Source organism: Pteropus vampyrus, unplaced genomic scaffold, assembly GCF_000151845.1.
Source record: "Pteropus vampyrus isolate Shadow unplaced genomic scaffold, Pvam_2.0 Scaffold518, whole genome shotgun sequence".
Taxonomy (NCBI): Eukaryota; Metazoa; Chordata; class Mammalia; order Chiroptera; family Pteropodidae; genus Pteropus; species Pteropus vampyrus.
Genome location: NW_011889299.1, coordinates 74,352 through 125,430, shown reverse-complemented (window position 1 = coordinate 125,430; position 51,079 = coordinate 74,352). Strand labels below are relative to the sequence as shown.

Genomic DNA, 51,079 nt, shown 5'->3' with positions numbered 1-51,079 from the left:
ACTAGAAAAATGAATTCACTTTTACATTTTGGGTTTTTTTGAAACAAAAGCCCACTAGAAATCATTACATTCAATCTTCTCAGGTGAGAAAATGGAGGCCAAGAGAGAGGAAGTATTTTCCTAAGGTCCTGCAGCAAATAAGTCACCAAGTCAGGAGTAGAACACTGGGGACCTGATTTCTAACAGTCCAGGGCTTTTGTTGGATTAACTGATCAATCTAGCTTGATTTAAGAATGTGGTCTTCTAGATTAGCTTAGAACCTTGAGTTTCAGAACTAGACTTTGAAAGATCTCTCTTAATCCTTGTAAGTCTCTTAATATGTATCATTCTGCTAATGCTAATAATCTTAATGCTTTATGTGTATGTTTTCCATAGCCCACAAAGCAACAAGTCATTCCTTATCTTGGTTGTTCCTTACAAACATCCTCACTAGCCTCACAGAGAAACTGAGGCCTAGGAAGGGAAAGTGGCTTGTTCAAGGTAATTGAGCCAGTCACATGAACTCTCTTCTATGTTTATAATTTTGTCCTCATGATCCTGCCAAGAGGCAGAAAGATAATTTTAGCAGCAGGAAATCTGAGATAGGAGGCTAGCAGGCTTTTGACAAGGTCTGAAAGGGTAAACCTAGGGTCCAGGCTTAAAAACCCAACTTTAAACTGCCTGGAATTAGCTATTTTTTTTTTTTTACTACTGTTGTCAATTCTGGTCCCAGAAGCGGAACTAAACAAGACTTATGGAAAGGCCTCAGCCTGGCTCTTGTCAATCAAACCCCAAACTGCCTCTCCAGTTATGTCTCTCTTTTGACCCCAATGTTTTAACTGCACTGGCTGACTAAAAACAAACTGTGTACTTTTTAATTTTTTTGTATCTGGGCCTTTGCTCAGCTTAAGAATGCCCTCTCCTCACTTCCAGTCTCAACAAAATATGACTCACTCTTCAACACCTGGTTCAAAGTTCACCTCATCTGGGAAGCCTTCCCTATATCCTCAGGACAGGCTTTGATTTTGGTTCTCATATTGTCTATATGCTTACAACTATCTGAGCAAGTATTTATCTGTGTTTTATTGGTCTACTTCCCTAATAGACTGTGAGCTCCTTGAGAATGGGGACTGGATCTGTTTTTTGTGATCTGTGTTTCCAGTGTCCAGCTAAGGCCCTGGCACAGAGGAGACAGCTGAGTGTTTGTACAATCTACATCTCTTTGCCCTAGATGAAATTAACATGTGGACAAATAATCCCCATTCAACAAGGTAAGTGTTATACGGAGAGTTATGCAGGGTCCTGGATGGAGGAACTAAGTTGGTCTGAAGGTAGAAGCTGGCATCCAGAAAGTTTCACAACCTTGAATGGGGCAGAACAGAATAAACAAAAGAATAAAGTCCTCCCTGAAAGGGTCCAATTAACTGTTTAAAGTAAAAGGGTTAACTCAGTATTAGAGACTCACTCAAGACCAAGAGCTGAGAGCCACAAATTCTACAATGGGTTTTACTCTAGGGAGGAAAAGCATACAGTATGCCATCCTGAGGCCCACAGATCCTGACCATCCTCCCAAAGTATGAGGTGTGTGGAGGAATTCCACTAAAAGTGGTATCGATAGGACTGATGGGTAACAAAATCACTAATGGGATCTCCCTATCAGTAATTCTTGGGAGTGTGTGGGTGTGAATGCATACGTGGGGGATTAGGGTGCGGAGGGGAGATTGGCCACATCCTTATACGTCAGGTGCCTTTATATAAGTATCAGGTCTTTTGTGGCAGCAGCCTAGGATCTACTTCCTTTTTAGCTACTGCTTTAGCCGACCATACCCCTACTATTTTCAGCCCCATGTCTAGGACCCAAGGCTCACTGCATCCTAGTCCTAGGAGTGGCTCTTCACAGACTTTAGTCCCTCGAGGAGAAGGGCTGGAGGTTTGTGGGTGGTACTGCCTGTGAAGGCTACAGAAAAAGCAAGATCACTAATCTCAGACAGAGCACAGAAGTCCTAAAATATCTCAAAAGAGCTCTGGTTCCTGTCCTCCCACTCCTCTTCACCTTGAGACAATCCTCTGAAGGAAGCAGGCTAAAAACATCAATTTCCATTTTTAGTGAGTAGCGTATTAAAGCCCGGAGAAGCTAAAAACCTTGTTCAAGATGCCATAGCAAATCAGCCCTATCTTATACATCAGGAGGAGGTAAGAGATATAATCTCTATAATCCAGTAAATTAAAACCTCAAATTAGAGAGCCTTCTAAAGGTACTAGGGAACTGCCTTTTGGGCCAGTGTCTCACAAAGACAGGTCAGAATGGATGATAGATAGGTAGATAGGTAATTAGATATAGATATCTTTTTCCCAACTTCCCCACACCCTTTAATGCACACTTCAAGTGACCACCTATATCAAACAAAAACAAAAACCCCCAAACAAAAATACTTTCCAGACAGCCTACAGAACAAATTTGGATTTGTGCAACTCCTATATATTTTTCCTTCTGTTTCACCTACCTGTTCTCCTATAAGATTTTTCTTCCATTGCTAATTATCCAACACACAGCTTTCTTGCATTTAGACCCCCAAAGCAAGTCCAGTGGGTGGCATCAAAGAGGAAGCCTGGAGTCCTTCGTTGGTTCCCTGGGACGGCTGGGGAAGTACCCTTGGTAAGAGAGGGGTGTGTGTGCTCTGTTGAAATATCAGATGTTGTAGTTGCCAAAGAAGTTCCTCAGCCACCCGGAGCTTTTTCTCTTCAGGCCAATCATGTGTTCACCTTGCCCCAAAGGTCAGAACTAATATTAACAAGCCACTGAAGAATGGAGAAATTAAAATCAGCAACCGAGACAAGCAAGATCGGTATTTCCTTGGGGCTGAGTTTCAGACTGGTCTTCAGTGTAAATGGGCACAATCCCTTACTGGAAAGCAATTTGGCAATATGAAGCAAGAGCAATAAAAATGTTCATTTCCTTTGTCCTAGTTATCCCACTCCTGGGACTCAATCTTGAACCAATAACCACCGAACCATGAAAAAGCTCAAAGCACCATTAAAAAAAAAAAATTAATCGCAGAGGTATTTTCTGAGGTAACAACTGGAAAGAAACCTTTAAGTTCTCCAGGAGGCAAAGCAGCTCATCGAGTCTTTTCTGCAGATTTGAGGATGATGAATTCTGGGGGGGGGGGATAACTATGCTGCAATTCTGGGTGAGGAACCTAAGGATGCAAAGTTATGACTTTTCCTGGACATTGGATATGTCTATTATTTCTATTTTTGTGTTCTCCAAAACAAGCCACTAACCTGTTGATGCTCTTGGGGATGGGGCTAACAAGATGAATCAGACATGGTCATTGCTATCTCAAGTTGCTGGCAGTCTAGTGACAGAAATAGAAATCAATGGTAGCTGTGCAATGTGATAAATGCTGTGACAGATGGACCATAGCGTGCAGTGGGGGCCCAGAGGAAAAGATCTAATCAGGGAGGTGTGGTTAGGAAAAACTTACTCCAGAAAATATTCCTTGAGCTGATTAGGAAAGGGTTTGAATCCTGGCTCTACCACTTCTGTAAGACTGGGGAGAATTCACTCAAACTCTCTTACTTAGCCTTAATACTCCTTAAAGGGTTGTCCTGAGAATGAGATAATGCATATGGAAGAGCTATGGGCAACACTGGGAGACAGTGCGGTTTTGGGGCTTGGGTAGCTCACTTAAATTCTCGGAGCCTCGATTTTACTCAACGGAGAAATGGACTCAAGAGAAGGTATGTGTCAGGCCATGTCCTTAGGGATGCCATAAGGCCCAAGATAAATAATGACTACAGGACGGGCTTGAGACAGCCTCTACCCACCGCTAGCCCCCTGCCCAATAAAGCCAGTGGACCTCTCCTAAGTCTTATTCTGTCAGAGCACTTCTTACTGCTCCCTCCTCTGGCGGCGATGTTCCCTGCGCGCGTCACCCTCCCACGGAAGCAGTTACGTCAGCTACTCCTAGGGCCGCAGCCCGCAGCCATCTGCGCGCTTGCGGGGCGGTCTTTCACACTGGAGGCGGGGCTTCGGTCGCTGCGCGGTTTTGAACAAGGTTCCTCTGTTTAAAAAGTGGCCAAATTCCACTTGTAAGTAATTGGAAGTACCAAAGGGACTTTTGAGCAGGGCAGAAACGCAAACTAAGGTTCGTAGGCGAAAGGATCAAGACCCAAACTGGAGGCCTTTCTCCCGCCATTCATTCCTTCTAGGCATCTGCACCGCCCCCTTCAGCTTCCGCCCCTCTCGCCAATGGGAACTGAGGGGCTCGAAGCCCCGCCCCACGTGCGTCCGACTCTTTCGTCGCACGCACGAGAAAGCCTGCGCAAAAGCGCGCGGAAGGCCGGGCCTGTACGTCTTCCGAGGGTCCGGCGGTTCTCTTGCCCTTAGTTCGGCGCAGTTTGGGAGGTGTTGCGTTTTGTTGTCAAGATGTTGCGCGTGGTGAGCTGGAACATTAATGGGATCCGAAGTCCCCTCCAGGGGGTGGTTTACGAGGAGCCCAACAACTGTACCGCCATGGCCATGGGGCGCATTTTGGACAAGCTGGATGCTGACATCGTCTGTCTCCAGGAGACCAAAGTGACCAGTGAGCGCTCAAGAATCCAAGATTCTTACCATATTTTCCCCTTCATGCTAAATTTCCCAGCCCCTGCTCCATCTCATTTCACTTACCCATTTCTCTGCCTTCAGAGGCCTCCCCTTAGACCCAATTCAGAATCCTGATCCCCTCCTCTTTAAGCCCCTATTTCTCACTTCGGCTAGATCTCTGAATTTCCACTACATCTCCTGTCCTCAGCAGAACCTTAATTCCCTCCCCCTTGCAACTTCCATCCTCACTCAGATCCTCTTAACTCCCATTCATTCTCCTGCCCCTGCTCAGTCCCCCTAATTTTTTCCTTCCATACACTGTCCCATTTCTCACTCCCAAGTCAGAGTCCCCAATTCCTCCTTCCTACCCTCAGCTCAGATCCTTTAATTCCTACCCCATTTTTGTTCCCAGGTCAGACTCCTTAATTTCGTCTTTTTACAGCTTCAAGTCAGATCCCTGGTGTCCTCTATCTCTACCCCCATCTCTTCTCCCCAGGTCAGCACATCTCATCATTCTTACCTCAGGCCCCACCCCAAGCTTAGACCTCCTAATTAACTCTCCTTCCTACCCATCTTCCACCCCCCCACTCCCCTGATTCCTTCCCTACCCCACGCAACTCCCTTCTGAGACCCCCTAACTACTTTTCCTTCCATCTCTCCAGTTCAGATCCTCTACTTCACTCTTTTCCTACCTTCTACCCTCAGCTCAGATCCCCATTTCCCACTCCTAGCTCCCTCCTGTCACCTACTCACCTCATCTCCTCTCACCTGATTTCTCCACCTTTCATTGTAAAGATTCCTCCCTCCTTCTAATTCTGATATTCCCTCTCTAGCCCACACCTTTCTAGCTCCTCCTCCAATCGTAGATACTTCATTTTCTTTCTCAACTCTGACTCTGATGTATATAAATAATTAACCTACAACTGTAATTCTAGGCCTTTGTGTGTCCTGGGTCTTAGTTTTATCTCTGACATAATCTTATATCTTTTTTTTTTTCCCAGGGGATGTGCTGACAGAGCCCCTGGCTATCATTGAGGGCTATAACTCCTATTTCAGCTTCAGCCGCAATCGTAGTGGCTATTCTGGTAAATGGGATTTTCTGGGGACTTTAAATTAATAATGGAGGCAGATAGGGGGAAAGGGTTTCCAATATATGATTAGAGGGTAATAAGAAATTTAGGCTTTTAGTCCACAGAGCTAAAGCCATATAGAATTATGTGAAGGATAAAATTATCCTATTGAATCTCAGAAGCACAATAGTGTGGTGCTTGAGCTCTGGAGCCAGACTGCCTGGGTTTGAATCCTAGCTCACTTCCTAGCTGTGTACCCTCTGACAAATTAATCTCTTTATGCCTCAGGTTCCTGAGCTGGAAAATGGGGATAATGCCTACCTCCTAGGGCTATTACAAGGATTAACCTAATTAGTTCACATTGGAATGATAATAGCTAACATCTTTTGAACACTTCTTATATCTGTGTACAAACACTTAGAATATTAGTTGTTATAATTCTGTGGCTTTTGTAGATGAAGGAATCAAGACACCAGGGTTTGAGTAGAATTGCCCCAGGCTCTATGGAACCATCAATGGCCTTTGAGTTAGGAGAATTGTCAATACAGCCACACTTGATGAAGATGACTCAGGTGAACTGTGTGGGGGCAGCAGGCTGTGCAACAGGCTATTGGTTGCCAGGCCTGTTCAGAGTACTCTGTCTGTCCCCAGGTGTAGCCACTTTCTGTAAGGACAGTGCTACCCCAGTGGCTGCTGAAGAAGGCCTGAGTGGCCTGCTTGCCACTCAGCACGGGAATGTGGGTTGCTATGGAAACATGGATGCGTTCACCCAAGAGGAGCTTCGGGCTCTGGATAGTGAGGGTCGGGCCCTCCTCACACAGCACAAGATCCGGTAATAGCCCCCCTTACCCTGTCACTGAGCACTGCTGGTTCTACTCTGTAAGCGTGGTGATTCTGAGGCTAGACATGCATTCACGGTGGAAAACTTCCCAAACTTGCATTTCCTGGACTTTAGTTCTAGCTAGACTACTCACTATGTGACCCTGGGCAAATCCTGTTCCCCTTTGAGCCTTGAGCCCCCCGTCTGTGCAGTGGGTGGATGACCAGTAGGTCCAGCTCTCTTATTACCAGAGGCACTCCAAAAGCAACTTAGCCAGTGCTGAATTCATTGCCCCAAGCTACTCTCTTTCTGGGTGTCCTATCTTTGAGAATGGCAGCACCATCACCTGGTTTACCTGTGTGTCATCTCAAATGCCCCTCTCCTTGCCTCATCCATAGTCCCCAAGTCCTGTGCATGCCAGCTCATTCATGTCTGTCTGTGTTCATCCCACAGACAACCATTAAGTGTAAGCCATGTGGTGTGGGGAGCAGAGGCTTGAAAATGACTCCTTTTTTTGGGGGGGGGTTCTCTAATCCACAGCACATGGGAAGGGAAGGAGAAGACCTTGACCCTAATCAACGTGTACTGTCCCCATGTGGACCCTGGGAAGCCTGAGCGGCTAGCCTTTAAGATGCGCTTCTATCGTTTGCTGCAGATCCGAGCAGAAGCCCTCCTGGCAGCTGGCAGGTACTGTAAGCCTGGGCAGCAAGGCTTCCTTGAGTTTGTCTTGGGATCTTTGTCTTTTGAGTTTCTTCACAGCTTAGTCGCAGACACCGGCATGCCTAGCTGAATAGGCCCTGCTCTCTAAGAACTGTGAGGAAGACATAAATATGAGTTTTGTGTTCAGATACCTATCCTACCACCTCTTTTTACTTACTGAGAGCCCCAAAGGTAGTCCTGCCTCTATTTTCTCTTTTGCCGAATGAATGTATGAATCCCTACCTCATAGAATAGTTTTAAGGATGAAATGAGATGAGGAAGATAAAGTGCCTGGGAGCAAATAAAAAGTGTTATCTCAGGGAAGGACAGGAAAGTGAGGGTGGTTAGAGTAACCATGGGACTCTTCCTAGAGGAGGTAGTATCTGAGCTCAACTTTGAAGGACCAGAAAGATGCCATTAGGCAGAGGTCAGTGAGACAGTCATGTCAAACAGGGAACGATATCATCTTTGGAGGTCAGAATTGGGTTGGTCAGGTGTAAAAGGCATCAAGGTTATGGTATGATTGATGAAGTAGGATGCTATGAGTTGCTGTTGGCTCTTACATTGGCCTCAATATGTGAGGTGGCATATCTGAGCTCTTGGGTCCAGGAGGAAATAGATGGGCCAGTACTACTGCTTCTCTCTCTTCAATGACCAGTTGATAATCCATGTTAATGTTTTTCAGCCATGTGATCATTCTCGGTGACCTGAACACAGCCCACCGCCCCATTGACCACTGGGATGCAGTCAACCTGGTAAGGCTCCCTCTAGGCCTTTGGCCTCACTCCTGACTGTGGTTGTGTTCAGCCAGCCAACCAATGCTGGTCTTTTGGCCCAGGGCAGCTTCCTTCTTGGAAAAGTAAAAATAGTATTCTTGAAGCACCGAAGATTGTTCATTCATTCAGTAGACATTACTGACCCTACCCTTGCCCTGGCCCTGAGCCATATGCTGTGGACTCAGTTCCCACTTAGTTCTGAGTCTTGGCCCTTCTGAGCTCTCTGTGTGGTGATAGGCTATGGACACATAACCAGCCAATTATGGAATGGTGTCTTCAGGGTTGAGGCAGAGATGGAAGCCCAGGAGGCTAGGGAGGCCAGAAATGGGATTCCTGGGCCAGGCTGGACATAAGGAGAGGCATTTGAAATGTCTGAATCTTAAAAGATTAGTAGAATAGAGCTTTGAGGTGATGGCAGCAACGCATTGTAGCATGAAAAAAGGCTGTGAGGTGAGAATTTGCCTGGTGTGCATGGGGAACTGTTAGAGGGTAACATGGGAAAGGAGGTGAGAGGCAGGAGATGGAGCTCCTTTGGGGGCAAGATTTCAAGGGCCTTAAACTTGACATTACCTTGGTCATTTTCCTGCTTATGAACCTTCAACACCTCCTTGTTACCTCTGATGTAGAGAAAACATCTAGGTTTTGCATTCAAGGCTCTTTCTGGTCTATGCTCTGTCTCCATTTTCGTCTTTTTTTCCTTTTTTAAAATTATTATTATTTTTATTTTAATTAGTTTCAAGTGTATAGTACATTGGTTAGACATCTATATAGTTCATAAAATGATCCCCCCAATTGCTCCCTCCCTTCCCTGACCCTCCACCTAGCCAACGTATTAATGCTAACTGCATTCCCTATGCCGTGTTCCCCATCCCCGTGACCATCTATCGGCTACTGATTTGTACTTCTTTAACCTTTCACTCCATTCTCACAGCCCCCAAATCCCCTGCCCTGTCACCAAATTGTCCACTATATTTGAGTCTGTTTTTGATTAGTTTGTTCTTATTATTCCTTAGATTCCACATATAAGTGAAATCATATAGAGTTTATCTTTCTCTGTCTGACTTAAATACCTTCTAAGTCCATCAAAGCAATATCTTTTTCCATTCCTTTTCTTTTCATATGTAGGGGCCTTGTTTTCTTATCTTTTTAGCTACTCCTCTATCTTTTGGTTGGAGCACTTAATTCTTTTCCATTTAAGGTACTTACTGATAGGAATGTAGTTATTCCTGTTTTTGATACATGCTTTTTCTTCTTAAAGAAGTACCTCCAACATTTTCTGTAAAGCTGGCTTGGTGGTGATAAATTCCTTTAGCTTATTTTTGTCTGGGAAGCTCTATCTGTCCTTCAACTCTAAATGATAGCTTTGCTGGATCAATTATTCTTGGTTGTAGATAGTAGGTCTTCATCCCCTTGAATATTTTTTGCCAAGCCCTTCTGTCCTGCATAGTTTCTTTTGAGAAATCAGCTGCCAGTCTTATGGCTATTCCCTTATAAATAATTATCTGTTTTCCTCTTGCTTCTTTTAATATTCTTTCTTTGTATTTAACCTTTGTTATTTTAATTATGATGTGTCTTGGTGTGGGCCTCTTTGGATACCTGAGTTTTAGAATTCTCTGAGATTCCTGAGGTTTTATGTCCATTTCCTTCACCAGGTTAGGGAAGTTTTCCATCATTATTTCTTTGAACAACTGTTCAACATCTTGATTTTCTTCAGTTACGCCGATCAGACAGATATTTGGACCCTTAATAGTGTCCCATATCCTCCTTAAATTATTTTTATAGTCTTGGCATCTTATCTTTTGCCATTCTGATTGTGTGTTCTTGGCTTTCCCATCCTCTAGATAGGGCATTTGATCCTTTTCTTTATTCACTTTGTTTATTCCTTTGTTTATTCCATTTAATATACTTCTCATCTCAGATAATGTGTTCTTCATTTCAGACCAGTTACCTTTTATAATTTCCATTTCCATTTTTATGTTTTTTTAATCTCTTTGCTGAATTTATCTATACTTCCCAAAAGTTCATTGAACATTTTTATAACGAGTGTTTTGAACTCTGCATCTGTTAAATTACTTGACTCCATTATATCTGGATCTCTGTTCTCTTCTCTCATATGGTTTCTGCTTCTTTGTCTTCCCATTTAGGCTGCCTTTCTGTGTCTGTTTCTATGTACTAAGCAAAGTTCTTAAGTCTCCCAGTCTTATTAGTGTGGATTTGTGAAGTAGGTGTCCAGTAGCACAGTCCTGAGAAGGGTTCAGCTGTAGGCCAAATTTAGCCCAAATCTCTACCCCTCCGGGGCCACCTGTTAAGATTCAGCAAGCAATCCACAGATGCTGTGCTAATAGTTGCCTCAAAAGGCCACACCAGGAACTGAGGCCAGCTGCCTCCAGTGTGAGTCTAGGCACCACTCAGCAAGGAGTACCTGACTCGCCGAGGATATACCTGGATGTGGGTTTGGTGGGGCTGTGAGTTGGGGGAGGTGGAGTTTCAGGGAATCCTTTGGAGCGACTTCTGTTATCCAGTTTGATGACTTCAAGGCTATGGCAGCGCTGTGTCCGTGCCCTAGGAGGGGGGAGGGTTCAACAGGAGACAATGGATACTGCCAGCACTTCTGTACAGAGGAGTCTTGCCTTGGCCCTCACTCCAACAATGCCTCCCTGTAAGTCCCTGGTGCCCCCTGCGCACAGTCAAATTGGCACTGGTGTTCAGAGTGAGGAGGTCCGTCAACGTGAAAATTCGCTCGTGGACGCGACCCCTTTAAAAGGCTTCTTCTACAACCTCCATCTCACGCAGCCTCTGGAGACTAGGCAGCCCCGCGTCCTCACCCCTTCTTACTTTCTGCTGTTGCAGGGTGATTTCTTAGAGTTTTCCTTATTTGTTTGGCTTGTTCATCAAGATCCCAGGCAATTTTTCCTTGCTGTTTCTTGTTTCCATCACAATTTTAATTTGGTCTCTGGAGGGATGAACAGAGCTTCTGTCATCTATGCCACTTTTTTCCCCCCTCCATTTTCATCTTTAGTACCTCTACCCACTCTGTCCACCTCATCCAGGTTGTCTTCTGTCTTTCCATTGAAAATTTATTCTGATTTTGGCTTTTCTCGCTATCCTCTGAATTGATGGGCATCCCCTTCCTTTTGTCTTTTTTCCTGAGTGCTTCTAGGCCAATGGTTTTCAACTCCTGAAAGCATATTATAACGAAGAGCTTTTACAAAAATATCAGTACCTTGACCAATTAAATCAAACTGTTGGGTGTTGGGGTAAGGTAGCAGTGTTTTAAAAGCTCCCAGGCTGATTTTATTGTACAGTCAGATTTGAGAACCGCTGTCCTATAATCTAGAAGCCAGTTCTCATCTTGCCTTGCCTCATGAGTTGGGGGCGGGGAGGTTCGGTAACTTAGGCTGGCATAGTTCAACTCAGCACTTGGTTTGGCCCAAAAGGGCTGTAGGAAGATTCGTTGATTAGTTTGCAGAAGAGCCACATAAACATAGATGTGGCTCTCAGCTGGTAAAATGGGCAGAAATGAGATAATGGTGGTGGTGATGTGATGGGGAAGGGGGTGTACACTACAGAGTATAGCCTTCAGTCCCTCCCTACCTTTTTCCTCATCAGGCATTTACTCAGCTTGTTCTTTTTGCTTCCCTTGATAGTGTCAGATGCCTTCTCTCCTTAGTTCAGAACTATCCTAGATCTAAGTGTACCTCTTACCCTCTTCCTTTCAAGAAAAGGGAACCAATACTACTGGGTCACATGGCAAACAGTCTTTCCAAAATAGCAGAATATGTCCACTTCCTGCAAGACGATTCTTCTAGTCTTCTTATCTCCCTAAATGGCACCATCATCCCTTTGGTTGCTCTAACCAGAAGCCTGGGAATTGTGTTAGTATTGTCCTTCTCTACCCTCTTTCCCGCATTTAGTTGGTCAGCGTGTATTGTAGAGTCTAGCTCCAAATCATCTTTTAATTTCACTTTTCTGTTTCGTCTAGCACCACCCTAATCTAAATGACCGTCATCTCTTGCTTGCGTGAACTAAAATGGTTATCTCCAGCTAGTATTCTGGCCCCAAGTCTGTTCTCCCCTCAATAATTTTGGGTATGCTGTCTCTTCCTTCCACAGGCCTGTCTTCTCTCAATTTGTAACACTCTCTGCTGGATTACTTTTGTGCAGCCTTTATTTCTCAACTCCAGATTACTTCTTGAAAGGAAACCTTGTTCATCCCCAGAAGGAGATCAGTTTTCCACTCTGTTCCTAGAATCATACCTGGCACATAATCAGTGTTCTTTGAACATTTGTTGCATTGAATGAGTGAGTGGGTGGATTGGATAGATGGATAAACTGGGGAGCAGAGCCAAAGGAACTATTAAGACATGGATCTTTGAAGCCCCTCAACTCATGGAGGGATGGTCAGTGAGGGCTTTGACACAAGATAAGCCAAATAGTGCCAGAGGGTTTAAATGAAAAGGCAACAGTCTTCTTAACTCTTGGCCCCAGCCCTACTTTGTAGAGGCAACCACTTTTAACTTCTATTTTCTATTCTTTTGGTGAGCAATTCTGAGAATTGCCTTGATTAAGCAAATAACAAATCAGTAAGGATGGAAATTGAATCCCAGTTTTGCCAATTTTGGACTGTGTGACCTTGAGCAGTAGTCTTTGGGACAACCATGTTTTCTTATCTATCAAATGAAGCAGTTAGTCTAAGTCCCTTCCAGTTCTAGTCATCTAGTTTTATTTCTTTCTTCATCTCCTTTCCCCTTTTCCAGGAATGCTTTGAAGAGGACCCAGGACGCAAGTGGATGGATGGCTTGCTCAGTAATCTGGGTTGCCAGGCTGGGTCCCATGTAGGACCCTTCATTGATAGCTACCGCTGCTTCCAGCCAAAGCAGAAGGGGGCCTTCACCTGCTGGTCAGTAGTCACTGGTGCCCGCCATCTGAACTATGGCTCCCGGCTTGACTATGTGCTGGGGGACAGGACCCTGGTCATAGACACCTTCCAGGCCTCCTTCCTACTGCCTGAGGTGATGGGCTCTGACCACTGCCCTGTGGGTGCAGTCTTGAGTGTGTCCTCTGTGCCTGCCAAACAGTGCCCACCTCTTTGCACCCGCTTCCTCCCCGAGTTTGCAGGCACCCAGCTCAAGATCCTTCACTTCCTAGTTCACCACAAACAAGATCCTGTGTTCAAGCAGTCAGCGCTGCAGCTCAGCAATCAAACCCAGGTACAGATGCGCCAAAACAAAGCCCACATGCGTTCAACCAGGCCTCGGCCAAGTCAGGCTGGCTCCAGCAAAGGCCAAAAAAAACTGATGAGCTACTTTCAGCCATCCTCCAGCCATTCTCGAGTTTCTCCTAACTTGGAGCTTCCTAACCTGGATGCCCTTGTGACTCCAAAGACCCCAGAAGATGAGGTAATGGCCAAAGTGGTGGAGGTACAGACCAAGGCTTCAAAGGCAGAAGATGAAAAGGACCTACGGACCTCATTTTGGAAGTCAGTGTTGGGGGGGCCCTTGCCTATGCCCCTCTGCAAGGGCCATGGGGAGCCATGTGTGATGCGAACTGTGAAGAAGCCAGGACCCAACCTGGGCCGCCACTTCTACATGTGCGCCAGGCCCCGGGGTCCTCCCACTGATCCTTCTTCTCGCTGCAACTTCTTCCTCTGGAGCAGGCCCAGCTGAACCAACCCAGGCCTAGGGATGTCTGGCATGGTCAACCCTGTACATGATCTGAGGCCAACACTCCTAAGCTGCCACCTCCTCCCTCAAGGCTTCTTTCCCTGCCTTCTCCTCTTCCAACCTCCTCAAGGACCCTTTTTCTTTTTTCCCTTCCTCCTCTAAGGTCTCTTCCTCTCTCCTTCCTGCCAAGCTCCTCTTCATTGGTGAGCTTATAGTTCTTTAATGCTGTGACCCAGTCCCCCAGCCCACTTCCCACCTTTCCTGTAGGAAGTACATAGGAACCAGTTGCTTCAAGAAGATTTTAAACCCTTTCCTTCCTTGGGAAATGTATCTGTGCCTAAATAAAGTCTCTGTTTTAGTGCACCATGTCATGTGGACATTTTGGATATGCTCCATGAATTTGAGTCAGAGATGTTATCTTAATACTGGGTTTGTCAACTGCCTATAGCTCTCAAGGATAGGGGAGGAAGGAGGAGTGGTGCTCACCATAAAGGGCTCTGCTGAGTTGTAGGGGTTTTCTGCACTACTGAGATTGGATCAGCAAGGGAGGTGGGTATGGTGTGGCAGAAAGCTTAGGTGGGCTGTGTAGCCATAAACCAGTGTTTCCCAACTGGTTTGTCCAACAGCTGCCACAAATGAATTGCAGGGTACAAAGAGATAGGTCCTTCAGTTCTAGAGTTTCCAGGCACAAGTGTCAGGAAAGAATGCCTCCTAGGCAAGTATTATTAGTTGACCCAAGTGTGCCATGCCGATGTTTTCTGTATGCTGTGACCTGGAAAGTTTGGGAGCACTGCCTTGAACAAGTTGCTTACTATAGTCAACCTCTTTCTCACCTTGGAAAATGAAATGGGGCTGATAAGTCCTGTTCTATAAAGTATTGTGAGAAGGAAAGAGGATAATGAATTGAGGAAGACATCCATTCCCTCTGATGGAAAATACCTCCAATGTTTTGGGGAACTGCTACTCTTACAGGCAGTTTGGTTAGGGCCAACTCTATCCCCTGAATTGAGAGGCTATCTAAGGCCCAAATTTCCAGGCCTACCAGTGAAGAGTCAGTCCCCAGATTTCTGTTTAAATCATTGGAAAAGAGCCATTTCAAATAAACCTGCCAAGTGTCTCAACACTTTGTGCAACTTTACTGTGTAGTTTGCCCATCTTTTTCTGGATTTCATTTTTCCTGTCAGTAAAATGGAGTGGTTAGACCAACAAATGATCTGTGGTTTCCTGATGGCTCTGCCACTTGTCTTAGGGAGTCAGATGTAGTGCAGTTGTCTGTTCTCTGTCCAACAGAGGGCTACAAATGCTGCAGTTTGCTCTTTATTTGTTTTCAGACTCAGGTCAGCTGGAGGCACACAACAAAGCAGAGGACAGGAGGTGCAGTTCCAAGTGAAGTGCAGGTGGGGTGGGAATCTGAGGTAGTTGGCTTTTCAGGCATAGGTGGTGACATACTGGGGCCCCATGTTCCCAAAGTAGGAGCGTTCCCACTCACTCATAAGCTCGAAGTGCACAGGACGGCGACAGAAATTGCAGGCAGCAATAGATACATCCTGGAGGGGCAGCCCCACCTCAGTCCAAGCTACCAGCAGCTTCTCTGAAAGTAGTCGGAGGGAAGGGAAGGACAGAATTGGTTAGACTAAGTCTTAATCCCTGTGTCACAGTACAGATGTGCCAAGATATCGATCCCCTCAACCCTTCAAGATGGAAGTAGACTCCTGTTTGCTCCATTGTGTGCTATCAATGTTACCATTTGTATATGAGTGCTGCGGTGTATAAATGTTTGGGAAACACTTATTTGACATAATTTATATCTGTACTGTCCTGGCCTGGATCACCCCCTAAGTACAGGACATGCTGTAGCCCAGGAAGTGAATTCATCTGTTTGGAAACTCAGCCTGGTGAGGAAGATGACACTGACAGTAACTACACAGTATCATCAGTGTTGTGACCTGAGCCTGCCTCCACTGTTGGAAATGCCTCAGGTATGTGCCAGGGCTCTGTGGCTTTTTTTTTAATGCTCGCTCCCTGGGTGACCTCATCCAGTCTCATGGCTTTAAACAATTTATGCTGGTGATTCTGAAATTTTCATCTCCAGCCCAAACCTTTTTCCTGAATTTTAGATTTGTATATCCAATTGCCTTTCTATATCGCTACCTGGATGTCTAATAGGCCTTTATAATTTAACATGAGCACAACTGAGTAACTGATCCCTCTACTCTCCACCAAGCCTACTCTACTTTCAGCTTAACCCATCTCAGTTAATGACAATTCCAATTGCTCAGTCCATAAGTTTTAGAGACATCTTTATTTTTCTCTCTCCTACCACACATCCAATTTATCAGCAAAGACCATTGGTTCCACCTTCAAAATCTGACCACTTCTCATCACCCCCAATGCTATCATCAGGTCTGAGTCACCATCCTCTTACCTGGAATACTGTAGTAGCCTCCTAATGGGTTTCCCTGCTTTCATTCTTTCTCCCTTTCAGTCTATTCTCAACATAGAAATTGCAGCAATTCTGTTAAAACCTGAGTCAGTATATCACTCCTCTGCTCAAATCTTCCAAAAGGCTCTCCATTTCAGAGTTAAAGCCCAAATCCTTACAATGGCCTACAATACCCTACAGAGTCTGGGCCCACATTACCCTCTGTCCTCAATTTTCTATCTCCCTCCTGCTTATGCCACTCCATATATACTCATCTCCTTATTCCTCAAATACAAAAGGAATAAGCCTGTGTTAGGGTCTTTCCTGCCTTAGGCCATTCTGTATGCCTTAGATGCCCTTCCCTTAGATATCTGTCCAGCTAACTTCTTCATTTCCTTTATATATTTGCTCAAGTGTCATCTTTATCTCTACCCTTTATAGTCCTCCAATTTCTCCTCCAATCGAGCCCCTGTCCCCCTAGCACTTCTTATCCCCCTTGTCCTGCTCTATTTTTTTTTCATAGTGCTTAGAACTACCAGGCTATATACAGTTGACCCTTGAACAATGTGGGAGTTAGCAGCACCTATCCCTGCACGGTCAAACATTCTCATATAACTTTTGACTTCCCCAAAGCTTAATTACAGTCCCTCATTATCCACAGGGGCTTGGTTCCAGGATACCCCGTGGATACCAAAATTTGCTGATGCTCATGTCCCTTACATAAAATGGCATAGAACAGTGCATACGGTCAGCCTTCCACATCTGCAGATTCCCAACCACTAATCAAAAATATTGTTTTTGATCCAAAGTTTATTGAATCCACAGATACAGAGGGCTGACTGCATGTGTGTGTGTGTGTGTACACATATATATTTTAAAATCCATGTAGAAGTGGACCTACACAATTCTAGCCTGTGTTAAGGGTCAACTATGATTCGCTTATTTTTAAAGCATTTTTTTTTTACTATTTTCTTCTAATAGAACGTAAGCACCAGAAGGATAGGGATTTTGTGTCTTGTTTACTACTGAATTCCCCAGTACCTAGAACAATGTCTAGTACACAGTAGATATTCAATAAATATTTGTTGAATGAATGAATGAAAGAATGTGTAATTAAGTAAAGAAGATAAAAGAAAAGGAAGTAAGTCAGAGGAAGAGTTGAGGGAGGGCATTCCAATCAGAAGGGAGAGTTATTAGCAAAGTCTTAGAGTTATGTAAGAGAATAGAGCAAAATGAGGGAACTACAAGTCATTCAGTGTAGCTAAAGAAATAAAGCGAATGTGGGTGAAAAAATGAGGGCATAAGGATCACCACATTGAAGGCACTAAATGTCATGCCAAGATGCTTCGACTATTCTCTATACCAGTGATCTCCAAGTTTTGGACTATACATTCTATCAGTACAAACATTTTAGCATGTACTACCAATCTCTATATATTTGTTTATATACTCTATACATGTATCATTGCCATTCTATATATTAAAGATCAATATTATTAATGCTCAATTTCCTATTTTTAAGATTAAAAAGTTAACATAAGATTCTAATAAATTCCCTCACTTTATGGATCATCATCTTGCATACCTCACCTTGGAGACGACTGCTGTAGTCTAGACAATAAAGAAACATGAAGAGGCTTAAGCAAGGGAGCTATATGGTCAGATTTTTAGAAAAATTCCCCAGGTGGTCAGTATGGAAAAGGGATTAGAAGCAAAAGAGAAGAAAAATTAGGAAAAAAATCACATTTATATTGATTTAAAAAGTATCAATGGAGAAAAGAATAGGTTTGAGAGATTGTAGAAAACATGTGCAATATTTCAGGATGGGTTGGCTTTAGGTTTGAAGGACTGGTGGAGTCATGGTGGATAACACTTATATTTCTTTCCTGCAAGTGCCCAGTATAAGTGGACACTCAGTGAACTGAAGGTGCCGAGAGCTCTATAATTGAAGCCCAGAACAACTGAGAAGACTAAGCTGAAGGTTCAGAAATCTGGATCATCAGCTCAGAGAAGTAGTAGACTAAGTGGTTATGACCATGGAGGTAGAAACAGACTCCCCAGTTCAAATCTAGTAGCCATGTGACCTTGGACCAGTTACTATATATTTTTATGCTTCAATTTCCACATATGTAAAATGGAAGTGCTAATAATAGCATCACTGCCACATGAAGATTAGATGAGTTAATACATGTAAAGTGTTTAGAATGGTGCTTGGTACATGATAAGTACTTAATGAATCTTGGCTAGCATTATTTAATGTTTTTGAATGAATGAATGAATGAATGAATGGTACCTCCTATCTTGTCTTCCTTGAACTTATATACTGTCTGTGCTCCAGACAAACAGAGTGACTGTTGCCAATGCATGCCTTCTGTTTTCCTATCTCTAGGTCCTTGCTGATGATATTCCCTTATTCTGGAATGCCTTACACCACTTCAAGGTACCACATGAGGACTTTCATGTCTATGTCTGTCTCCTCCTCTAGACCATTGACTGCCTACGTGTCTATCACCTAACAGACCTAGAATAAGCACCTGCTCTATGCTAGGCCCTGTGCTAAAAACTGTACCCAACAGGAACCAAGTAAACTTTAGGTAAATTGACTAAACTTCCATCTTTTAGGATAAAACACAAGCTAGTCAGTCAGCTCTACAAGTCGCTCGATCCAGTCCCTGTTTTGTGTTGTCTTTGTAGACTCATAGATTGACACTCCCCTCACCTACTTCATTGCTGCTATCCTACATTCCAGTAACACCTACTTATTCTTGATATATCCCAGGCTGCTTCTCACCTTCCTCCTTGCCTTTCTTCATGTTCTTCCCTCTGCTAGGAATACTTCTATACCCTCTTTCTTCCCTTGGCCCTGTACCACTCACTTTGAAAGACTCAGCTCAGGTGTTAATCTCCACTTGGAAAACTGTCTTGAATCCCATAGGTTGGGTCTGGCCCCTTCTCTCTGTCCCCACAACTCCCCCATGCACTGTCTTTGTTGAACTTTGATCACTCTTTGAAGTCATTGTTTGTGTGTGCTATGATCTCCTTAACCAAAATGGAGCCCTAGAATTCTATGGACTGTTTCTCATTCACTTATGACCCCAGTATAGGGTCTGACACACAATAGATGTTCCAGAAATATATTTTTAAAGTGAATGGCATCTATTATCTCAACTTTTTCAGGTCCTGGGGCCAAAAGGAGGGAGAGTGCTGTAGGCAACCATGTTGAAGACTTACCCACAAAGTCTTCCATCATCTGAGGGCTATGGTGTGGGGAGGGTGCCAGACGCAGAAGCTCCTCACCCCGAGGGACAGTTGGGTAGTTGATGGCCTGCACATAGATGCTATGCTTGGAGAGCAGGAGATCACAGATCTTGCTGTTCAGTGCTGCATCACCCACCTAGGCTCAGGAGAAAAGCCTGTCAGTATCTGCTTCCCTGAACCCTCCTATTACTAGCTCCATTAAGCAGGTGGATTGAACCAGGTCAAGTAACATTACTGAATTTTGGGACATATTTTTATAAGAGGCTTAGTCAGTGGCATCTCCAGAATATCTATCAAGGAGTTTCTCAGAGGCAGCAATCAAATTTTAAGGGGATGGGGTGGAGGTGGTACTAAAGACTTTGTCTTGAAGCTGTTTGCAGAACAAGCATGCTGGTTTTACTTAGCTAAAATGTAAATTTTGGGTGGTTCTGGATAAGAAGATAAATCCCTCACGCCATCTCTGGGGTGCTCTCACAGGATTAATTTAAAAAAAACCCAGATATTTACAAAATCAGCCTTTCAAGTGAATATTGGGTTAGCCCAAGGAGCAATGGCTATTTCTCGTCTATAAAATAGTAACAGAGAAGTATCCTCCCCACATCCTGACTTACCAGCACACACAAATAGATGTTATTTAAGAAAGAAGTAGCAGTTCATTTTTAAAGGCAGTAAACACTTTGTTAGAAATCCAAAATAGCAGCTAGCTAGTCCCATGGCTTTTGATTTTATATTTTCTTACTTCAATTATCAGTAAGAAATAGGTTTCACACCATGACCTTACTATACACATATACACATACACATATATACATACATGTGCATATAATCATATACGAAACTAAAATAGATTTCTCATAAAATGATACCATTACTATGTATAATGTGCTCCAACATTTTCTATTTGTTAATTTTAGTCATAACCTACTAAAGTGATGTTATGACCCACTAGTCTTGATGCACAGTTTGAAAAACACTGAATTGTAAGTCATGGGTACACAATATTGTGAGGGTCTGGACAGTCTAATAATCATGACATAATAGCTAATGCAAAAAAAAACTGGCTAATCCAGAACAGCTGATAATTTTTCAAAAAGTGTTAGTAGGAAAGCAAAGAGTTGATGACAGGAGCCGTAGTTTGTAAGGTGTGGGAAGGCTTCCAGAAGAGATAGGAGGGGAAGGCAATGGGAAGGGTGGGGTTCTCACCCGGATGGGGATGATGTGGCTGGGGCAGGGGATAACAGGAAGGCCCCTGTCCATTAGTAGCTGGCGCATGTGCTTGACATTGCGTTGGTGGGCCCGCCGCAGGGCTTGGCCCTCCTCTCCCTTGAGCAGCCGCACAGATTCCAGAGCCCCAGAGAGTACCATGGGAGGCAGTGAAGTGGTGAAGATGAAGCCAGCAGCATAGGAACGCACCATGTCCACCAAGTTACGGGTGCTGGCAATGTAGCCACCCACACAGCCAAAGGCCTTGCCTGGAGATGGGAAGAGGATATGCACAGACCCCATTATCAGTGCCCAGAGGAACAAGGTCATGCCCCAGGTAACACAAGGATGTACACCAGAAGCTGGAGTTCTGTACTCCCTTCCATGACAAGGCAGACAGAGCTGATAATTCTGCTGCTTTGCGATAAGACTTTCAAGGCCTTGCCATATGCAGTGACAAGATAAGCAGGAAGTGGGTGGGGATCTTCATCTGGTTAGGCCCAAAAGTGGAGCTAAGATGAAGCTTGGGGCTGGGTGGGAAAGGAATTTAGAACTACAACTCTCCACTTACTGAGTAGAACCTGGCTATCTGGCCCAACTCAGGGTCTTTTAAAAAAACCCAGATATTTTTTTCAACAGCTCTGCAGTGAAGACAGAGTAAAAGGAAGGAATCCAGGAGTTCCACAGCTTGGGCTGTGAATTCTACTCAAATAGCTCCTGCAGCTTTGGAGAGGAGAAAAAAGGGTCTTGCAGGGGACTCTGTTCTGGATTGTATGTATGAGCAGTTCAAGTCACTCACCAAGAGTTCCAGAAATGATGTCAATCTTGTGCATAATTCCATCACGCTCCCCAATCCCAGCGCCCCGGGAACCATATAGTCCTACAGCATGAACCTCATCCACGAAGGTCAGAGCCCCATACTGATGGGCTATATCACACAACTCCTCAAGGGGACAGATGGCACCTGAGCAAAGCCAAGGAATAGAGGTAAGAAGTCATAACCCTTCCCCAGCTCCATTTAAAGCATGGAGTTTACAACCCACAACTACTTTAGGACTATTCCAAATCTCTTTGTATGTGTTGACTGCCTTCAACTCACTCCTGCTCAAGTGTGCTAGCTCTCCCATTTTCTCTCTCCCTCCCTCTCTTCTTTCTCTCTCTCCCTCTCCACCTCCCAACTTGCTTCTCTCTCTCTCTCTCTCTCTCTCTCTCTCTCTCTCTCTCCAGTTTACGATCAAGGCTTGCCTCTCTGCCTTTCTATTTTTACTTCATTCTGACAACATACCTTTTCTTGTTTATGCCGTTTTCCAGCCTCTCTTTGCTTCCTTTTATTTTTTCCCTACAAGTCTGTGTATTTCCATTTAGGGTTGGCACTAGCCTATGTGATACCTTTGTTTAAATAAATTGAAAAAAAGTCACCTTTTGCTATAGGTTAATGCAGTCCTGATTTCAGATAAATCTGTATGAAAAATGGTACTATTGGCAGCTCTGTCAATATATTTATTCTTCACTGGTCTTCCCTGTTTCTATTTTTCTGTCTTTCTGTCACTATCTCTTTTTTGTGGCCATTTCTGTCTTTGTTTCTATATCTCTATTTTGCTGTTTCTGCCTTGGTTTTCCTTTTCTCTGCTCCCCTTCCTTCTTCTCTTTCTGTCTCTCTCTCTCCCTCCTCCCTCCATTCTTTCTCACTGTTTGTGTCCCTTTCTGTCTACCACTGTCTCTCTCTGCTTCATACTTTCTCTGTACCTCTGTGTCTATTTCTGAGTTTCTTTGTGCCTTTATCTCTGTCTTTTCTATGTCTCTGTTGGAGTGTATTTCTTATTTCTGTCAGTGTTGTTATATGAGGGCATCCCACCCCTCACAGGCTTAGTCTCAATCTATTGAATGAAAGTGAATTAGAAATAATCTGTATATTCCTCTCCATTTTTCATACAGATTTATCATTTTCCATATTATTCTAGACATCTTCTATGCTAATAGTTATTTATAAGGTCTTCAAATGGCTGTGAATCTCATATGTAGACTTTTTGGCCACTCTGCAGATATAAGAGCCCACACCTTCTCCATCCCTAGAAACTACTGAGGTACAGAGAGTTGGAATACAGAAGAAACTTCTTTAGGTAGAAGCAGACTCCAGGTGAGGATTAAAGAATGTGAACAACTGGTAGGGCAACATGAGGGGAGACAACCACAGGAGGTGGAACCTAAGACAAAGGGGACAGTGTGATGGCTCCATGGAAGAAATTTCACCCTAGGATTGACAGTTTAGGTAGTTTCCATCAAAAATAAGAAATCATTCTTTTGTAAATATAAGGAAGTGGAATGGTCCTAACATGGTTTCCACTAGAGAAATAATGAATTAGAGTAGTCTTGCCTGTAGAAATATAATCATGGGATGGTTTTCATTAATTGCTAGTTGTAGAAACATGGGAGTGGGCACAATAATAAGTTCTTCACATATATTAATTTATTTAATTCTCACAGCTACTCTGTTATTATCACCTCCATTTTTCAAATAAGGCAACAGAGACACAGAGCAATTAAGAAAGTTGCCCAAGCTATTAAGTTGTCATGCTGAGATTTGAACACTGATAGTCTGGTTCTACAGCCTGTGTATCACCATTACATGATGCCGATGGCATTTATGCTGGCTAAATTGGGGAATACTATGGACTCTTCTTTTTCTTAGTTGAAAAGTGACAAATTGGAATGAAGTGAAGACTTCTTCCCTTTAATAAATCCAGAAGATGATGCCTAAAACTCATGATTTCTGCTCAAGAGGGGCAGCAATAGAATGATTTGGGCATTGTTTCAGTTAGGGGGAAAAAGGTGGGAGGGTAAAGGTCATTTATTTCTACTTAAATCATAATAAATGAAATGACTTCTTTCATCTCTAATTCTTACAACCAGATATTTACCTTGGGAAAAACAGGTTCAAATAGTTAGAGTTACCCAAGGTCATAGAGCCAGTAAGTGCCAGAGGTGGGATTTTGAACCTAGGTCTGTCTGACTTAAAAACTGTTTCGATTCCATTGCTTCATACTGAATCTTGAAAAAACTCCTAAGTAATGGTTTGTAAAAATTTCCATTGCAGAAACTAGACACTAAGATCATTGATTTGCTCATCATTTCTCATGGAGGGAGTGTTGTGTGAAGGAAATGGAATCATATGTCCTATGGTGCAAATACTCACTTTGGCACCAATTTACTGAGTCACCCAAGATAAACTGGGTGCTGTTTCTGAACTTTAATTTATTAACCTGCAAGATCGGCATAATAAATGCCTCTGTCCTTTGGCATTTACTGGCTGTGTGATCTTGGGCAAATTACTTCACTTGTTTGTGTCTCAGTTTCCTTATGTAAATGAATACAAATAATAATAGTACTTACCTCATAGAATTGTGAGGATTCAGTAAATTAATTAACATAAAATACTAATAAATTTTCTTTGTACGTAATAAGTACTCCGTAAATGTTGGCTGTTATCTTTGTTTTTGTGAGACCAATGTTGGTGAACATACACACACATATACATACCATCCATGGAGTGAACAGTCTCAAAGGCCACAATTTTGGGTGTCTTAGGATTGGACTTCTTTAGAAGTTTCTTCAGGTGGTCAGGGTCATTGTGCCTGAAGACAAACTTGGCTGCTCCACTGTTGCGGATACCTTGGATCATTGAAGCATGGTTGCCTGCATCTGAGTAAATCTCACACCCTGAGGAACCAAATGCATAATTCTTAAACTTCTGTCCCAGTATTCCTATTTCAACCTTGGGACTGATGTGACAGGGGCAGAGGGCCAACCCTTTCCTCCCTTCAAAGACCCTGCTCTGCTTCCTCCTCCTCTAGAAGCCATTTTGACACCTCTTCCTCCCGTGGAAGAACTCCCCTGTCCTGAAATTCTGACTCCTATACCTCCAGTCATTTCTAATCCTGGTCTGGCCTCTGACTCTTTGGGGGTGGAGGAAATTTTAATTTCCTTAGAAGCTCTAAAGTTTCCTAGAGGACCTAGGACCTAGGTTCCTTCTCCTAGATATGTAAGAACAAGCCTTGGAAAGGAGTTTATCCTAGAGAATGCTTGTTGACTTGGACTGGTGCTAGATACTTCTTGGTCCAGATGAAATCCCACCTTTCTAAGTAGTATCCCTCTGCTTATAGTTATAACGTGGATACTTATCAAATGTTCACAGTTTGAATCATAAGCTCACAGCAAGTCAGAGCTGGAAGGGCCACTAATGACCATGAGATCCAGCCCCTTTAATGTATAAGTGAGGAAGCTAAGATCCAGAGAGGGGAAGACCTTTCTCTAGAACCTGATGAATGTAAGGCTTTTTACTGGGCAATGCTAGGAGGACAGCTAGAGGTGGGAAATTAGTGGAGGGGGTTGATTCCTAGTCCCCTAAGTTGCATTGACATCAAGTAACTCTGGGCTTTCATTAGAGTAAGGGATCACTTATACCTGAGGAAATCAGGCATGACTTCATGGTGGACCTGCTATGAAGAAAAAGTAGACTAGGAGTTTCTTGAGAGCAAGAATCACATCTTTTTATCTTTCTGTCTCTGATTCATAGTATAAGGCTAAGCACACAATAGATGCTAAGTAAACATTTCTTGAATGAATGGATGAATAAACATAACTGATTTATAAGTGAGTGAATGAATATATGAATGAATATATGAATGAATGAAAGAATAAGAGGAATATCAAAAGATGAGGCTGAATAGGTAGGTAGAAGCCAGATTATTTATGGCTTTAGAAGCCATGATAAAGAATTTGGATTTAGTCCTAAGGGAAATGGGGATCTATTAAAAGATTTTGGGCAGGTGGGTAACAAAGATAGGTTTTCTTTTTAAAAATATCATTCTGCCTGATGTGAAGAATAGATTGCAGGAGGGCACAGGTGAAATAAAAAAATATTATATGTGTCTAGATTAGGGTAGTGGCAGTGAAAATGAAAAGAAGTTGAATTGTAATGGTTGAGAAAGGAGTTCACTGAAAACAATTCTGTTGGGGTTATGTGTTACCTTGGGAAAAGTTTCTGAGAAGCAGTAAGGATGTTTATAGTGTGCTAAAGAATCAGCAGGAAGTGAGGAAGTAGATAGCAAGTGTGGAGACTTCTCTCATGTAGTTTTCCAGTTTTAAGGAGAGAACTAGGGCAGTAGCTAGAGAGTGATGAGGGAAATTTTTTTTAGATGCAAGAAACTTCAACATGTTTAAAGAAAGGGAAAGGCTGAAGATGCAGGAGGGAGAGAGGGAGCTGATAGATCAAAGTTCTTGAAGAGGTAGAGGGGAATGGAACACAGAACACCAGTGGCAGGATTAGTCAATGAGAAAAAGGGCACTTCTTCCATTGTGACAGGAGAGAAAGAACAAGGCAAGGACATGTGGGGATGTTCATGTGAGTGAGGGTGAGGTGAAGATATAGGAGGGCTGAGGGGAATGAGGATTGGCAAAGTTTCCCTGGAGACTTGGAGAGTTGACCATGGAAACAGGATTGTGAGTATAGAGGACCTGGTAGAGATTGGGCACCATAAATTTTTTAGTGGCTCTCATCTGAACAATTATATAAGCCCAAGATTGACAGAGGAGATGGAGAGTTATATTCATCTGGAGTCGGGGCTGTGATGGAAGGACAGCAGACATGTGAGTTAAGGACATTGAGAGTGGGGGAGGGAGAAGGTGGGATCCAGTGTATAAGGAAAGGGATTGACTTTAGGCAGAAGGAGAGATGTACCTTCAAATTGTAAAAGGGAGGAACGAGAGAAGCTTAGATGAACAATCATATAAGTTTGTATGTTTGGTGGCTATAAGTTAAAGGAGTCCCTGTCTGGTGATGTAAAATGTGAGATAATTTGCTAAGAGTGAAGGTTTCAGAAGGGGAAGGAAGTTTTAAAAAGCAGATGTAGGGTCATAAAATTACTGTTTATGAGTTTTAAGAGCCCAGTTGAGTTGGGAGGTGACAAATTTATATTATTACTTTTCTGTGAGGTTGGGCAATGTTCCCCAGTAGTGATTTCAGCCTTTGTTTGGAAGGGGAGAAAAGAGAAGGATATGGTCATCCAGTGTTGAGGATGTGTAAGATCGATAAGAAGGAAGGCAAATGGGAGCAAATGAACTCAGAATTGAAGGAAGGAGTGATGGAGACAGGGAGACTGGATGCTGTAGTGCAGGATACTAGCCCTGAAAAAAAAGCTCAGATCCCAGGCTTACCTGGCAGAATTTTGGCCAAGGTGAAGAGAGTAGAGTCATTGGCCACAAAGCAGGAAGAAAAGAGCAGGGCTGAGTCTTTCTGGTGCAGTTCAGCCAACTCCTGCTCCAGCTCCACATGAAACTTACTGGTACCTGAGATGTTGCGGGTGCCACCAGCTCCAGCTCCATGACGCTGCAGTGTCTCCCTAGCCAGGCAAAAACAACAACAACAACAACAACAACAACAACAACAACAACAACAATAACAACAACAAAACAAACAAAACAGTAGACAAGGAAAAGATGAAACCTTTTGTCAGACATTGAAGAACTGGGTAGGTTTCTCTTCCTTGATGGGAGTCAATATTGACTTAGTGATCCTGTGCAAGCTGTGTCCTATGTGGCCAAGTAGAGGGCAGGATGGGGATGACAGAGAGACATGGGCCTTCCTTCTCAGGCTGAAGGCACCCAGGGATGTAGGGAGAAGCTAGGGTGAACTTGAGCAAGTTGGAAGAACTTCTCTAGGAGGTCACATACCATCTCTGACAATACTCATTCTATAGCCAGAGTAAGAGCTCATAGAGAATGGGCTTACTTGGTCTCCCATCTTCTCCTCCGTAGCATTGGACACCCAAGAGTTTAGAAAACATGGTTTGTTGACCGATTTAGTTCATATCTGAGGATTAAATATGCTGGAGCACTTGTACAAAAGAGGTGATGGTGTAACCCTGGCTTTCACTGCCAACTCTGCTTTTTCCTTCCATGTGTGCCTTTGGCTGTTTTCTGGATGTGTCCACACAGCTCATGGCCCCGACCAACTACTCACTGTGTGGCTTGCAAGACTCGAGGGTGCCGGCTCATGCCCAGGTAGTCATTACTGCACCAGACAGACACATCCTTTGAGGCCACAGATGCCTCAGAGAAGTGTTGGGCAAAGGGGTATGCATCAGCCCAGCGGTTCACGGTCTTGAACACACGGTAGGTGTGATCCTGTTTCTTTTCCATGATCTTGTGCCTGAAAAACTGGTCATAACCAAAGACATGGTTTCCTGTAGGAGTAGAGATGGGGATGAAAATAATTCATTTCAAATCACTTCCTGGCTAGTCTATATTTTATTCACACTGTTGATTTTGCATTCTCCAATTCGCTTTCCATTTATTCATTTACTTGATCAGTCATTAACTTGCTGAGCCACTTTAATTCCACACTACTTCAAGGATTCAATCATCCCTTTTCTTATTCAACTCACTCATTGACTCAGTGATTTAATTTTACATTCACTCATGCTTTCTATCCTTGGCATGGCCTCATCTCTTTTCTTGAGATTACTGTGGAAGCCTTCTTACTGGAATCACTACTTCCAGTTTCAGTGGAAAGAATATCAACAGATCTAGTTACTAGTAATCACTCTGCCACTTCCTAGTTGTGTGACCTTGAGCAAGTCATGAATCCTCTCTCTTAGTTTTAATTTTCTCATCTATAGAATGAGGCTAATTATACCTTCCTTGATGAATTGTGAGCATCTGATGACAATCAGAATGTAATACACCCAAACTAACATCTGGCACATAGCAGTATTATGACTATAGTAATAATTAGTAGTGGTAATAATGCTAATAACTAACATTTAATTATATTATTGTAGCCAACATTTAATGAGTGCCTATTACATGTAATTCCCTCTCTTAGGAATTTTATAGGTATTATTGTATTTATTTCTCATGACTTTCCTATGTGGAAAGTTCTATTGGTATCTTCATTCTACAAATAAGGAAACTGAGGCATAGAGAGGTTAGGTAACTTGACCAAGTTCATGCAGCAAGTAAGTGGCCTATAAGTAAGTGACCTAGAGTCTCCACTTCCACTACAAGTAAGTGACCTAGAGTCTCCACTACCACAACAAAATGGAGCAACCCTATTTTTAAGATAAATCGAAATAACATGTGTGAAAGGTCTTGTTAAACTCTAGAACTCTATACATGAGACAGAAATCATGATTGTTGCAAATGGCAACTTATGAGGTAGGAGTGTAAATTGGTAACATCTTTGCTGCAGGGATGTTTGGAAATATGTATCAAGAATTTTTAAAATGCACTTGCTGACATACCTAGAGAAATTTTACAGTATATTTAACAGAAACATTATTGATGTCCAGAATTTATTTTTTAAATAATGAAAAATTACTATGAAAAATTTTCAACCCAGTAGAAAAGTGGGCAAAGAATATAAACAGAAAATTCAATAAATATAGAAAAAGATGCTTAATTGGGAAAATCAAACTGCAAAAACAAATTTTCACCCATCGAACTGATAAAGATTTAAAAGCTTGATAATATCAAGTGCTGGAGAGGGTATGAGACTATGGATACTCTCTTCAATAACTGGTACATCACTTTAGAGGGCTAATTAGCAATATTTATTAATATTGAAAATATACACACACTTACATCCTGAAAATTTCCTCCTCTTAGTATCTATCCTAAGGAAACACCTATGTGCATGAAGAGAAGGTACATTCAATGATGTTTGCTACACTACTGTTTGTAATAGGAAAGATTAGAAGCTATCCAGTAGAGGAATAGATAAATAACCCCTAGTATATTTATACTAAGTCTAAGACAATACTGTATATTATATTGGAACATATTTATATGTATGTAAAACCAACATACAATATAAACTGGAAGAATACACACAAAAAAATTGGAAACAATGTCTTGAAACATAGGTGCTTGATTAACTGTTATAGAACACACTTCAACCATTAATAATTATTATGCAACTCTATGTTTAGAGACAGTGAATGATGCTCATAACATACTGTTAAGTGAAGAAAGCAAAATAACAAACTCTGGGTACAATAAGATCACATTCCTAATAAAAATGTGTGTGGAGGGGAGTCTAGAATATGTGTGTGTGTGTTTGTATGTGTGTGTATGTGTGTTTTAGTCATAGGAAAATATCTGGAAAAAAATACAACAAAAAGTTAATGGTGGATGGTAGAACTCTGATTTAAATTTCTTTATACTTTCCTGTATCTGTTGGAAATTTTACAATGAATCATATTCCTTTGTACTAGGAAAAGAAAACAAATTCCATTATGAAAATGAATATAAACACATACAAAAGAGGAGAAAGGCTCTATGAAGGATAAGAGTGTCTGAGGGAAGCATAGAGAAAAACTAATAGGAAAAAATAAAATATTTAATGAGGCCTCACAACAACCTAGAAACACATCTATAAAAGTAATTTTATTTCTTTCTTATGATAACCTGTTGAGACAAGTATTAAAATCCTACTAAAGGACAGTGATTTAAGTTGCCAAAGCACACAGATCTAGCAAGTGCCAGCATTAAACTCAGACTCCCATTGGTTTCAAAGTCTTTCCTTGCCATTTCCTATACCATGTCAGAAGCCCTTTCAGCATTCCTTTCATATTCTCAAGCCCCTTTATTTCCACCTCAACACTCACCAGTTATGTGGTTCTGAATCAGGTATGTGGCCTCTGAAATTTCCTTTGGCTCCTGTGGACTGGAGAATGGCTTCCTCAGGCTGGTTGAGACCAGGGAGCTGGGTAGGTCTGAGAGAGAGTATGAGATACATTGGCCATGAAGAGAGGGGACATAAAGAAAGCATGCGTTTTCCTCTTTAAACTCAGTACAACACACGATAATTCAATTTTATGAACTAGGGAAGCCTTCTGCAGAGAGAAAAAAACGTTCTGCAAAGTGAGCCCCTATTCATTTCCCCAAGTGGAGACTCCTATGTCAGTAAACTTTCTATGAGGTGAATTACACTTCTCTCCACCAGGACTTTCCCTTGGGCAAAGTAACTAGGGCAGCCACCCTGAGTCTTACACTTGGGAGGTAGATGTAGGGCAGTGTATCTTATTCTTCTTTTCTCAATGTCATTAAAATTCAATTTTGAAAATTTTACCCTTAATGATATCCCAAAAGAGTCTATAAAAAATGTCAACAATATGGCCATCTCTCAAGTATGCTTATCTTGAGTGGTCTGTACCATTTAAATTGATCCGAGGCTCCATACCCTTGCATAAGATGTACCTGCTTCCAACACTTATTCTTTAATGCAAATTTAGGTTGTCATAGAGTGGTATTGCTTAAATGTGGAAGCCCAGCCTGTGGGGATCCATTTAGCCACTTGAGAGAGAAGAGGCAGAATGCTAAAGGGCTTCATTTAGACTAATGGCTAAAAGTTACGGGAACCTGTGCATGTATGTATGTTAGGGAGGATGCATTTCAGTGCACAGTCTAAGCTATTGCCTACCATGGTTTCCCTGGAAAGACTGGACTTCCAATCATGAGATGTGTAGTAGCTGCCCTTGGATTAGCCTAGCTCAGGACTATAGTGAAATGAATTCTAGTGTACGGAATAGAGGTTGAATGTGATGTAATTTGACTCCAACCTGTCTTGAAAGTCTTTACATCCTCCTGGACTTCTGGGGCCGCCTTCTGCACAATTTTACTCTTCCCATCCTGGAGTTCAGACAGCATGAAGGGACAGTGGCTCTTGGCCCAAGATGGAGAGTCTATGAAAAGGAAAGAGAGTAAGTGGCAATGCATTTCTAATCATAAGTTCAGTTTAACAATTATTACTGAGACCTATTGTATTCCAAATCTCCATCTTAAGTTATGGTAGAGAAATAGAGATGGATGTCTGGTCCCTGTGCTAGGGAAGCTCCTAAACTGGCAGGGAAGAAACACACTGAAGACACATTATGAACAGTGCTGGGATGGGAGAGAGGGCATAAGCTATGGAAGTCTAGAAGAGAGAGGGCACAAGACTCAGAAGTGGAATTAGATGAGCTTGAGGTCTAGGCAGGCTTCATGGAGGAGATGATGCCCAAGTTAAGTGTCTCATGAGAAATATGAGATACTCTGGTAAAGGCTATGGGAGAAGGTCATTTGACAGAAGCAAAGGCACAGAGCTTGAGACAATAGAATTGATCTAGTGAATTTTAAGTAGTTTCATAATGGCTAGAGTATATAGAGTGTGAGGGGCATGAGAGTGAGTGAGACTCTTTAGCGATACTGGCAGAATCTCAGGTATATTTTTAGGCCAGCTCATTCTGCCTTGACACTCTTCTCATGCCCAGTATGACTTGGAAACTTTCTCCAGGACCCAGACATTCTCCCCATTTGCCAGCAGCCTCTTCTTACCTCCTCCAGCCTTGGTTGCTTTAAGGTGAATTTGAGAACAGGTTGGTCCTTTGGTGGCCAGGATGGGACAGCGTCCAATACCAAACAGGAACTGGTGAATCTTAATCACCTTGTTCAGGAGGCCTGTGGGCCCCTGGGCAAGCACTGGGCAGCACTGTAGCAACATAGCTGCTGCCACCATCTTGAGCCTAAAGTCCTGCAAAAGATGTGGAAGAGATGAGATTCCATCATGAAGTCTTGGCCAAAAGCCAAAGGTCATTTTTGTGTTTGATCCTTTGCCTTTAGCTTTCCACCTAATGCTTGCTGCCCTCCCCCAAAATGCCCTTATTGTCCTTCCAGGGTAAAAATTTCCCAATGTTAAAATGTCTCAATAGATCAGCAGAGAGTAAGAAATAGGAAACTGACTGTTAGACAAAGGGGTGAAAAAAAGAGTTCCAACTGGTGGTCAGAAAGCCTGAATTCTGATTCAGACTGCCACTGAACCCCTCTGTGTCAGTGAAAGTTGTTGAAGTGTGATTGTGTGTGGCAGGATGAGAGTTGATAACCTACCAACCCTTTGATCAACACCTTAAGACCAAGAATTTTTCTAAGAATATTGACTTCAGCCAAGTGACAATTCAGCCCGAGAATTCAGGCAGATCACATTGACCAGGGTTCCTGAGGCTCAGCCCAGGGATTTTTCCTGAGCAGGCACAGGCAGAGAGGGAGAAGGAATTTAAGGCCTCAGGTATCAGCTTAAGTAGATTTAGGAAATAGGATGAAAGGGCAAGCCCTAGGCCCTTCAGGCCATGTGCCACCAGGCTGGTAGTTTGCTGTTTTTGGATTTGCTCTTGGCTTATGGAAAAGCACTGATAGAGAAGGAGGGGAAAGCAAGACCCAAGGGATGTAGAAAACAATTTATGGGTGAATGAAAGAGGTGGAGGCTAAGACAGAGAAGAGAAAGGGGACAGAGAGAAGATCATAAAAAGAAACCAAACACACATAGTAGGTGTTTAATAAATATCTGTTGGATTTGGGAGTAAATTAATGAGTGAACAGGGACTCAAATGGAGAAAACAGAAGGAGAGTAGGGGAAGAGTCAGAAGAAAAGAAAAATTGAAAAGGAAAAAAGAAGGAAAGTGAAAGAGAACAAAGGTGCAGTGGTAGTAGTGGAGTTAGAAGTACAAAAATTATGAGAGAGAAAGAGGTCAAAGTAGAGGGAAATGGGACAGGGCAGAGTTAAGAACAAAGGGAACAGAACTGATCCAGAAAAACAGAGGACAAAAGGATGGTGGGAAATACAGAAGGGTAGGGAAAGAGACTAAGATGAGAGAAAGAATGATGTGAGAAAGAATGAAAGAGATAACCGAGAGTGTGAGGGAGGGTAGAAGGAGGGGATAAAAGGACCGGGGGGGGAGAGAGAGAGAGAGAGAGAGAGAGAGAGATTGAGTAACAGAGAAAGCAGAGATAGAAGCAGAGATAGATATATAGGACATGAAGGGGACATGAGGAGAGCATATATAAACATTCAGAAAACTGAGAGCAGGAGAGGAGAGAATCTAGCAGGAGCAGTGTCAGTCAGGAACAAAAATAGAGAAATGCTTCCAGAAATTGTGGGGGTAGGGGAGAACAACAAAAAAGAGTTAGGTGCAGAGGAGCTTGGCCCTGCTGAGGGAGATTAAAGAAAGACTGAGCGACACAGAGAAAGTAGAGACAACATCAAAAGATAAAGAGGTGGCTAAGATGGGTTGGGGTTGGGATGAGGGAGGGCTGAGAGATACACAAAGACAGCTAGAAAGAGCAAGAGGGAGAAACAGATTAACAGAAAAAGAGAAAAGTGGATATCCAGTGTCAGAGGATAAAGAGAGAAGATATGGGATAGGACAATGGGAAAGATATGGAGGAATGTGGAAAGACTAAGGCCCTGGCACCACCAGGAGAGCTACCAAGTAGAATCTAATAGCACCTCTAGTCCTGTTAGATATAGGGTCTTAGGTTGTGGGATGCAAGTGAACAGGAGGAACTCATGGCCCTTTCTTCATACAGCAACCTCCTTCACTTCCTACAGAGCAACACCCCTCCCTTCCAGATCTCATAAAGCAAGCACCCTCCCTCTAATTCACAAAGCAACCTCTTCCCCTTGTTCCATCCCAGAGCATCCTCCCTCTAACTCTCATAGGCTGTCATAGGAACATAGGTTAGTATGTGGGGCAGGGTGTGTGAGCCCTGAAATTGAGAAAGGCCAAGGGATATTTAAAAGACTAAATGAAACTCATCATGTTATGCCTTCAGTTCAGTGCCTGGCATAAAGTAAGTTTTCAATAAATGCTAACTTTTTTAAAAAAAAAATTCAATTCCAGATTCCCAACTTCCTGTTGGACATTCTTGAAAAGTCACTTCCCCTCTCTGGATCTCAGCTCTCATCAGCTGTCAAATGTAAGGTATTTATGCCTATCTCGTATGGTAGGTAATGAATTGGAGCCAATGCCTACCTTGTATCTGGAGATGAGTTTCCCTTCTTCTGCCTGCTTGCTAAAGCTAAAGCACTTGGGGGCTGAGCCTGCAAACCACAGATAAAGTCCCCAGAGTTTATCTCCATTGGGGTTTGACCACTCCCAAGATGATACCAGGGTGTGGAAGAGAAGAGGAGCTCCTTTCTAAAATCATGTCTGAGCATCTGGCTCTGGCCGACCCTGGCTATTGGTGGTGGGGAGGAGTGGATAGCCCAGGGAGAGCCAGGCAAGGCAGATGGCCAGATTCCAGGCTCCTGTAAACTCCTTTCTGCAACAATCATGTCGTCAGTAATGACAATATTGAAGTATGTAATGGTAAGGAAAGCCTTCAAGATTGGAAGCAAAGTCCAGTCTTGCTTTAGGATGATGGTGGATTAAGGCCTGTTCCTACTCCCTCATAAAAATGGAATAAGTACAATACACTCATCATTGCTAAGGAGTTTTTGGCCATGATATTCTCAGGGATCTCAAAAAATATAGACTACTTCTTGGAATTTGTGGAACTATTAAGTTCTTTCAAGCTTCAGTTTCAGTTTCTCTGCTCTGATCATCCTTTCTGGGAATTTCCCTTGCCTCAGTCTGCCTGTCCATCTTTATGACCCATGACCTTATAGTCTAGTTACCTTGGGCTCTGTTTACATTTCATCCCACTACCAATCATGAAATTGGAGTGCGTAGAATTGAATAAAAGAAGTATTTTAAGCAATTTAAGGTATTAAGAGCACAGCCTCTGGAGCCAAACTACTTGGGGTTGAATCCTGGCTCTACTACTCACTAGCTCTGGGAACTTAGAAAAATCATGTCTCTGTTCTATGGCTTATATCTATAAAGTGTGGATAATAACTTTGCAGGGATGTTGTAAAGATTCAGTAAGATAATCTATATAAAGTATATAGAAGAATGCCTATCCCATAGAGAATACTGAAAAAGTATTAGCTTTTTTTTTTCTTTCTACATTTTCTATGTAGGGAAATTGAAAGTACAGCCAAGGGAGGTTATGTCACAAATATACCAGACCAGGTCTGAAAAGTAGATTCTTGTCTCAACACTGATTCTTGTCCTCATCCTATTACAATTTACTATGTGAATTAGGGCTCTGTACTTTCCCTCACTGGGCCTCAGTTTTTTTCACAGACGCTAGACTAGGTTACTTATAGATTCCATCAGATTCTAATAGTCAAATACTCATAGGGTACTCACTGTGCCAAATCCTGTTGGAAATGCTTCACATGCATTAACTGATTTAACCCTCATGACAACCCTGTGAGGTAGACACTAATATCAACTTTATTTCAAAGATGAGGAAACTGGGGCCCCAAAAGATTAACCTGTACAGGTCACAGAGCTAATAAGTAGGAGAATCAGTATTTGAACCTAGGGGATCTGGTTCCAGAGCCTACTAACTTAACCAATGTGGATCTATGATTCGAATATTACTACATATTTTCTTGACTGAGAGCCTGGCTCCAGAGGTTAATCCCCTCTACTGCACTAACAGGCCCCTTTCTGGGACATTCGATTTTGAACTGTGACCAAAGAAACAGATTTCTAACTGAAGTAGAATTTCAGGCACTGGTGAACATTCATTCATTCATTCATTCATTTCACTCCACCACTTAATTTACAGACCCATTTTTGGCAATCCCTGCCATGGGTCTTCCTAAAACAATGATTTTACTCAAAAAGATAATGGTGAAGTCTTGAGCCAAATGATTAGAAGGTTTTCCTTGCACCTTAAAGTCCTCTCTTATGTTGGCAGCCAATCTATAGTCACAGAGATCAGAAGAGCCAACCACAACTCTGTCCCAGCAGAGAAACAGAAACCACTCATTGCAGCATTCCTTCCCCTTCTCTGCCCTTCTAGACCTCTTTGTAACAATCAGTTAAGTCTGGAGGGAATGTCGTCACTTCATTTCAAGAGTTGGTAGCATCAGGCTTTATTTTCCTTCCTAGCACCTTCTTGTCATCATGAAAGAATCAAATAGTTTTAGATGCCTGGAGGCAGAGAATCAGAAATTCTTAGAAATGAAAACTTAGAAGACCACAAAATCAAAATTAGGAAAGACTGTGGAAATCATAGGCCAAGTCACTTTTTAGAGGGTGAATGACTTGCCTAGGGTCTCACAATGAACTAGAGCAAGAATGCAACCCTATTGACTTTCAACATAGGGCCATTTCAGTGACACAACATTCCTCTTTCTCCTTTCCCCTTACTTCTGCTAATTATCTCTCAGTTCCTTCAAATCTCCTCTACCCAATTCATCATTCCCATCATTTCCACATTCTCTCAGTTTTCTCTCCCTACCTCTGACCCAATGAGCCCTGCTGTCAGTTGAGCAGAGAAAAAGAGTTAAAGTGAGCAAGGAATGGAGAATTGCTGGAAGAAATATCAAGACATCTTCCTGAGAGACAGAAGAGAGGAAGAGAGAGACAGAAAGACAGTGAGATTGAGAGATACAGAGTAGAAGAGACAGAAAGGAAGAAAGAGAGATTTAGAGAAAAATATACAGACAGAACTCAGATGAAAGAAAAATAAGAGAAAGCTAGAGTGTCAGAGAGAGATGAAGTGAAGTGAGTAATGTTGAAAACTAACAAAGAGGAGGAAACGAGGGAGGAAAAAAAAACAAAGGAAAGCTAAAATTGGGAAAGGTAGGAAAAAACATAGGAGAGAAAGAAAGAAAATGACAGAGACATTTTAAAAAACCAAGTCAGATGTAGCCAAGCCAGACAGTCAACATGTGCAGCCTTGAGGTATATAGGCAGACCAGAAAGAGGATACCAGGTTGAAAGTGACTCTTACCTGTTGCCCTGCACTGAGGACGAACGAAGGACGAGTGGGCACTGTGGGTCAGGACTTGGCATTTATCCCTTCCTTCTTGGCTCAGCTCCACCCACCCTGCCTTCTGCTGGCCTGGCCTTGCATTGGCCCCAAAGGTATCTTAGCCTAGAGATAAAACCCAATGTAGTCCCTTCTTGCCTCCTCCCCCTCACCTAGCACTGGCTCTGCCCTCTCTATTTTCTTTCCCTTCTCTCTCTGGGGTAGTAAAATGAACTTGCTGGGCTTTGGAATCAGACCATCCATGTATAGCTAGGACACCTTGAGCAAAACAACCTCTCTGGCCCTCAGTTTCCTCAACTATAAAAGGAGGGCAATAAAACTCAGAAACAACTGTAGCACAAGTGGGAAGGACTCTCTAACAGTCAGCTTCCAAGGACGACCTCTAGGACATTGTAACGATTCAACAGCATCATGTACAGAAAACACTAAGCACAGTTCCTGATCCAAAGAAATAACAACTAATGTTGATTGAGTGCTTACTATGCATCAGGCCCTTTGTTAAGTGCTTTACATGGATTAATTTAGCCTATCCTCATAAGGACCTTAAAAGATAGGTATTATCCCCATGTTACAGATGAGGAAACTGAGGCTCAGAGAAGTGAGGTAATTAACTGATAATTACCCAGCTAGTAAGTACATAGACTAACTATGAACCCAGGCAGTCTGGTTCCACTCTTCAAGTACTACTCTTTCTTTCAGAATATACAGTTTAAAAATTTGAAGTTCTCTTTTCTATTATATTTTTCTCATTCCTTTTTAATTTTTCTTCCCCTCTTCTCACTGTCTTCTTCCCTTCTCAATCGTAAGGCAACAGGACTATGTCATAACCAGGCAATTTCATCTGTGGAGATTATCATCATTAACATAGTTACACAATGGGATCATACTCTATATATTGATCTGAAATTTCCTTTTATCCATGAAATTTAGGTTACTTCCAGGGATTCCTCCCTCAATTATGAATAATGTTGCAATAAACACCTTTAGGCATATATGATAATATATTTTATAAGGTAGAATCCCCCCAAAAATCTTGGGTCAAAGAGTATATAGATATTTAAAATCTTGATATTGTCAGTTTGCCCTATACATATGCTATATATCTCTGCCAATGGTACATAAGAATGTGCGTATCTGATCTCTTACCAACTTGCCACCACCACTCATTTTTATTAACTTTTAAAATGTTTGTTAATACGATAGCCACTAGATGTGCTATCTCAGTGTTGCTTTGTTTGCTTTTCTTTTATTATTAACAAGATTGCTCAATCTTTTCATGTTTTTTAGTCATTTATTTCCTTTTGTGAATTGCCCAATCTAGTTCTTTGCCCACTTTGGGGATGGGTTGCCAATAAAGAGTAGTAGGCTAAAAATATGAGCTCTGAAGTCAGATTCACCCAGGTTATTTCACTCAGTAGCTGTGTGGTTCACTAAACTTCAGCTTCCTCTCTGTAAAATGGGGGAGTCATAGAATCTATCCCATAGGATTGTTGTGAGGATGAGATGTAACTATTATTATTGCTGTTGTTTGTAGTTTCCTTTTAGAGTTGGAGACCTTTGAATAATATAGATATTAATCTTTTTTCTGTGATATTTGTTGCTCCACCTGGATTCATCAAGTCACTCAACAAATATCTATCGAGTGTCTACAGTGCACCAGGCACTGTGTTAGGTGCTTGGGATAGAACTGGAGAGTGTGAGTATAGCATGATGTACTTAACCATTTTTTTTAAAGTAAAGATTGTCTCCAGTTCTGGAAGATATTCAAATAAACTTCCAATAACCTTGACCTCCAACTCTAGCTAGTTAACCATTTGTGACATTGGAAACTGAGCTTAGATATCATCAAACTTGAGAAGCCTTTCTTAATCCCCACGCTGGGTCTGGTCCCCCTTTTTGGCCTCCCAAACCTCCCTGCCAGTACTTGTTACACTGTAATATCAATATTTTGTTTTGTTTCTTTCTCCCCCATAAGACCTTAAACAACCTGAAGATAGGGATCTAGAACCATTGGCAAGAAGAGCTGTCAGAAATACTTGCTGCATTCAACTGTATTTGCTCTGATCCTCCCACTTGTTCTGCTTGTACCCAGGAAAAGAAGTGGGGGATAAAAATCTATTGAGGGTGGTGGCAGACCTCACAGGTGTCCTAGAAAAGCACATGAAGTGCCCTAGAAGTTTATGAGACTTCCCAGGTCATTGGGATAAATGCTTAGGAAGCTTCTCTGTACTATTCTTGGTCCAGGTGAGTACGTGAGAGAGGGTCACTGTGGTTGTGACTGACACCACCTCTCCATTGCAGGGACGATGTTGCCTCTTTTACTCTCCTTTTTAAAATAACTTTTTTTATTTTTCAGTTACAGTTGGTACACAATATTATATTAGTTTCAGGCGTACAACATAGTGATTAGATATTTATATAACTTATGAAATGATCACCCCTATAAATCTAGTACACATTTAACACCACGCATAGCGTTATTACAATATGTTTTACTATATTCCTTATGCTATTCTCTACATCCCCATGACTATTTTGTAGCTACCAATTTGTACTTTCTAATCCCTTCCTCTTTTTCACTCACCCCTCTAACCCTCTCTCATCTGGCAACCAGCAAAATATTTTCTGTATTTATGAGTTTGTTTTTGTTTTGTTTGTTTCTTTATTTTGTTCTTTAGATTCCACATGTAAGTGAAGTCATACACCATTTGTCATTCTCTGTCTGACTTACTCCGCTCAGCACAATACCCTCCAGGTCCATCCATGTTGTTGCAGATGGCAAGATTTCATTGTTTTTTTGCTAAGTAATATTCCATTGTGCATGTATACCATATCTTCTTACATATATCTGTGTGTGTGTGTGTGTGTGTGTGTGTGTGTGTGTGTGTGTGTGTATAATCTTCTTTATCTATTTATCTATTGATGGACACCCAGGTTGCCTCCATATCTTGGCTATTGTAAATAATGCTTCAATGAACATATGGATTCATATATCCCTTCAAAGTAGTATTTTAGGTTACTTTGGATAAATACCCAGAAGTGAAATTACTGGATCCTTCTTTGTCTCTGGTTATAGTCTTTGTTTTAAAGTCTATTTTGTCTGAAATAAGTATTGCTACCACAGATTTTTTTTTTTATTTCCATTTTCACGAAATATCTTTTTCCATCCCTTTATTCAGTTTGTATGTCTCTTTTTAATTTTTTTTGGGTGAGGCAATCCTTTGTTGGCCTCACAGATCGCAAGGACCTTGTCGGCTTACAATCCTTTATTTTTTAAAAAAAATTTTTATGCCTACAGTACCTGGTCTTTCTAGGTGGTCCCCCATCCAAGTACTAACTAGGCCCTACCCTGATTAGCTTCTGAGATCAGATGGGATCAGGTCTGTTCAGGGTGGCATGGCCATAGACTGTGTCTTTCGATCTGAAGTGAGTCTCTTGTAGGCAGCATATGTACGGGTCTTGTTTTCTTATCCATTCAGCTATCCTATCTGTTCATTGGCGCATTTAATCCATTTATATTTGAAGTAATTGTTGATAGATATGTAGTTATTGCCATTTTATTATTCATATTTTTTATGTCTTCTCTTCCTCCTCCTCTTCCTCCTCCTCCTGTTTCTCCTCTTTCCCTTTCTTCTTTGTCTCTCCAACATTTTCTGTAATACTGGCTCGATGTTGATGAACTTCATTAGCTTTCTCTTGTCTGGGAAGCACTTTATCTATCTTTCCACTTTAAATGATAGCTTTGCTAAGTAGAGTAATCTTGGTTGTAGATCCTTGCTTTTCATCATTTTGAATATTTTGTGTCAATTCCTTCTGTCCTGCAAAGTTTCTGTTGAGAAATCAGCTGATGGTCTTATGGGAGCTCCCTTGTAGGTAACTAACTGCTTTTCTTTTGCTGCTTTTAAGATTCTCTTTTCATCTTTAACCTTTAGCATTTCAGGTATGATGTATCTTGGAGTGGGTCTCTTCGGGTTCATCTTGTTTGGGACGATATGTGCTTCCTGGACTTATATGTCTATTTCCTGTTACTGTAAAGATTGAGTGTTTTTGCTGTCTTATCTTCCAAATCGCTGATTTGATTTTCTCCTTCATCTAATCTACTATTTATTCCTCCTAAGGTATTCTTCATTTCAGTTATTGTACTCTTTTTTTTATTACTGGTTCTTTTTTATGTTTTCTATCTCCATTTTTATGTTTTCTATCTCCTTGTTAAAGTTCTCAATGAGTTCATCTACTCTTCATTTAAGTTAATTGACCATCCTTATAATCAGTGTTTTGAACTCTGTGTCTGGTGAATTGCTTGTCTTTATTTTGTTTAGTTCTTTTTCTAGAGCTTTGTTCTGTTCTTTCATTTGGGACATGTTTCTTTGTCTCTCCATTTTGGTTGCCTCCCTGTGTTTGTTTCTATGTATTAAGTAGGGCTACTATGTCTCCCAGTATTAGCAGAGTGGCCTTATGTAGTAGGTTTACAGCCCAGTGGCATAGTGTCCCTGGGCCAGGTGCTCCAGGTGTGTCCGTCGTATGGGCTGTATGTGCCCTCCTGTTGTAGTTGAGCCTTTGTTGCTGTTTGAACATCAATGAGAGGCATTGAACCTCAAGCTGATTGTCATGAGGACAGGCTGATGACTATAGCGGAGGAGCTATTGTGCAAGTGTTGGCCTTACAGAGCAGAATTTGATTTATCAGGGCTCCTGCCCAGTCTGCCCTTTGGGTGTGTCATCCTCAGATGCACCCTGGATGGTCCTCTGGATCGGTCTGAAGCCAGCCACTGAGGATGCAGGACAAGGGCTCCTGTAAGGGGCCCTGTCACAAGTCAAGTTCAGTTGCAGGCTGTGCCCTGCCTGAGGCCGCCTGGAATGAGCCACCAAGCAATCTGCAGATGGGTTTAGAGGTGCCTTGAGAGGCCAAGCTGGGAACTAAGGCTGGCTGCCGGTAGTGTCAGACTTGGGGCTGCTCAGCAAAAAGTACAGGGCAAGCTGGGGCCAAGTACTGCTTGACTGAGTTTTGTGAACCTTTGAGAAATTTTAGGACAGTCCACAGCATGAGCCAAGACATGCCATTTGTATGGAAAAGCCACTGGAAGTGGCTTGGGTGGGCCTGCAATTTGCGTGAGTCGGTGTCTCAAGGACTCTCCAGGGCAGGGCAACCAGTGTTAGCCAGGCTGATGAAGACTCAAATATGGTGCCCAGTGGCTCCTGCACACCACGAGAGAGGAGGGCTCAACAAAGGAACAATGAATTCTGCCAGCACTTTTGTTTGAGAGAAAGCTGCCTCTTCAGCCTTCGCCCTGAAGCCAGACAATTCAGTTCTTCCCTGAATGTCCCTGGTGCCTTTAAAGCTGCTGCGCCATTGCCGGAGCTCAGAGCAAGTGAGTCTGTCAGCAAGTTAGTTCACACCTGGGCCCTTGAAGAGGGATGCCTGACACTTCCGCAGCCCGTTGTCCCACTCACCCATAATCTCCAGTGGGTTTTACAGCCAGAAGTTGTGGGAACTTTTGTTTCTGGCATAGGGAACCTGTGCTGGGCTGGGACCTTTTGCTCCTCAGGGGAGACCTCTGCAGCTGAGCTATGCCTTCTGATTTTTAACCGCCACACATGGGTGTGGAATCAGCCTGTTCTGCATCTCTGCTGCTCCTACCAGTCTCCACATGGCTTCTTCTGTATATCCTTAGTTATAGAATTTCCGTCCAGGTTGATTTCAGGCAAATCTCAATGATGGGTCATCTGTAGTTTAGTTGTAATTTTGATGTGGTTGTGAGAGGAGGCAAGCACAGTGCCTACCTACTCTGCCATCTTCACTAGAAATCTCTTTTTCTTTCTTTGTGGGTGGTGCTTTTGTGGGTGTGATCTCCTAGAGAGACAATAGAATCTGGGCAGGTGGCGGGGGGAGTGAGTTCCAGTCCCAGATGCTCTTATGGCATCTCCTCAGAGAACACCTCCCTGAACTTCCTCTCCTCAGTTTCCTCTCTTCCTGCACTGATTTGTTCTATGTTTTGGCTGACTTCTACCTGCCTGGGAATTCCTCTGTGGTCACCCTAAATCTGATTCATTTCTGTATGCTCATTGTCAACCTAGAAATGAATAGAAGTTTAGATGATGTTTGATTGAATACACTTCTATGATTTTGGCGTTTCAGCTTTTCACTTTGCAGCTGCACTGCAATGAACATGATGGTGCTTAAATATTTGCATCTTGGATTACTTTCTTAGCATTAATTTTCTAAGAGTTTTATTGAGGTATAATTTATATACCATAAAATTTATCTATTTTATGTGTAAGATTCAGTGATTATTAGTATATTTATAGAATTGTGCAGCCATGACTACAATGAAATTTTAGTATTAATTTTAGAGGTGGAATTACTTGATCAAAGGATGTGAACCTTTAAAAGATTTTTTTCATGCATATTATCAAATAGCTCTCTAAAAGGACATGCCAGATAGACCCAACCATCTGTGACAAATAGGGGTTGAGGAACATACTGAGCTTTCTTAAGTTACTACCTGAAGGGTGTCTCTTTATCAGAATCTCTCTCCTCCATTACCTATACCTCCTACCCAGATTTTGCAGTGAACTTCAGAGAGCAGCCTATATCCTCATAATTTCTGATAGTTATGTCCCAGATGTGCCATGGTTCCTTCTTTTTGTAAAATGGTTTTGTAGTTTCTAGTTTAATTTAAATAACACATTTGTTTTTTTAAGATTTGATAGAACCAGCCAGTATAATCACCTGAGCCCACTGTCATTTAGCGGTGCTGGTTGGGTTATTATTTGACAACATGCCCAATGGTTTCCATGGTTATTTATTTATATGAATATTTAACTTCTTCCCAATCAATTTTAGTAATTGATATATATTTTTTAAAAACAGAGTAATACAAAAAATTCTGTTAAGATTTTTGGTTAGGTATAAAATTCTAAAATATAGTCTTTTCTCCATCAGAGTATTGTAAATATTATTTTCTGGCTTTCTAACATTTAGTATTGGAGAAAAGATGTTCAATGGTCAGGCTGTATTCTTTCTTTTATAAATAATCTTTATGCTTAATTGTAACATCTTCCTATTATAAGAATTCAGAAAAGTCCTGGGATATATCCTAATACAAGTAGTGTTTCATTAATCCTGCATAACAATGTCAAATGTTCAACAAAATCTCACATATTCTCATACTAAATTTTAGCACATTTTGGAACAATGCCTGAACTTCTTTTTGTTTTAAATTCTAGATAAAGCTCTATTTACTATCATTGTTTAATTGAAGAGCATTCTGAGATTGCAAAGTGAGCTGCTTAAAATGTTTATATTTGGCCTTTTTTAGTAAGAGTATGATCATCGATCTAACAACAATAATTTTCACTACAGCATTATCATAGCAAAAGTATGTGTTTCATAAAGAAAGTTCCATTTTGTGTCATGGCATGTGTAACATGTGAATTATATGACAGTACTATATGTTTCTCTGTTGTGCATAGAAACATTTCCTTCGGTTTACATAAAAATGACTTCTTGAAGACTTATGCAGTTTCCTGTTTATAGTTTTCTGGTTTTTGGTAAACAAGAATATTTTCTTTCTCAACCCCATATTAAGCAAGCAGAGAGAGCAAAATGAACAAAAGACAAAGAAGTTTGAAAGTGCTTAGTGTGTTTCAGGAAACACTGCAGAGAAAAGATGATATTTTAAAATAAGTTATGAAGCATAACTTTACCAGGTAGAAGAGAGGGAAAGGGAAATCCATGCAGAAGGAGCAATATCAACAAAATCAGAGAGGTTTAAAATTGTTTACTGTGCTTCAGGAACAGTAAGTTCCCCAGATATTATAGAGAACAAGAAGAGTTGGAATTACTTGTTCAGTTAATTTTTGGAGGATGAGATCTTATCTTGGTGCTTGGTTTTTCTAAGTTTCACTGCCAGAATGAATAGTGATTAAGAATATGAGCCCTGGTGCCAGACTGCCTGTGTTCTGCCATTTATTAACTGTGTGAACTTGGGTAGGTTACTTAACCTCTCTGAGCTTCAGTTTCCTTGTCTATAATATGGAAATACTGATAGTATCTACTTGATAGAATTTTTATGAGGTGTAAAAGAGTGAAAAATGAAAAAATTTAACATAAAGTATGACATACAGAAAGCCATCAGCAAATGCCCTTTTCATTTGATTTCACTTTTATTTCTTTTACTAATCCTTATCTCTCCCCCAAAAGTATATGTCTCATTTCAGGCTTCATCATTTGCATTCTCCCCACTGGCTGCTGGCATGATCTTTCTATCTCAGAAATCTGAACATGTCATTCTGCTGTTTAGACTCCCTCAGTGGCTTCCCATAGTTGCCACGAAAAAAAAAAAAACAGAATTTTTTATAGGGCTAAAAAGCCATCCATGAACTCTCTTCTGCTTACATTTTATGTCTTATTTGTTGACACTTACATGCAAGTTTTCCTTTGTCCAACTCTACTCTCTTTCCTCCTTGTCTTTATACTCTTCTCTCTGCCTAGAATTACCTTTTCCAATCCACCTTTATTTGTTGTTTTGGTTTAGCTTAATAACTTACTTGTTCTTTAAGATTCAATTTAGATAACATCTACCCTAGAAACTTTCTTTAACTTGCCACTTACCTTTGACAGTGATAGATGTCTCTCCTCTGTGCCTCCTTGATCCCCTGTTTATGTGTCTACAAGACTTTAAGCTCTTCAATGGCAAGGCAAGATTCATATACTGTTTGACTTTATTTGTATGTCTAGTAACCTAAAATAGATCTTGGACCATAGTAGGCATTCAACAAATGTTTGCTGATGGAATGTATGAAAAAGGAACATAAAATGGTTTTCTCTGTGTCTTGTTTTTTCTTGTTCTCAGACAATGGGAGTACTGGTTACTTTCTTGGATTAGCGTAATTCACAGGGATTCATGGAGGTGACGCTGCTAGTTGTTCCAGACTTGGGCCTCTTTCTTTAGTCTCAATACATGTGCTCATGTCCCTGAGAATCCCCATCCTCTCAGATTCATGGGAAGCTATATTTTAGTTCTCAGAAACTCTCCAGTCTGTATTTTTTTTTTCTTGCAAATTCTCCTGTATGGCCAGGACTGAGTTCTAAGAGGGTTCAGTGTACCAAAGCCAACTGTCACATATGCCTGTTAATTTTTTTCAGATGATGAGATTGATAAAAGTTCTATTCCAAAGCAGGAAATGCCTATAATAGAAGAACTCCTGGAGATGTTACCAGTAGGGTTACTCCCCAGGCCCCCAACTCTGGAACACTTCTGAGTATTAGAGCAGGTTAAAGTGGCAGGTGGGACAGAGCCTGAAATATGCTTCTTTCCAAGAAAAAAAATTTAGTTATATCACTAAACAGCCAGTTGCTCATGGGGGAGGGTCCCTGAAAATAACATCTATGAGAATAACTCAAGTCTCATGATCCAAGGAAAATGGCTATAGGCCAAAGAGTCTGGTGTAACAATTCACAAGATTTCACCATCATACCAACTCAGAATTTTTAGGGAGTCAGAGAATTAGTCTTAAAGAAAGACCTTACTAGGGTAACTAGTTTTTGAAGACTTTTAGATGAAATTCAATTCTTATTCTCTATCAGAAAATTCACAAAGTGGAAAAGACTGATAAATGCAGCGACTGTGAAAAAGGCCTTTAGCAGAAGCTCTTAATCTTGCTAACTATAAAAAAAAATCAATAGTGGAAAAAATCCTATGAATACAATATCTATGGGTAAAAAACAAAACAAAACAAAACAAAAAACTTTACTTAGAGCTCCAACCTTATAAGACTCAAAAGATTCATAGTGATGTGAAGCTCTTTGTCATCTATACATCAGGCCTTCAATCAGCCTCAGGCCTGATTAAGCATCAGCCATCCATGCCAGTGAAAACCTCAATGAATACAATGTATGTGGCAAAGCCTTAATCAAAGCACAATCTTATCAATCACAAGAAAATCCATGACAGAAAAGTCATTGTAATAGATACTATGAATATTGATTCCTCCCAATTCAAGCCTTGTCTCTTTTTTGGCCCTACCTCTTCACTGGTCCACCCAGTTCTTACTCCTTGTTACTACTAGAATGTTCTCTTTAAAACATAAATAATAATAATGCATATAGGTATAATAAAGAACTTATGTATAAAAACTTATTCTGGAAGCAGACTTTAGGAAAGGAAGTAAGTGGTAAAATATACGCAACATAATGTTTATCATTGTAAACATTTTTATGTGTTTGATTCAATGGCATTAAGTACATTTACATTCCCGTGCAATCATCACCGCCATCCATCTCCAGAACTTTTTCATGTACCAAACTGAAACTCTATACCCATTAAACAATAACTGTTCATTCCCCCTTCCCCAAGCTCCCACCAACCACCATTCTACTTTCTGTCTTTATGAATTGGACTTCTCTAGGTACCTCATATAAGTGAAATACAGTATTTGTCCTTCTGTGATTGCCTTATTTCACTTAGCATAATGTCTTTAAGGTTCACACATGTTATAGCATGTGTCAGAATTTCCTTCGTTTTTAAGGCTGAACAATAGCCTGTTGTAGGTATATGCTACATTTTTGTTTATCCTTCCATGGACATTTGTATTGTTTTCAACTTTCGACTTTTGTGAATAATGCTGCTATGATGTTAATTTTTAAGATATATCTCAATTCCATTTACTTCTGTTCATCTTTATTACTACCTCCCTAACTCATACATGAACTACTACATCAAGTTTACTAATTATAAACTGCTAATTTTTAGGTATTACATGCACGAATTTCAAATATCTAATATGGAATCTCAAGGCATTTGAATAATAATACCTAGTAAATTATGAAATTATAAAAACTTCAAAAAATTTGACTCCTTATAAAAAGTTATCATCAAGCATAAATTGACAACTTGCTTATGTACAATAACACAGTATTTCAATGAATATATGCTAGACCTGACAATGATGAGCCTATTACTTCAGGGAGAGCAAACAAAAGAGCATATTTATGTTTTATAGCTAGAGGAGATCACTGATGTTTCTAATCCAGCCAGTTTAACCTAATCAATCTCTAACCCATACAAGATGGGTACTCTAAAATTCTCTTTGTTGAGAAATGATGATTTTTAGACATAAAGTAAATATCCTGTACCATCTATTAAACAGATAAAGAAAAAAAATCGGTCCTTATATATTAAGACTATGTAAATCATATGGGTAGAGAACAGAGTTGGATAAGCTTTCTCCTTCCCATGCTTTCTCCTTTGGGCTCAGAGGCATCTACTGGGGATAGGGGGAGGAAGAGGGTGGAATTCGGAGGGGATCATTGTCATCTTGTGTTTTTTAGGCAGGTTCAGCCTTTCCCTAATTACCCATCTCCCACCCCAAAACTAAATCTGCCAAATGAAAGTCAACGAAATGTGAAGCTGCTAACTTGAGAATGGATTCTGTAAAAATGGACATGTAACTTTTTTTCATTTCCTGCAAAAATCAGTTTGCTTTAGAAACAATGTTATATTTGATGGCTCTTGTTTTCAGTCCCACTTAGAAAAATATTTTACCTCTAAAGTTGCTGAAGCAGTTCTTGAACCCAGAGAGCAGACATGAGGAAATAAGGGAGTTAGGTTAAGGCAAAAATCCTAAAGGTTTTAGCAAAAAGAGTAAAGGTGGTAAAAGTCTAGGAAACACTGGCATAGTCATTAAAAGTGAGGGCTCTGGAGACAGACATGGGTCCCAATCCTAGATCCTCTACTTTCTGGCCATGTGACCTTAAGAGAATTATATTTTATTTCTCAACTCCAGATGATTCCTCTGAGAAAGTACAATGATGACCTAACTCACAGGGCAGTTGTGAGAAAGGAAAGAGTCCTTGTAAAGTGCTTAGCAAAATGCCTGACATATATTAAGTGATCAATAAATGTTAGTTATTATCGTCATGACAATCACTTCTGAAATCAGTGTTACTCCCAAGGGAATGTCACAGGGTGGTGAGGCTGGTCCAGTGATTCTCATGATTCCCATCATGTCTCTCTTCAATTTCCTTTGTGGGTTTGTGTATGTGGATGGGGTAAAATAAACTTAACATGAAATTTAACATTTTAATTATTTTTAAGTATAGAGTTTAGAATGTGCCATGCATTTTGTAAACTTTAAAGTACTATGCAATTTTGATGTATTTTTTTTATTATTATAGCAAGTCTCCTTTGTATTTCTCATAGCATGTTACCATTTTAAGTGTACAATTCAATGGCATTGAGTACATTCACAATGTTGTGTAACCATCACCACCATCTATCTCCAGAACTTTTTCATCATCCCAAACAGAAACTCTTTGCCCATTAAACAATAACTCCCCATCTCTCTCTCCCCCCGGCCACTGGTAATTTCTATTATATAGTCTGTTTCTATGAATTTACCTATTCTAGATATCTAATATAAGTGGAAACATAAAATATTTGTCTATTTGTGCCTGACTTATTTTACTTAGCATGTTTTTTAAGATTCATCCATGTTGTAGGATGTATCGGAATTTAATTTCTTTTTAAGTTTGAATAATGTTCCATTATATGTATATACCACATTTGTTTACCCAATTATCTGTTGGTGGGCATTTGGGTTGTTACTACCATTTGGCTGCTGTGAATAATGCTGCTATGAACATTAGCGTACAAATATCTATTTGATTCCCTGCTTTCCATTCATTTGGGTATATGTTCAGTAATGGAACTGATGAATTTTATAGTAATTTATGTTTAACTTTTTGAGGAACAACCATACTGTTTTCCATAGTGGCTGCACAATTACAATAACACCAGTAATGTACCAGGATTCCAATTCTTCCACATCCACACTGACACTTTATTTATTTATTTTTTTAAAATCATAGCTATTGTAATCAGTGTGAAGTGGCATTTCATTGTGGTTTTGCTTTGCATTTCCCTAATGATTAGTGATGTTGAGCATCCTTTCTTATGCTGGTTAGTCACTTGTATATCTTCTTTGCAGAAATATTTTTCAAGTTCTTTCTTTCTTTCATTTACTCATTTTTAATTTAATTTACTTTTCAATTAGTTGAAATTTAACATTATTTTATATTAGTTTCACGTGTATAGCATAGTAGTTAGACATTCATATATGTTATGAAGTGATACCCCTAATTAGTTTAGTACCCACCTGGCACTATACGTAGTTATTAATATTATGAACTATATTCCCTACGTGGCACTCTACATCCCCGTGACTATTTTCTAACCACAAATTTGTACTTTTTTTTTACACGTTTTAATTGTTTTTAAATTAAGTTTATTGTGGTAACATTGGTTAATATAATTATATAATTTTTCAGATGTACATTATAATTTGATATCTATATATTCTATTGTGTGTTTACCACCCAAAGTCCAGTTTCCTTCAGCTACCATATATTTGATCCCATTTACGAACTTCACCCTCCCTCTACCCCACTATATTTGACTCTCTTTAATTGTCTTCCTATCCCGTCCTCCTCCACCCCCTACCCTCTGGTAACCACTAGTCTATAGTCTATGTCCATGATTCTCTGTTGGTTTGTTTGTCCTGTTAATTTGTTGCTTTTAGGTTTATATCCCGCATGTTGTCGCAAATAGTAGTATTTCATCTCTTCTTATGGCTGAGTAATATTCTATTGTATATATGTACCACAGCTTCTTTAGCCAATCATCTGTCATAGGACACTTCGGTTGCTTCCATGTCCTGGCCACTGTGAGTAATGCAGCTATGAACATCGAAGTGCAAATATCTTCAGATATGGGTTTTCAAGTCTTTAGGGTAAATACCCAGAAGAGGGATTGCTGGATCATATAGTAGATCAATTCTTAGTTTTTTGAGGAACCTCCATACCGTTTTCCATAGTGGCTGTACCAGTTTGCAGTC

General features: G+C 41.2%; 2 protein-coding genes and 1 pseudogene across 3 annotated transcripts; 1 reads left to right on the top strand and 2 right to left on the bottom strand.

Moving 5' to 3' along the window:
* The first annotated feature begins 4,278 nt into the window (after nucleotides 1–4,278).
* Nucleotides 4,279–13,963, top strand: APEX2 (apurinic/apyrimidinic endodeoxyribonuclease 2). Its single transcript, XM_011383390.2, has 6 exons — nucleotides 4,279–4,568; nucleotides 5,572–5,655; nucleotides 6,292–6,472; nucleotides 7,001–7,147; nucleotides 7,845–7,914; nucleotides 12,692–13,963. The coding sequence occupies exons 1-6, from the start codon at nucleotides 4,412–4,414 to the stop codon at nucleotides 13,598–13,600; spliced, it is 1,548 nt and encodes a 515-aa protein (XP_011381692.1). The 5' UTR covers nucleotides 4,279–4,411; the 3' UTR covers nucleotides 13,601–13,963.
* A 488-nt stretch (nucleotides 13,964–14,451) lies between these two features.
* On the bottom strand, nucleotides 14,452–37,177 carry ALAS2 (5'-aminolevulinate synthase 2). Of its 2 annotated transcripts, none has more exons than XM_011383388.2 (11): nucleotides 37,146–37,177; nucleotides 31,854–32,049; nucleotides 31,100–31,222; nucleotides 30,146–30,253; nucleotides 27,499–27,721; nucleotides 26,694–26,878; nucleotides 24,018–24,197; nucleotides 21,280–21,444; nucleotides 20,481–20,749; nucleotides 19,251–19,413; nucleotides 14,452–15,188 (listed from the first exon to the last, which is right to left on the bottom strand). In XM_011383388.2, the coding sequence occupies exons 2-11, from the start codon at nucleotides 32,032–32,034 to the stop codon at nucleotides 15,025–15,027; spliced, it is 1,761 nt and encodes a 586-aa protein (XP_011381690.1). In that variant the 5' UTR covers nucleotides 32,035–32,049; nucleotides 37,146–37,177; the 3' UTR covers nucleotides 14,452–15,024. The 2 variants fall into 2 exon arrangements, with proteins under 2 accessions (XP_011381690.1, XP_011381691.1); XM_011383389.2 differs by lacking the exon at nucleotides 37,146–37,177 and adding an exon at nucleotides 34,325–34,369 and having other exon boundaries at nucleotides 14,453–15,188.
* A 3,296-nt stretch (nucleotides 37,178–40,473) lies between these two features.
* LOC111733080 lies at nucleotides 40,474–40,592 on the bottom strand (annotated as a pseudogene).
* Between the last annotated feature and the right edge of the window lie 10,487 nt (nucleotides 40,593–51,079).

What these genes read in the sequence shown, in the direction of transcription:
- ALAS2 (XM_011383388.2), bottom strand. Translation starts at nt 32,034, where the DNA reads ATGGTGGCAGCAGCTATGTTGCTACAGTGCTGCCCAGTGCTTGCCCAG. An exon ending in AGCAACCAAGGCTGGAGGAG is followed by an intron (nt 31,223 to 31,853) that starts GTAAGAAGAGGC and finishes TCCTTTTCATAG; the next exon opens with ACTCTCCATCTTGGGCCAAG. An exon ending in CGAGTCTTGCAAGCCACACA is followed by an intron (nt 26,879 to 27,498) that starts GTGAGTAGTTGG and finishes TTGCCTGGCTAG; the next exon opens with GGAGACACTGCAGCGTCATG.
- APEX2 (XM_011383390.2), top strand. Translation starts at nt 4,412, where the DNA reads ATGTTGCGCGTGGTGAGCTGGAACATTAATGGGATCCGAAGTCCCCTC. An exon ending in CCAGGAGACCAAAGTGACCA is followed by an intron (nt 4,569 to 5,571) that starts GTGAGCGCTCAA and finishes TTTTTTTCCCAG; the next exon opens with GGGATGTGCTGACAGAGCCC. An exon ending in CTCACACAGCACAAGATCCG is followed by an intron (nt 6,473 to 7,000) that starts GTAATAGCCCCC and finishes TCTAATCCACAG; the next exon opens with CACATGGGAAGGGAAGGAGA.